This window comes from Eubalaena glacialis, chromosome 11 (assembly GCF_028564815.1).
Source record: "Eubalaena glacialis isolate mEubGla1 chromosome 11, mEubGla1.1.hap2.+ XY, whole genome shotgun sequence".
Classification (NCBI taxonomy): domain Eukaryota; kingdom Metazoa; phylum Chordata; class Mammalia; order Artiodactyla; family Balaenidae; genus Eubalaena; species Eubalaena glacialis.
In genome coordinates, this window is record NC_083726.1 from 49818631 (window position 1) to 49890719 (window position 72089).

The 72089-nt window shown below is 39.4% G+C and overlaps 2 protein-coding genes across 3 annotated transcripts; both read left to right on the forward strand.

Moving 5' to 3' along the window:
* Positions 1–21427: 21427 nt before the first annotated feature.
* Positions 21428–25670, forward strand: LOC133100616 (nuclear protein MDM1-like). The gene is made up of 3 exons (XM_061204913.1): positions 21428–21544; positions 22597–22711; positions 25594–25670. The coding sequence occupies exons 1-3, from the start codon at positions 21527–21529 to the stop codon at positions 25668–25670; spliced, it is 210 nt and encodes a 69-aa protein (XP_061060896.1). The 5' UTR covers positions 21428–21526.
* A 5875-nt stretch (positions 25671–31545) lies between these two features.
* On the forward strand, positions 31546–49449 carry LOC133100615 (nuclear protein MDM1-like). 2 transcript variants are annotated; one of them, XM_061204911.1, is made up of 11 exons: positions 31546–31639; positions 32908–33011; positions 33093–33192; positions 38077–38106; positions 38441–38616; positions 39688–39981; positions 41014–41126; positions 41222–41331; positions 46084–46336; positions 47964–48023; positions 49252–49449. In XM_061204911.1, the coding sequence occupies exons 2-11, from the start codon at positions 32947–32949 to the stop codon at positions 49362–49364; spliced, it is 1314 nt and encodes a 437-aa protein (XP_061060894.1). In that variant the 5' UTR covers positions 31546–31639; positions 32908–32946; the 3' UTR covers positions 49365–49449. The 2 variants fall into 2 exon arrangements, with proteins under 2 accessions (XP_061060894.1, XP_061060895.1); XM_061204912.1 differs by lacking the exon at positions 38077–38106.
* Positions 49450–72089: the final 22640 nt, after the last annotated feature.

Consider the following 72089-nt stretch of genomic DNA (forward strand, 5'->3'; position numbering starts at 1 on the left):
CCTAAGTTTTCTACTTTGAATTGGGTAATACCCATTTGTGTGTATATACATGCGTGTTTGTTTTTTAAAAAATCTGTCCTTATATTTATTGTCACATCTCATATATTTATTTAAATAACAGGGAATTTGGGGAGCTTCCTGTCAGAGTTTTATAATCAGGAAATACCAAACTGCTTGTATTTCTTCCACTTCATCATTGGGGCTTTATGATCCAGATAGTCCTAGGCAAATCTGCAAATTATGCAAAATGTGTCTTGCCGCAACCCCTTCTTTCAGCACTTCCCTTTAATTATTTCTCCATCTACTCTCTCCTCTCCTCACTCAAAAATGCCAAGGGTTCAGAGAGCCTCAGCAACCACGTGTAGAGCAAGTTCAAGGTCCCACCCTGTCCTATCCTTTCTGGGTGCTCCTTTCATGTGCTGCAAAATTATTCTTCTTTTTAGCTATCTGACCAAAATTCTATTCTGACAGGATAACCAATAGCATGTAATTTTTAGGAGAAAAGACAGCAGAGGAAAATGAATCCACAGCAAGGTGTGAATGACTGATAACTCTAGCTAAATATAGAGGGCCTGGCACTAGCACTGATATTCAGAAAGAGAAATTTATTAGGCCAAAAGGAGTATATTCATTTTGGGCTGAATACCATTCTTGTCCTTCCTCAATTGTAACAGATCCTACATGGGGACCTTTCTTATCCTCCCTCAACTAAAGCTTGGACATTAGTCCAAGCTTTGATCCTAATGTCAATGGTTGGACATTAGTCTAAGACGACACTAGATACCTGCTTCCATTTTTGGAGTATTGTGGGAGCACTTACTTATTTTGGTTGGCAAAGGACGGGGAGGAGGAGGTGGGGGGAGGCAAGTCTTCCAAGGAGGCCCTCAGGTGTGTCCATGAGAAATGCACTGAATTTATTATTCTGGAGAGGATTGTTTGTTGTGGTGGTAGTGATTGTTTTTGTTTGTTTTTAATAGGAAGAAACTGAAAACCTTAAGTGGTCTTTACCTTGTTGCCTCTAACTATGCTTTTGACTTATAGGGTGTCTGTGGTTCCCTGACACACCAACTTTTCTGCCAGTTTCAAAGTGAAATAGTATTGGGGGCATGCCACCTAGTGGCGATAGCTTTTGGTTTATTGCTCATTGGAAGAAAGTAAACCAAGTCCTAGTAAATCAGTCTCCTAGGCTTGAAAGCCACACAGAGGCCATCTGGCTCATCCTTTAGCTTTTACGTAAGCAGGCAAGTACATCACCTTTTCTGTGGACCCGAGACAGTAAAGACAGGCAGTTCAAAGCCGCTGGGGCTCAGAAGCCCACTGACTCCCAATTCCCCGGTGAAATTTGAACTTCAGCGGCCTGCCTGCCTGGGGACACAACCCTGTATCCCCACAGGCTTTTTGGCAGTCCCGGCAACAAATGCTTGGAAGACGACAAGGTTCTTTCTGGGTCCTGGCCTCGACTTACTGCCTGTCCTCTCTCTGACCTCTTTTCTTCCCTCTCCCTCCACCCCTACCCCCCTTTCTCGGCTGCTGCTGGCTTGCTCCACATTCCCTGCTGTGTTTACTGCTTTTCTTCCATGGTCATGCTTTATGTCCCTAAGAATCACCATATAATTCTAAAAACTTGCCACAATTTCCTTTTTAAATTTCATTTTTACTTTTTCTCCCGAAAAGGAAAAGGATTTATTCTTAATGCGGAACACTTAGAAAATGGAGAAAATCACACACAGACACCACACCACCATCATCTAGAGATAATCATTGTTAACATTTTGGCAAAAATCCTTACTGCCCCTTTTTCCTTATTTGTGTGTGCCTGTAGTTTTTAAAAAACAAAGAACAAAAATGATATAAAATACTTCTCACTTAGTGATAGATCATGAGCATTTTCTCATGTCAAAAAATGTTCTTCGGGCTTCCCTGGTGGCGCAGTGGTTGAGAATCTGCCTGCCAATGCAGGGGACACGGGTTCGAGCCCTGGTCTGGGAAGATCCCACATGCCGCGGAGCAGCTGGGCCCGTGAGCCACAATTACTGAGCCTGTGCATCTGGAGCCTATGCTCCACAACAAGAGAGGCCGCGATAGTGAGAGGCCCGCGCACCGCGATGAAGAGTGGCCCCCGCTTGCCACAACTGGAGAAAGCCCTCGCACAGAAACGAAGACCCAACACAGCCATAAATAAATAAATAAATAAATAAATAAATAAATAAAATTAAAAAAAAAAAAAGACAATGCTTTGCTTATAAAAAAAAAACGTTCTTCTATTACACGATTTTAGTAACTGCATCATAGGATACACCAGAAGGTACTTAATTACTGTTAAATTCCAGGAAAGTGAGAATGGTGGGGAATATTTTAAATTCATAGTCACATTCAGTTCATACTTTATTGCACATCTGTTGTGTTCTATGCTCCTGCACAAGGCAATTTTCATATTCATAATCACATTTAACCTTCACAGGGTCCCTATGACCAGCTACGAAGCACTGCGATGCCATTTTGCAGAAGAGGAAATTGAAGGTCTGAGAAGTTAAGTAGCTTGCCCTCGATCACACAATCTGCAAGGGGGCCACAGAGAAAGAAAACTTTGGTCCTTGGATCTACAGCCCCTCAGCCACTTCCTGAGGTCTTAGTAGATCCTAAGCATGAACATAGCTTCTCTGAGATTCTCTCTTTGTTCTCGTGATATGACTAGAGAGAACCCCCCACAAGGAGGCTAGCGTCAAAAGACCTTAGAGCCAAGGTGGGGAATGTGAAATAGGGTATGAGAAAGTGGAAGGAGAGCCACCTAGGAAAGGACTCCTGGGTTTTCATAGCCCCAAGAATAATAATTGCTAAGTGCTCTGTATACATTCTCCAGTTTTATTCTCACAAAACATACCAATATAATCTTATTTTAAGGTTACAGCAGTAGTTGGTCCAAGGTCACCCTGCTGGTAGGTGGCAGAGGCAGAATTAGAACCCAGTTTGTCTGACTCCAAAGCCTTCTCAACTGCTATACAAACTTCCTCTCCATGTCAACTAGTTTTAAGAATTTTATAGTGATATGGTCACAGGTCTTATTACCCCTGGTTTTGAAGGTCTGTTTGAAGGGAGCTATGGGACAGATGAATGAAGAGGAAGAGAGTGAGACAGAAGACTAAAGTGAAACAAAGCCCAGAAAAAATATACAAAGCCTGAAAAAATGCCAGTTGCAATGAAAGTAACCTATGGGTAAGATGGACTGGTAATTTTCGACACAAAGTTTGGAAGGCAATGCTGACCCGTTGAAAAGGCTAAAATTTTGGCTTTTCTTGTTTTGTAAGCAAAGGCGAAACATGTGAATAGTAGTTAGAAATGGTTTTTCCTCCATACAATGCTAGTACATTTTTCAAAAATGATTAGCTCAAAATACTCATATTACTTATTATGAAACCAATGAAATAGTCTTTCATACTGATTATTTCACAAATTTATACTGTAGAATGAAAGATGAGCAGAAATACTACTTTTCAGGCATGGTGCCCATTTGGACTGCTCCTGTCTTGGTTTTTTAATCTCTGAAATAAAATGGATAATATTCTCTACTTCACAGGCATTGTGAAAATTAAAGAATAAATACTAAGAGGTTGGGGAGGGATTAAAGGGGTATGTTACCATATGCTATCATTATACCCTCATTTCTATTCTGAAGTCATAATGCTCTGATGGTGACACCGTTAGTCATCACCATGGAAACCAATGATATATGCTATCTTTTGCTCTGGGGCCTCTCTCCATCCTCCAGGCAGTTGCAGAGACTGCCGCAAAAATAAGATTAACTCCCTCTTCTTACCGTTTTTAAGTTCTTTCACTGGTTTACAAATGCCTTCTCTACTAAACTTTTCCTTGAATGCATTCCTATACCTCCACCGCCATCTTTCTTCTCTTGATGATCCCCTACTCATTTCCATAGGCATGATTCTGGGCAGCATTTTTTTTTCTATTCCTTTGTTCTCTTCTACCTTGTTCTTCTTTTCCTCCTTCCAGGTGGGAACAATCTTTGTTGATTCACCAAGTTGTTCCTTATCCCTCTTAATGTTTGCATGGAGAAGCCAAGCTTAATATTATGAACTTTGTTATTGCAGCCAATTACTGCGATTTCAATGTTTGTGCGGTGTTTTGCTTTTCCCATCCTGCAAATAATCCCCTTTAAAACATTCTCTCACTTCGGTTTCTCATTCCCAGCAGGAGGCTAGCATCTAAGCGGCTGACATCTTGCTGCAGAGTGACTGCGAGTACGTGAAAAGCACTACAAAACTGCAGAAGCGGCTGGCTAAGCCTCTGACAGGGAGGAAGAACTGGGAGCTTGGCTGTAAAGTGGGTGCCCTGAGGACAAGTTTTCCTGTCTTTAAAATCTCTGTACCTGGCCTGGTTCTAACTCAAGTTCAGGCCCCAGTAAAAGCGGGCCTGTGTATCTCCTGAAGTTCTGGGCAGCGCCCAGTGCAGGGGGCCAGTGGGGGTTGTCGGGCAGGACTTGAGGTGCCATCCTTCCCTTAGCTTGCCAATCTGGGGCTGGAAGTGAAAGCCTTGAGTTGACGTCTATGTCTGGCTTAACTCCCGGTGCCCACATGCACCTTCTCCCTCTGCCTGCCAGATGATCTTCTTCTTACTGCTGGTTCTCATCCCAAATGCCAAGCTGAAGGTAGAATAAGTGATTGCATTGCTCTGTCACATCCCAGCATTTGCAGGGGGCAGGTGACCAGAGGCAAGGCTGGCTGAAACCTCATTTAGTTCCTCTGGTTTTGCAGGCACAAAGGACCTAGAATGAGTTGAATCTAAAGTTAAACTAAACCAGAGGACAGAAAGCCATTTGCTTGGTGTCCTCTATGGTAATCTGCCCTTTTAGAATAAGAGACAAGTGGGCAGCAGTGGCCCTCATGGCTCACAGCGGGCCCCAGGACCTTCAGCGTTTCCTGCATTTCCCTCCCATCTCCCTCATTGCAATGAACCCTGTAACACTCCATGCCAGGCACTGTATTAAGTGCTTTACATACATCACTTAACTGCATACCTACAATAATTACTATTATTATTACTTTTAATAAACACTATTATTGTGTTATTATTTCATTTTTATAGATGATGAAACAGAGGTTCCCTAACCATTTTGTAACTCAGGGCTTGATACATATTGAGGGCTCAAGAATGTTTGTTATTTAACTGAAATCTGACCAGTTCTAAGGAGTTAGTCCCATCACGGTGGAAACCCTGGACTGGGATGAAGGCAAGTGTTTTCCTTAAGAGTATGGAGATATTGACTCATCACTAGTCTCCAGGAGTTTTCTGAGGGCTACTTTTCCTTGACCCTCTTATAGTCCTTGGCTGGGTCTGAAAATTAAACTGACAAAGACAGATTAACATACCAAAAAAAGCATACAAATTTATTGAATATAAGTTTTATGTGATATGGGAAACTTCATAAGGAAATGAAGATCTGAAGAAACAGTTAGACCTATGTAATTTTATGCTAGGTTTGATGAAGAGTGGTCAATGTAGAAATATGATAGGTTAGGGAGTATGAAGCATGTATAGTAAACTGGGGCAAACTTAGCAAGGTCTGTTTGTTAGGATTCTTTAAGGGTCCGTTTGTCTTCGGAGGTAATGGTGTTCCTTTCCTCTGGGGTATAGGGAAGGTACCTCTCACATGAGGGTTTTATGACTTTTCTGGGGAGAAGGCTGTGGAGGGAGAAGGTCAGGGTGACCTTCCTGTTTCTGCTGTTTTCTCAAACTCCTTCAGCTGAAAATATTCAATATGCCAAGATGCCATATTTTGGGGTAGCAAGTTCCGAACCCCATCAGGGTCAGTCAGCCTTCTCTTTGCTGCTACTTGATTACAGAGTGGCTAGAAAAATCCCTTCCAATTACTTTGTAATGCTCAGATTTGTTAGGTTCTATTTCAGCACGCCACAATGTGTTGACAGGTGCAGCTTGTAAAGACATCTGTGTGGCCCAATATACCGGCTTCAATCAGGGAAGATGGTTTCTTCACTGCAGGGCATCCTCCAACCTTTAATATGCTAACGTGCATTGAGTATCTCCTAAAGGGGGACATAAATGTTTCATCAATTCTAAGCAGCACTTTCCTCCCACATTTTGTCATCTCTGAAGCTAGGATGCTTCTTATGGACAGAGGCATCTTCCAGTGGCTGTTCGTCAAGCAGCAGTTGTGCAGTGGTGGACACTGCGTGGGCACATATGAACTTGGTTAGAGCTGTTGTCGTCATACGTCAGTTGAGTTAGGAACGTTCTTAGAACAACATATGTGATGTTTAATTGCTCTTTAAAATGTCTTTATAAAGATGACACCATGATTTGGTGCTGGAATGAAAAGTTACTCTATATGCCAAGAGGTACGGAAACAGAGCAGTGGGCGTGTATGTATGATGTGACAGCAGCCAAAATTCATCATGCAGGGTTAACAGCCATGCCATATTTTCTTGCAAAACAATAACCAAGTGCTTGATAGAACTTAAGAAAGGACAATACCCAGTGGTTGAGGCTATATTGTGTTATTGACGTAGGTGCAAAACGACTGCCCACCACAGGCCAGAGAGCAATGCAACAAAAAAACTCAGGAGAACTGCCAAATCCCTAGAAGAGCATCGTGTCCTAGTTTAATTGGCATTGCTTTTTCTTTCTTAGTGGTATGTAATCGATAGTTTATAGGTTTGATGAAATATGTTAGTGTAAAGCATTTCCAATCTTATTTGACCACAGACTCTTGTTTCCTCAGGAACATCTCTTGGAACTAGTGTTCTGTGTAATATAATTATGATGATACCTACCACTTATGATCGCCCAGTCACTTTAAATACTTCACCTATATTACTGAAATGAATCCTCACTACCATCTCATGAAGTAGGCACTATGATTATCTCCACATTGCAAATGAGGAAACCAGGGCATGTGGAGATTGAGAAACTTGCCTAAAATCACACAGCTGGTGTAGTAGAGCCAGGATTCAAACGCAGGCAGGTGGCCCCAGAGTGTGCGTACTTTACCACCACAGCAACGTAGTTGGGGAAACTCTGTTCTAGCCACAGACTGGAGGAGGAGGGTGCAGCCAATCTGACCCATGGTTAAAAAATGAGTAAGTACCACAACTCCCACTGACTCTTAAAATATTCAGCAGGAACCTACAAGGGGAAAAAAAAGATTTCCCTGCTTTTTGTTGATACTGTGAATACATTATTTCCTTTCATATATACCTAGACAATCTGCATTCCCTCCAGGTTATGAAGATTAAGAAGAAAGTCACTTTCAGTGGAAGACTGAAGCATTACAAATGTAATCTGAATAAAATACCAGGAACAAACCAAATAAATATCAGCCCCAATTCAGGTCATACCTGAATGCTCTGAAAGGGTCCATTACCTTACAGGTTTGCTGCTCTAGTGCAGGGTAAGCTAGTGCTTTTTTTCACGGGGGGGTGGTGGTGGTGATTTACAGAAATAAGACCACTTTGTGCCACTGTTCCCATCTCTTTTGACTAGCTACTATTTGTGAGATAAATTTCAGTGAACCAGATGGACTTACTGATAGGCGTAACAATCTCCTATTAGCTCAGCCCCTAGGGGAGAGGCAGGTGACAGAATGATTTTGGCAGTGAAATGAAACTGAGAACAAAAGGTGGTGTCATTGTTTGGAGCAGTAATGCTCTTCAGGCCCCATCAGCTCAAGTTTCCCAGGCAGGTGACTGTGAGGACGATTCTGCATATTCCATCTCCCTAAGAGATTTTGAACTCTGCAATGGGCTTTCTCCACATGTGGGTTGCTTCCTGAGATTAGTTTGGCCTTCCTGAGATCTGTCTGGCCTTATAAAAGCTGCAAGTGAATACAACAACTAGTACCTATGGTAATTTAAGGAAATTATACTCTTCAGGAGACAAAATGCTGTCCAATTCTCTTTATCTGTGCCAGCTGGGTAAGAAAGGAAGATGATTCATAGCCCAGTCCAGTGGGACCAGTGAAAGGCTTGATTACACCTTGGTTCCAGGCTGTCTTGTGCAGCAAATGCCTTGGCATTAGTGGGGTCCAGAAGGACTGTAATGATTAAACCTAGTCCAAGATTTAGCTTGGCATTGGCTTTTATGAGAGAGAACACACAGGCGTCAGACCAGTTGTGGACAGGATCTTTTCTGTACATCACCCAAGGAGGATGAAAGATATGGATTCCACTTTAATATGTGAATTGTAGCTGCAAAAGAAATCATATGGAGATGGTTATCTTTATGGCAGCTGGCTAAATGGCAGCTGTCTAAAATAAAAACGAAGGAGACATTACAATTTCCAGGGTTAAGAGAAAGCTAACAAATGGAAAGTTCATTACAATAACTCATCCTTGTGTACAATAGCTGCTCCATACATATATTATGGTACAAACCAATTGGTAATAAAATTTTGACAGGGTTCATTACACTAAGTTTATAAGTCAAGCATTTGGGCTTAAGCATTAGGGACACTCTTTGTTCCGGAAAGCTGCAAACTAGGACTTGATAAGAAAGTACTAGAAAGAGTCCAGCTGTTAGATATTATCATGTTTCCTTTGAACATACTATACAAGGCATGTATAGTTACAGAGAGAGTATCTGAAGAGATTAAAAACCATGGTTATATTAATGCACGCCTGTCTCAGGGGAACTGCATTCACTTTTCTGTCACAATGTATGCTTCCTGCAGCTTCTCTGCTTCATCTGGCAGGTTGCCTTTGGAATCTGTAATGCCTCAAGTCACTTTCAGCAGTGTTGGAGGATAGAAGCCATTAAGGCAGAATAGATGCTAGAGGCAAGACAGCGAATAATCCACTTGAACGCCAGTCAAGAATGCCTGTGGCAGCTCAAACCTCCTCACACGCAAATATTTTTCTGGAGGTAGGATGACATATAACTAACTACTGTTTCAAAGTGCTGTTAATTGTTTTTAATAAAATGAAATCTGAAGTTTCCCACCTGTATGGAAATCATCTGAGCTTAGCAAAAACATATTCAAATACTAATGAGGTGGTATGAAATATTAATTATATTACAAGGTTTCTTAATTCTCATTTCATTTTTTAACTTACTACTGTAAGCAAAGATAACCATTTCAAGAACTTTTTAACCAGGTCTGCAAAACCTGTGTGGCAACCAGGGCAGATCCTCTGAAGGGCCAGCCTCTTACTGGGCAGAGTTTTCTGAGGTAACAGGCCACTGTTTTTCCCTCCTCTAACAAAAAGCCAAGAGGTACAGATTCCTATTCAGGCCACAGAAAATGACTGATTTGTTCAACTCTTCAACTCACCACCTTAGTTGTGTGCTGGAGACAAGCTGCAGTCTTTCCTTCATACACAGGAGGTGATGAGTTGCGGGGAGGGGAAATCCCAGCTTTTGGGGATGGTGCTTTCGGTGTTAAGAGGGCAGACTGTTTGGCCAGCCATGGAGGGACCACTTGGCCCTATTGCACTCTCTTCTGAAGAGTGAAGACCTAGAGTTCAGGTAGGTGTGGATGAGTTGTTATTTGCGGGGAATACTTAACTGGTTTTCAAACAGACACAAGTTAATACAGCCCTTCATCATTTGTATCTATCCAAACTGTTCCTTGTGGCAAGATAAAGAAAAGCGTACGTGACTTTCAGAGCATGCCACGGAACATGAGCCTCCTTCTAGGGCAAGGCAATTGCCAATTTACACAGATGCTTATTTTATAACGACTGATGGTTTTGGTTGGGTGAGCTCTCAAAGCAATCCTAGTGACCTCACTTATAAAATGGGAGTGGGGAGGTGGAAGGTGGGATGAGATGTTTTCTCAGGTCATCTCTGTGATTCATTTAGAATCAGAGAAATAAAGAGAAGACAAATGCATCTTTTTTTTTTTTTAAAGTGATCCCTATTTATTACTTTCCCTTCACAACTCAGAAATGCAGTTATTATATTTTGTATAACTGAAGTGAGGATGAATCCTAGGATTTCTTTTCCTTGGGTATTCAATGTATTTTCTACAATATAGTCTTCCTAGATTATATTTTGCATTCCTTCACATATCTCCATATGTGAAGATTACTCTGGGTCAGCAATCAATCATGGGCGAGTTACTTAATCTCTCTGTGCCTCAGTTTCCTTGGTTGTAAAATGGGGATAATAATATTTCTACTTTATAAAATTATTGTGAGGATTAAACAAATGAATAAATGTAAAACTCCTTAGATGAGTACTTGGCATATAATGTGTATTATTATTATTATTGCTATTATTTTATATTATCATCAAGGTTTTCTGAATCTTTACCATTTACTTATGTCTTCCCTATGTGTATAGTAGGGAAGAGGTGGAGCAGGAACACTGAAGTTTAGGAAACATTACACCCTTCCAGGATCTTATCTAATACACACAAAATATGACATATATTTATATACTCCATACATGGAGTAATATGCTACAATATGTACTCCGAATCAAATGCTGGTTTCAGGTGCTGCAGTAACACAAAGAATGAGATTAAATGGGTTTATGCTCTTCAGGGAGAGGGTTGAGTTTGGGCTGGGCTGAAGAACAGGTAGAATTGAGTTGGATGAAGAAAAGTGAGGAGGGCATTCCAGACGAGGACAACATGCAAGAAAGCAGAGGCCAGAAAGAGTGTGAGATGGTCTTGGGGCAGTGGGCGAAAGAGCTGGCAAAGCAGAAAAGTGGAAGGAAATAAGATTGTACAGAATGGAGCTTCATTCTGGAAGTTCTAGACAGTTCTCTCTACTTAGAGGACTCTCCACCTTATGGAAGTGGAAACAGAGAACAGCAAGCTTATGAGTGAAGGACAGAACAACAGACAGAGACTCTGAGAAGATTTCCAGGGCTCGGGGGTTGGGGGCTGAGCCCGTGGAGACTACTGAGGAGGTGGCTGCCCTGGCTGTGGCAGTGCAAGGGGATGGGGGCCAGTCCGGGGCACAGCAGAGGGAGGGAGAGGAACGAAAAGGAGTAAGTGGCATTTTGAGGAAAAGTCAGGCAAGTTAGCAAGGCCTGTCTGTCACTGACTGCATAAAGGAAATTAAGTAGAGGGTAAGTCAAAGATTATTTCAAATGTTCAAATCGGTGGGTCTGAGAATTAGAGACCCCATAGAAAACTGGAGGAGAACTGATTAAAGGGGGAGAGAAGCAAATGAGGAGTCTGGTGTTGTACAAATATAGCTGGCAGTGACAGTATGACCTCCAATAATGATAGCTAATGCTTATTATTTACTATGTGCCAGGCACTATGTGTTTTATACACATAAACTCATTTAATCCTCATGGAAACTGTTTGAGATAGGTACTATTATTATTCCCATTTTATGAAGGACAAGAGGTTAAACAGTTAATGCAGTTTATAGAATTGACTGGGATTTAAACCCAAGCCGTCTGATTCCAGTGCTTGTGCTAGACCACCACTGTGCTTAGTACTCTCAGGAAGTCCAAACTCTGACCGGAAGTGAAGACTGAAAACAACAGTTGGGAGTCATCAGCACAGAGGTGTTAACTGCAGTTATGGAAACGGATTAGCTTTCTGAAGAAGGCAGGCAGATAGGAGAGCAGATGGGCAAGAATGCATCCTGGGGGAGGCCCACCCTGAGAAGTCGAGCACCGGGAATGTGCAGAGCCCCAGTGAGGGCAAACAGACTGTACGGGGCCAAGGGTGGGAGCCAGGAGACCATACCAGTTCAGGCAAACATTATCGGTGGCTTAGAGTTAGTATAGTATCAGTGGAGATAGTGAGAAATGATCCGATTATTGATAAACCTTGAATACATATCGGACAAGACTTGCTGATGAATTGGATGCCATATGTAAGAGAAACAGAAAAGTTAAGGATGAAGCCAAGGTTTTTAGCCTAAACAACTAAAAGGATGGAGGGGGAAACTCTTAGATGCAAGGGTGAGAAATTAGGGGTCATTTGGATTGACTAATATTAAGATGCCTTAAAGACATACAATTGGAGATATCACATGTATTTCTTTGCTAAATAAATTTAGTGGGGCGAAATTGCATGTTCAAGTTCATTCTCATTAATACAATGCATCTATCTCAAGGGCCAGACTAGTGACCATATTTTAAGGACCATTTCCAACCCTGAGACTTGACAATCCAATAGTCCTCTCTTCACAACTAAAATAAAAGCTATTGATTCTCTCCTTTTAAAATTCCTACAGGATCTTTCCTTCCCCATATGTATTCCCTTCCTTTGCCATATTGCATACACCATTTACACTTCCTATACCACTTACAGTGGCTCTGTTTTCCTGACAGAACCATTCTGATATAGTATATACAGTCCTAAGAGATGTAGCAAGCACTCAATAAATATTAGACAATAATAACACTAATCAGAAAAGGTATTGTTCATAATAAACTTGAGACTAACAGATTAATGATGTTAGAAATGGGTGGGACTTCCCTGGTGGCGCAGTGGTTAAGAATCCACCTGCCAATGCAGGGGACACGGGTTTGAGCCCTGGTCCAGGAAGATTCCACATGCCGCAGAACAACTAAGCCTGTGTGCCATGACTACTGAGCCTGCACTCTAGAGCCTGCGAGCCACAACTACTGAGCCCGCGTGCCACAACTACTGAAGCCCGCGCACCTAGAGCCTGCGCTCTGCAACAAGAGAAGCCACTGCAATGAGAAGCCCACACACCACAATGAAGAGTAGCCCCCGCTTGCTGCAACTAGAGAAGCCCGCGTGCAGCAACAAAGACCCAACACAGCCAAAAATAATAAATAAATAAATTAATTAATTAAAAGAAAAAAAAAGAAATGGGTGAAGGGGGGCAAAGGTACAAACTTCCAGTTATAAAATAAGTAAGTCATGGGGATGTAATGTACAGCATAGCAACTATAATTGGTAATACTATATTACAATTTGAAAGCTGATAAGAGTAGATCTTAAAAGTTCTCATCAAAAGAAAATAATTTTTGTAAGTATGTATGAGAATAGATGTTAACTTATTGTGGTGATCGTCTTGCAGTATATACAAATATCAAATCATTACGTTGTGCACTTGAAACTAATATAATGTTATATGTCAATTATACCTCAATAAGAAAAGAAAAAAGGAAGATTGTTAAACCACGTGAGTTCCACTGTTTAGGAACAGCAAATATGAGGAGTCGTATAAAAGGAGACCATTCTTAATATCTAATAACAAGAACTGCTCAGGCTTCTATTAACACTTTTCAATTCACAAAGTGTTTGCACATACCTTACTGCATTTGGCTAAGATGAAACACGTACTGGAAACGGACACTTACTTTCTTAACAATAAAAGCCCATGATCAAGAGAACAGCACAACTATAATAACAAAGTGGCTTATATTGTAAAAAGAACATTTGTTTGAAACATGAATTTGTTCCACATAGTTTTCTCTCATCAGAAGAGAATGAAGCTGCCCTCTGGCTCATGTGTTCTCTCATGCTATGGTGTGAGCCTTGGATCACAAGGAAGTAGTAACAAACCCTAATGACCATCCATATTTCAATAATTGCAGAGTTTAGCTTTCCAGTTAATTTATTGAGCACACACTTTATGACATGTACGGTAGTAGCCAATTTATAAATGACTTTAATTAGAATTAATTTTAGGGAGCCAGTATTTTTTCTCTTTTTGGCTCACCAGTATTGATAATTTTCCTTAATACTGTGTTTTAGACACCTATAGGTAGAAAGACAAGTTCTGGGCCCAGATCCTCAGGTCCAGTTTCTGTTTTCCTTGCTCCCTTCTAGAGTAGGGGTTCCTGTGCTCCTCTCAGCTCCGATTCCCATCCTTCTTTTGCCTTTTGTCCAATTCCCATCAGCAGGATGTCCTGCTGGCCCTTGGATCCAGCTTTCCTAATTGTTTGCTTGGCAACAACTCTACCAGAATCTTTGGAAATACAAGGCTATGGATGGTCTTCTGCAGAGGCCCATTATAACACCATGCCACACGGTGATGTTGAGGAGACCAGCAGAGGGAATGAAAGGGCACAGCGAAATTCAGGCCTAGTGCCTGAAATGAAGGGTACTAGTGCTGACAGGTACCCATCTTCACTCCTGAAGGTTTGGGGGCTAAGACTCTAATGGTTGCACTGAGACTAGCTCCCAATGGGAACAGAGGTTTTTTGGTCTATGGCTTCAAATATATGCTACTAGTTGAGAACACTGACTGCGTAGTAGGAAGATGCTTACAATGATGCGCTGTCCAAATCCTGCTGCCACTGGCTGTGCTCTCTGCTATCATACCCCTTAGGGATCACCTTCACTGCAGATAGCCACCTTGCCCAAGGCCATGCCCTTCCTAGGGAAGCCTATTATGGCCCAACGCAGGACAACTCTGACAGGCCATGTTAATTCTAGACTCCCCAGTGGGTTGCCTGAGGCTGTGGTCAGGCCTGCCTTGCAACTTGACTTCTGCTCACTCCTGCTCCCTTGCTCTCCCCCCACAGGTATGGACCCCCAGGGCCCTCACTAATAAACATTCAGCACATGCAACTACATCCCGGAGTCTGCTTCCCAGAGAACCCAGTCTGCCACAGACTGCTCTCCATATGGCCAGTATGTGTTGCTATCTCTATTTTGCCATTGTTGCCTCTGCCTTTCTCTTTGACCTTACCAGTTTGTACCTGTTTTCCTCATTTATTGTCATTTTTTTAGAGTTTTAAGAGGGACTGGAGATAAATGAGAGTGTCTAACCCACCACTGTGCAAGTCAGAGTTAAACTGCACAGAACATAATTTACTCTAGCAATTCAAAACAGAAAGGGTATTTTCAGAGTATTCAGTGTTGAGGCAGATTTATTGCAATAATGGCCCCAATTTTTCATTCCTCCTTTACCATGTGACTTTGTAACTCCTCACATCAAGGGACTGAGTCTATTTCCTTACCCCTTGACTCTCGCTTTGGCCTATGGAATGTGGTAGAAATGGTGTGCTGTTTCTAAACCTAATCCCCAAGAGGCCTTGCACACCTTGCTCTTCCTCTTGGAACTCTCTCCCGGCTAGCTTGCTGGAAGATGAGGGCCCACGTGGAACACGGATGAGTTGTCCTAGCTGAGGCCATCTGAGACCGGTCAGCCTCTAGTTAACCCATCAGCTGACCACAAACACATGCACAAGCTCAGTCAGATCAGCCAAACTCAACCTGGACCAGTAGAACTGGCCAGCTGACCAAGAGATTCATGCAATAATAATGGTTACTGTTTTAAGCTGCTGCATTTAGGAATGTTTGTTATAGAGCATTATTGTGGCAATAGATGATTGATACGAGTAGCTTACAGAACCACTGGGAAGTCTGAAGAAGTAGACTCTGGGGCCATGTCACATGACAGAGTCACTAAAGTCATGAAGTTGTAGAACCAGGAAACTCCCTGCTAAGTTGACAAGCCACTGTTACAAGCTCTGGTTCCAGAACCCTGTCACTTCTCCTGTAATTAGGAAGCTGCTAACTCAGAACCAGGCTGCTGCTGTTATTGCCATGATTTACACCATCATGGTAGATGCCTGTGCTTTGCCTTTCTTCTGTCTAATTCATTTTCTTCCATCTAATTCATTTTATGTAAGTGCTTCTTGTCATCAGAATGTAGGTTACTCATGAAATTCAGCTGCAAAGGCATCTAGGGTCAAAGGGATTTTTAGCTTTCTAGCTTCTGCAGGACATGAGAAGGAGGTTGGAATGGATTTGGAATGAGTCAGCCTCAGTATCCGCCACAGCTATGATTAACTAAAACGAGCATTATTCCTAAAACTTATTTCATAGGTATATGCTCAATGATACTGAAAACAACTTCTTTAAATTCATACATTCAGTGTATTTCACAATTGGGCATATCACTCTCTACACTGTCAAACATCATTAATTCAATTAACAGAAGTTGAGAGTAAAGGATGAACAACGTAGTACTAAGATTTTACGAACTCATTGCTTCAGCAAAACTCAAATAAAAATTTCTTAAGGGAACCAACAATTATAAGTCACTAAGGAGAGGAAAACTGATTTATGTTCTGAAAAATTCTTGGTCCCTTATGATATTTGATATAGCAATGCTAATGGAAAAAAGTGATTTCAGAAGGAATAATAAGAGCTATGTGGTCTTGATCCACAGTTATTAAGGTGTATATACACAACTATGTGATAAAAGAACATTTCAAAATTTATTTTGGCAGAGTAGATATTTACAAGGTTCTTAGGAAGGCAGGTGGGTAGCGTCCTCTGATCTCACCTTAAGACATGACAGCTGGTTTTAAGTGGTCAGAGAATTAAAGCTTCCAAATCTGCCGAGTTAGCAACTCTAGAAAAATCTGTAGGGATGGTGATTTAAGACGATGAATATTCAGTGAAGAAAAGGGAAGGTAATTCTTAGATAATAGAATCTTCAACAGTGAAGGCCTTAAAATGAAAGGAATTTTGTGCCCCCAATTTTGTTCTGTGTCTTGTTCCGTGGAGGCACAACATTATTATGGTATGTAAGGCTTGCAGTGGTTTATGCCTTACTGAGAATTACTTTACTCACTATAGCCTTGTATGGCAAGGAGTCCCGCAGCCTCACACATCCACAAAAGTCTGTGTTGTCAGGAGAAGCTGGAGTCCCTCCAAAACGTGCCCCACTGATTCAAAAGCCTGACACTTCTTTGTCAACAAAGGCATGGGGGCTAAAAGTCTGGAGGGCAAACTGCACTTGGCTCATCGGTAAGTCTTAATCACAGACCCTGTTTATTTGTTTCTTACTGACATTAATGTGAAATACCAGCAATTTTGCTTCCAAGACAGAATCCATTGACTTAATTTTTTCGCTTTTTTTTTTCAGTTGTGCAATCAGAAATTCATTCATATGAGGAAAAGGCAGTTATTACCTATGGAAAAACGCCAAAGAAAGCAGTGGTCAGACTGATTGCTTTTTGGCAAAGGCTGAACTCAAGATTTACCAAGGGAAGCCCATGTAAGTGTGACCTGAGGGGAAGTTACAAGTGCCAGAGCATTGCTGAGCCTGGAAACTGGAATTTCAGTTACCCTGTAAGGTATTTCAGAGTAAATTATACACATGCAAATGCAAGGATGACGTATCACCATGTTGCTAAAACGGTGATTTCTAAACCAGCTTTACTCTTATTTCTGAAGCAGTAAGGGAAAAAAAGAGAGACAACAGACAGCAAGTAATTTACCTTTTGGGGAAAGAATCTTGAGCAAGTGTTAGTTAAAATCTTCCGGATCTCTGGCCTGGATTCAGCTACCTGGGGGCATAACAAAAGAGAAAGTGAAAGGTCACCTAGGTCAGGTGTTTCCCAGGATGGAATTTAAAAGCAGCTGCCTTATCCTGTCTGCTCTTTAGTCCCCAGGCTTAGATCAAACTTGCTGGCTCTAGATTTAAAAGCATCTTCAGAATACCACGGTGCTCACATTTAGCCCCCTCTTTGCTTCCTTCTCTCTATCATTTCCTGTGTTCTTTGTGTACGCGTCTGTTCCCTCATTTGATTGCAATCACATTTGAAGGCAGAGGCTGTGTCTTACTCACTGTATCTTCTTTCTTCAACTTTGTTATCTGTATAAGTGTTTTGCTTATAGATAACATATTTTTGTTTGTTAAACGAAAATATAGTTACAGGCAAATACAAATTCTCCAATCTTTCAATTCTTACCGAGAAAACGATGGGAGATTGTTAGATTTGTGAAGTGATCGACTTCCTGTTTTTAATAGAGTGAGTAGTATATTTACACTTCAAGTACAAATAAAAGTTGCTTTAAACGATTTTGATATGTTTTTGTCTCTAAAAGAAGCAACAGCCCTATTGGGATACATATAAATCAAAGTGACTCTAGAAAGGGTCAATGGAAAGCGTTATTTTAAATAGGAGGTCAGCCTTAATGATAACTATCAATACCACAAAATTTCCATGTATTAGAAACTATGAATAAAATGCTCATCTTCATAGCTGCTGCTAATGTAGTTAGACTCATGAGGGAAAAAGTGTCTGTGAATGATGCCATCATGACATCATTTTTCTTTTTTTTGTCTTTCTTTTATCCCAGCTGACGGTATACTACACAAGCTCTTCTACAACTTGCCTTTTTTTTTGGCAGGTGGAGAGGGGGGAATCATTCCACGTTAGCTCAAGAAAATGCTTCTTTCTTTTTAAGGCTTGCATGGGGGCATTCAAGTTAATAAGCTATTGTCTCAATTCTAGTCTCACCCTTTGGAATCTGCAGACCCCTTGGATCCTGCTAGCTCCCTGTTAGGTGTGCTAAGACAGAAACTAGAGACAGGCATGCTCTCTTTTACTTCCTCTCTGCAGCCCCTTAACGATGACATTTACCTCCATGGTGCCAGCTGGTTGCAGTCTCCTCATTCCCTTCCCTTCCGCCTCCCTTTTCTTTTTTTTTGGGCAGCCTCATTTTGTCCCCTCAGAGGCACCAGCACCACTAGGCAGTGACTCCTTCTCAGAGGTCTGACCAACTCCCACGAGGTGTCTCCAGCCAGCCTGGAGCTGTGCTCGAGTAACCTCAACATTTTCCCTCTGTTCTTCCAGACCCAGGGTATGAGCCGCTTCTTGGAATTACTATGCTCTCTTTCTCCATTTAGCTTTTTAAAGTTCTCCAACAGCTAACCAATAGCTCATATTAAGTTTTCTCTGTTGAAATGCTTCTGGTAGTTTCTGTTTTCCCTACCACACCCTGACGGATATAGTGTGTACTTGACATCTGCTGGGTCAGAAAGCCCGAAGGAACAGAGCAGCCTGCACTGCCGTCTGGACCTGCTGCACCGCCTGTTCCTGCTCTGGTCCCTGGAGGAACCATCATGTATTTAACTAGTACCCTGCAGATGGACACTTAAGTTGCTTCCAACTTTTGTTACTATAAACAATGCAGTCAACAACATTAAATGAATTGGCTTTTCACATATGGGCATGTATATCTGTAAGATAACTTACAAAAGTGGAATTGCTGGGTGAAAAGCACTGCCAAATTGCCTTTTATAGAGGTTGTATCAGTTTAGTCTCTCACAGGCAATAAACAGAAATCTATTTGCATGAGAAACAGAGAAATCAAGAAAGGGAAGAGGGAGCCAGTTGTGACACCCTCATCTCACGGAATTCGATCCATCATTTGAGGAATTACTTTCTGGCCTAGACCCAATGGACTTCACTTTGAGTCCTTTGGAGAGAAGGAAGGTTAAAATACAAGTGGAAAAGCTCTGTAAGACACTTTGGTACTCATTCGATAGAGAGTAACACAAAAAATGTACGGAGGTGCTTTGCCACAGATTCCCGCCAGGGTTGAGCAGCCCAAGGAGGTTCCATGCTGCGCCCATGGTAACTCAGGCCACAGTAAATGTTGGTGGCCAGCAAGAAGAGTGACACCTAGAGATGTGTGGCTATTGGAAGAAGTGGCAGTGCTGCTGGGCAAACTATGTGTGGTAGCAGTAAGCACATGTGAGACACTTCCTAGGGACTCTCCAGAACACTTGGGTGGAACTTTGTGGGGTACCTGGTCTGCTGCCTACAGTAGTGGAGAGAGTTAGGAGCTGGTAAAACACAGGCCACAAAACTCTCCTTTACCAACATTGTCGCCTTTTTCATTTCCACATCTTTGGCTCATAAACTGAAGTAGGCTTTTCTTAAAAATAACAAAGTAAACTATTCTTCTTCCTTGAGTCCTTATAACACATCTCAGCAAACTCAGGTTGTGACTAAGTCATTTTTTACCATCTGCTGTTTGGTTTTCTTGTCACTTGTTCCCTGCTCAGCAGAGCTCGACTATAGTTATCGTTGCCCTTGTTTGGCAGACAGGCTACATTCTACGTACTTACTTTTACTGATTTCACCTTAGCATTATGTGGTAACAAAGCTTTGTGTACAACCAGATCTGTGTCTTTCCTATCCTGTAAGATCTGGGCTGCTTTCCTGCAGAGGACTTTTGTTTTATGTTCCACTGTGTCTTGTTTGTGCCATTCTTAATTTACACGACAGAGATGCTGTCATCACCAATTAACATTTATCAAGGGCCCTCTGGATGCATGGCTGCATAGGGACTAATTTAATATTCTCTTTGTTTCATATATCAGGTGGCTCCTTCAAATGAAATTTTAAGTATCTCAGTGATGATGAAGAAGAACAGAGACATCAATTAGGATTCAGAAGACAAGCTTCTGCAGAAAGGATTAAAATTAATATCTGAAAGTTTAAAAGAGGGTATCCTTTTCTTCAGTCAACAAATGACAAAAGTAAAATGAAACTGCATTCATTGTTCTGGAAAAAGCCTGGCAGCATTCCATTCAGACATCTGCCCTTTGATTGTCCCATTTTCCTCTTTACTTATTTCAGTTCTTCTAAACTTCAAGGCTAAGTCTGAATATTTCTTCCTGAGGCTTTTTCTAACCATCTCTGCCCTTGGGGATGACTCCTTCCTCCAATTCGTATATCATTTATATACGAATATAAATATAATTTCTCATTTATATACGAATATAATTTCTCACTTGGAAATTTAGCACTTGATACATTGTACAATAGTACTGAATAAATATATGTTCATTCTCCCCAAGCATATTAGAGAACTATCTGGACAATTTATGACTTTTCCATCGCCAGGGTCACAGTGTTCTGTCAACGGTAGAATCTCAAGAAATACTGATGATGGCAAAAATCTGTAAAAATCAACTGGAATTTTATTTTTTAAAAAGGGTGAGAGGAGAGACAAGGCTGAAGCTTTGGAAGCTAAGACTCACAAGCATCATTAACGAATGTTTCCTAATCTAGGAGCTACATGTACAACTTTTTGGGCGGAGGCGGGGGGAGGGGGGTTTGTGGGAGGCAAGAACATCACTGGGAAGTCAGCAGTTTGTCTTTCAAAATTCAGTAAAAAAAAGTTTTTTGGCCTGCCTAAGCCATATTTATTTTCTGGTCTCTCCCTTTTGACGTGACAGTAAATAATGTAGCACGGTTGTCGGTGGCAGGAATTGATATTCGAAAGAACAGACCTGAATATTTTCATTTCATACAAAGAAACATTCCGTTCTGTCATACATGTTGGAACTAAAAACACACCTTCCTGTTTTATGACGTCAAGAACCTGGGTCCAGCGAGGCCGGCGACTCACGAATCCCAGCGGCACGCAAACCCATTGTTGCGCAGGATCCCACAAAACAGACGCCGTCGAGCTCTCCTCAGGACGAAGCTCCCGCGGGGCCCCGCCCACTCCGGGCCCGGGAGCCTCATTGGCCGGCCTTCCGCCCGCCATCTCTATCAATCCCCGGGATTTGGCTGGGGAGGCGGGCGTTCTCCTTTCCAGCACTGATTGGTCGAATCTTAACGACGGTGCGGGGCTCTCCGAGTCTCTATTGGTTTTTAGGCTTCAGAATGGGCGGGGAAAGGCAGAGCGACACGGCTCAAGGAGGTAAGCGCGGAGTGCGCCGGCGCGTAGTCGGGGACGCCGGGCCGAGGCTTTTGCTAGGGAACCTGCTGTTGTCGCCCCGCCCCCTCCGGGCTTTTTGTCCCGTTAACTGTCGGAGTGGCTGGGGCTCCAGCGCCGGGCGACATGCCGGTGCGCTTCAAGGTGAGGCCGGGGTCCCCGGGGGCCGAAGCCTGATGGGGGGAGCTGGGACAGGGCGGGTGCAGGGCGCCGGAGCCTCACTGGCTTTCTGGGCCGCGCCCCTTGGCCCTGCTGAGCCTGTCAGCTCCCGATCCTGCCTGTCACCATCCTAGCGGATGCTGCTCTTTTCCTCTTACCTAGCCCCCTCTCCGCTCACACTCACTTCCGAGTTGCCGAGTGGAATAGTTAGATGGTTTGAGGTGGATTTATTTGTGGGGGGGGGGGCGGGGAGAGCTCAGAGGCGTGTAGATGGAGGGCACTTTATAATGGGAACTACGGCGGCTTCAGATTGGGACGCCTGTGGACCCCATCACAGCTTAGCATTTAACACCCCTTCCCTTTAAAACTTTAAAGTGTGTTATATCTTTTAAAGGCTTGAGAAATGGGACCCTGACAAGATAAAGACAGGGTATAAGAAATACACATTCTTCATAATTGTGCATTTGTTTAAGGTTTGTTAATAGTTCCAGGTAGCTGGTAGCTGTCATGGTCAAGCACCCTTCAACATAACAGTTGACCACAGTGTTCCACAAGCCCTGACTGTCTTCTTTTATCTTGAGGGTTTGCATCCAGAATGGGAGGGAATTTGTCTTTTCTTGGTTGACTTTACAAAACTTCAAAAGGGATTAGGCATACTATATTATATTGTGTACTCGGTGAGAACTTCGTTAGTTAAGATAATTATAGTGATGAGGATTTAGATTGCCACCCATTATCAGACAAGGCCTCAGGCTTTGGAATCAGACAACCAGCAAAAGGGTAGCCGCTCTGAGCCTCAGAATCCTTGTAACATCTGTCTCAAGTGGTTGTGAGGATTAAAGGATATAACACTATGAACTGGTTAGTACAGGGCTGGGTCAATGTTGGGAGCTATTATTAAGGACCTCTTCTATGTTTAATTATCAGTCTTAAGTCTTTCAACTCTTTTTAGAGGTTCAGAAATGATTTTTACTGATGTCTACTTTAAAACAACTTTCATTAATTACATTTTACTCAAATTGTACTTTGCATTACAGGGGTTGAGTGAATACCAGAGAAACTTTATGTGGAAAAAGTCATATTTGTCAGAGTCCTGTAATTCCTCAGTGGGGAGAAGGTACCCATGGGCTGGACTTAGATCAGATCAATTAGGTAAGTTGAACAGCTAGTAGTCATTATAACGTGAATAAACCTCGGGGTTAAGTTTGCAAAATGATTTATTAAAAATTTGTGAAGCATTGTTCAGTTGGCCTGGTTGACTTACTCGTTTGTTTAACAAATATTTATTGAGGGTTTACTGTAGGCCATGACTATTCCCCTCTTCTAGGGATATAACTTTGAACCAGACAAAGACCCTTAACTGCGGGGAAAACAGTAAACAAGTAACTCAATAAATAAACCAGGGGATTTCAGGTTGTTATATAAAATTGTAGGCTGGCGTGATAGATAACTGGAAGGAGGGGTGGGTTGGAGGGAATACACTTTAGAATCAGTGGTCAGGAAAGGCTTATTTGAAGTGATATTGGAGCTGGGACATGAAAGCTGAGAGTGGACAAGCGTGGGATGGGGTACTCCCAAGGTCTTGAGGAATGGAAGCTTAGATAGATTAAGCAGTTTGCCCAAGGTTCACAGCTCATAAGTGACAGAACCATGATTTGAAATCAAGTCTGTGTTGTTCAAAACCTGTGCGTTCAGAGGCCATGTTCTTGTCATCACACATGCTTCCTCCCTGTATCTCAGGGAAGTTAGAACCCTCGGCCAAGGTTTCCCAGAGTGTGGTAGAGGGGGACAGAGACAGACTGATTCCATTCAACCTGCTTGCTTAATTCTCCCTCACTAGAACATAAGATCTCTGAGAGCAGGGCTCTGTCTGTCTGTCTTCACCACCTTGTTCCTGCCTAGTACATGGCACAGGGCCTTGGCATACTCTGGAGTTTATTAAACTTCATTTTTGAATGAATGGATAAACCTGGGTTTGGATCCACATTTGCTGTGTGACTTCGGGCAAATTGGGCCTGTTTCACCAAGTGGGACTTGGGAAGCCCATTGCACAGGATTCCTAGGAGGGATGATGTGAGATGTTCCTGTTAAGGGCTAGGTGCATATATACAGATGAGTGCTTGGTGCCCAACCTGTGACATGTGTGAGAGTGCCAGATGTGTAGTATAGAAGTTCCTCCAACCTTAGATGTTTGAAGCCAGGAAAAGAAAGACTTAAACGTGGGGTGGCAAGCCTGGGAAATTAGTAAAATGAAAGTGTTTCCAGGATTAGGATTGGAGAACAAAGGGAAGAGTGCACGAGAGTGGGTGGTTCTTTTAGGATTCCTCTGAATTGTCAGGATCCTTTGCCCAGAGCCTGGCTTCAAAGACTGGGTGTCACTGCATCTTGGGCAGGGTGGTGCTCATAATCCTCTCCGAATGACCAGAAATTCCACAGATTCGAGGCTCCATTAGATTAAGAATCCCAACATAAATCTCTCAAAATGTAGCTAGCCCACTGAGGGCCTTGAGGGATATTATGACACGGGGCATTGGTTAACCACATAGTTGCCCCCATGTAACATTTTAGCTTAGATCAGCTACATATGAGGGTAGGGGTGATGAAATGAGACCGCGGGAGCAGAGCCACTTTGGAGTATGGTACCTTGTGAGGAAGGAATGGTCTAGGGGGAGGCCTGTTAACAGGGAGGTAAGGGGGAGGGGCAGAGTGAGAACTCCATGTCGCTCAGAAAGGGAGGTGGGGGCCAGGAAAGAACAGCAGCGGTGTTACTGAAGGCTGGCTGGGCGTTCTGTGCTTATTTTTCCTCATAGTGTATTTTCCACGGTGCTAGGAGACAAGGGTGGACCACTGGAGAATCTTCCCTTTTCATTTTGCTCTTCTTCGACCAGCGCTGCTCTGTGTTAAAGAGAGAAGTCTAGGGCAGTGGTCTTCAAGCTTTTGTGCTTTCATACCCGCTAAAAGAATTTAGAAAGTCTTATCTCTCTTCACATTTTAAAGTTGATATTTAATTTCTTTTTTATCAAAAGTGTAATGAATAGTTTCAAAGGATATGATTTCCAGCATATTGAATATTGTGTATATGTTTTACGTGTCTTTTCTTAAAATTTTGGAGCTAGCAATTGAGCTCAATTTATGGTAAATGTTCATCATTTAATTGGTAAAGTCAGTCCTCACTAGAAAACTAATCATGTAAAAAGTCTGACTTTATTTTTTGGTCCACATAAATGCGTTAATATGCATATATGCATTTCACATAATGACTGTCTTACACCTGAATTTTAATTCTAAGATAGGTAGATAGAAAAGGTGTTGTGCTGGATAAAATAAGGCACTGTTCTTTTGTTATTTCTAATCTCTGCCTTTGTTACTTTGCTGTCAAATACTCTTCCTCAGGAGTTGTGCTTGCTTGAATTGTTCCTTTGTTTGTCCTCCCCACCTATGACAATTTTTTTTATTCCATAGGGTGGTTGAGAGGCGTGTTTTTCTTGTATGAAGTGGGAAGAGGGTGATTATGAAGGGAGTGGTGAGAAAGGAAACTACGGATGGCAGATGCAGCCCTTAGGCTGTCAGGAAGTAACACATATGGAAGTTAGGATCTGGAAAGTGATTCCCTTAAGCTGCCCATTTCTGCTCCCGCCCCCCACAGGATGTCTTTCTGTGCCTCCAGATATATATGCACCCAGTTTGAAGACCACGGTCTAGGGGAGACTTGTAAGGATGAGGACCCTGGGTTTGATGGCCAGAACATCCACGATAGAGGCTAAAGGGCTCTGGTTTTACCTAATGCCAGGTTGTCTGTCTACCTTCCCTTCTCTTCCAGTCTTAATCTTTCTTCTCCACCCCACCCTGTACTGTCTTCTTTCTTTTTAAAGAATGGCTCCAAACTAGGGCAGTATCTCAGTGACTGTCATTCCACAGAGCTCCTCTTACCTGGGTAGAAGGTTAAGTTTTTTGGACATTTGCTTGCCAGACAGAAATATAGAGAAATAGTATCTTCGCTCTTGTCAAAAGGGTTCATTCTCTTTACTTCTCAGGAACTCAAGGCAAATGTAGAACTAAGATCCAGCATAATGACATCTCACCCCTTCTCATCTTGGTCTGCTGTACATAAGAGAAGCTTTGTGAAAAGTTCCAAATTTTGACAGCACCAGGGCCCATTGTTCTGTAAAGTAGCACAGGAAAGTAATTAGAAACGGAGGCAGCACATTCCACCTGGCTTGCCAGCTCCATCACGTTGCGATTCTAGCAACTTGTGTTAGGATAACTCGAACATTGTGACCCCAATTTAAAAATTATGGTCAAACTTTTAATATTTCTTTAAAGCAAAATTAAAGATATTATGTTGAAAAACTGTACTTTTTTTAATCCTGTAACTGGAAGGATATTGTGTATCTCAACTGAATTTTAAATTCCATTTCTCCTCTCATACATGTGATTAAAAGTTGTCTGTGTAGCTTGATGCTTTGGTATCTGCTATTTTTGTATATTATATTTTGTAGGAATCACAAAAGAGCCAAGTTTTATTTCCAAAAGAAGAGTCCCTCACCATGACCCACAGATTTCAAAATCTCTTGAGTGGAATGGAGCTACCTCAGAGAACGCTGTGGTTGTATCACCAGAACCCGAAGCCCCCAGAACACCAGAACCACAGGAAGCAGAACAAAAAGAAGATGTTAACCAAGAAAGGGTTCTTGCACTAGACGCCTCCAGGGTTCCCAAGAGAACCAGATCTCACTCTGCAGACTCCAGAGCTGAAGGGGCTTCAGATATTGTGGAAAATAAGGAGGATGTAGTAGCAAATCATGTACCAGTTAATGAAAATGTGGAGCTGGAACATTCTACCAAGCTTCCTTCAGAAAACATAGATGGTGGGGTAGGTATATTCACTGTATTTCCTTTCAGAAGCATAGAATTCTTTGTAAATTTCATCATCATTTCAGTAATATTACATTTTGTGCTTAAATTTTTCCATTATTTGTTTTCTTGTCCAGTGTCTGTAGAAGAGTTGATAAGAGGCTGTTGACTTTAGTTATTATGACTTAGTTCTCTTCTTAATAGTTGCCATTTTGTACTGGTTTTACTAAGATATCCCTTCGTTGGGTGCACAGCCTGCCTCTGGATTTTATTTATCATATATCAGCGCCTGAGTCCTAGGGACAGATCAAGTTGAGACAGAGAAAGGGAGTAGGCCATTACCTCTGGCAGGGATGATGAGCTGACTTATACCTAGGCCCTTTTCAATTTCTTATTGTGTACTAGCAGAAAAAACAGAGTCTCAATTGACAAAATGCAAAAGAAAGGAGAGGTCTGGCTAGATCTCAAAAGATCTTGCAGTTCTGCTCTCTTATGTCCCAGCTGGCCTGCGGCAGGTCCCTGCGAGCACATAAGCAGAGGCTGCAGGGACCTGTGCAGACGCCTCACTGCCTCACCATTTTTCTCCACTCTACTGCTTCCTCCCCATCTCATGTCCACCGCTGACTGGAACCACGGAGAGGCATTTAGAAGTGTTGGAAAACCAGGGGGCATGGGAATCAAGGAAGGTGACATGTAAGTCTGGTGGGCAGGGGAAGGGGTGTCCCCAAAGCAAGCTGTGGATGAGGTAATGTGCTGTTGTTTCTTAGTAATATATTCAATTATGCATAATTGGTAGGAAGGGACTGAGAAATGTTATCTACACTTGATCTTAGCCAAAAGGCCGAGAAGCGATGAGAGAAATGTTATCTTTTGCTGGGATGCACAATAATTCCTTGACGGTATTAAGGGAATTTTAAAGAGTTTGACAATTTAAAGGAAGATTAACAATTGAAGAAAGGTGTCTGTATGACGATGTGCATATAGTTAATGATACCATACTGTACACTTAAAAATGTGTTAAGAGGGTAGATTTTTATGTTCTGCGTTTTTTTACCACAGTTAAAAAAAAAAAAGTTTGAATAGAAATTTTTAATGACTTTGAGTGGGATTTTTTTTTTCCCTAACAGTTGGATAGACTTCTACAGAAAAAAGCTGGACTGACTGTTGTTCCTTCACATAATGTCTTGAGAAATTCTGAATATCAAAGGCAGTTTGTCTGGAAGACCCCTAAAGAAACTGCTTCAGCTTTTGCAGCCAATCAGGTAGTTTAATGGATGCAATACATTTTTCTGGAATATCATCTAATCTAGTGTTGCAGATTTACATAGAACTAAGAACTGAAAGAAATTAGATACTTAAGAAGGCCTGAAGGTAGGTTCTAGAAATGTGAAAATGAGAGTTTTGCTAAAATCATCCTATTACTTCTGATTTATAGTAGTAATATTATACTGTCCTAGGCTACTGATGATCATTGTTGCCAGATCCATCACATATACTAAATATGAGACAGGGTAATGAAAACTTGAGGACTGGTAAGTTTTTGCATGCTGTGAATTTTTTTTATTTATTAAAAAATTGTTAAATTGATTTTATTCTGAAATGTTGAATTTTGTTGACTAATATATTGCATGTTTTCTGTCTTCTAAGAAAGGTGTAACTGCTTTGGATATTTATTTTAATAAGTACAAAATAGGTTGAAAGTGATGCAAGATATATAATTTTGTCCTTATATCAAATGAGCAGTGATAGGAATTGTCAGTTTAACTATATTTATAAATTTAAAAGCTATAATGGTAACTAAATGTGATATTAGGTTTCATTGTATCCTCACACAATTTTAGTATTAGACTACCATTACTAATATATACTCTGTTGTTTCACTACTATAATTCTCCAGACAGTTCTTAGCTCATTTATGTTCTTAACCATACTCCTAGGCTTAGGTAGGAAATACTTCCATTTAGAATATCCCCAGAGGCTTATGACAGCTTAGTCTTTTCTTTCTCACTCACCTGTATACTTTATACACCCATAAGGACCGAGAGGATAATTAGATTCAGCAAGACAATAACATGTCATCTTACACTAAGATAGTACCAGTGTTATCCTACAAATTGTAGCAGCTTTAGGCTTACTTACTTGTTACTCAGTTTTTAAAAAACTGAAATTTATATAACGTTTTAGGGACACATAAAATAACATAAATCAATACATACCCTTTATAAACCTAGTGAATAGAATCAGTACTTCTTTTGCTGGCTCACAAGTGTTCTTGGATAGAAAGTGTACCTACAAAATTACTTACAACCTAAAAATTGTGACTGTTCAATTTTTGTAGAATATCTTACCTTTAAGGTAGAGGTGATTCAAATCAAAGCCCTATTGACAACTTCTGCATACTTCAGTGAAAGCATTGTGTAGAAATGTTCTTTTTATAGTATCAGAAGTAATAAATCACTAGCAATACCTTCACTACTAGCTTTATTGCTTTCATTAGTGAGGGTTTCAGAGAATTTTTTTTGGAAGCAAATGCTCTTTGTTAGTTGAAAGCATATCAGTTTTCAGGTCTGTGGATTGAAGAGCTCTGTGACAGAAACTTTCAAAGCTTGTTGATAGGGAACTTCTAAAGGAGCTGTTCCGTTCTATTTTATCAGACACCTGTTTTCTGAAAGGATGTCTTATATTAATATGTAAAGGAGTCAGAACAATTTTTGGCAGAAGAGTCCTTGAGGTTATACTGTACTTAAAAAGATATACTGTTTGGTTGTGATCTGTATGAAGGTGTATTATTCAGCGTTGTGAAGCAATAATATACCTTATTTGAACTCCATATCTTATCTATTTGCTTTCTTTGTAATCAGTGGTAATATACCATGAAATGGAAACCATATTATGAAATATTAAGGATAAAAGAAAACATTTAAAAATAGAAACATGATAATTACCTGTTGTTTTCCTTGCTTTAAGCTAAAAATAAGCAAAGGAAAAAACCTGAGCAAATGCATATGTCAGATATTCAAAACGTTAAGAATTTTTTATTGTTGTAGGAGGAAAAAAAATTCATGTCAAGGAGGAAAAAAACCCTGCAGAGCTGACAACAGAGTTGCTTTGTAAAGCTAATGTGTATTTTCATATTATTAAAATCTGCCTATTTTACTATTCTCATTACCAAACTAATAGGGGGGTAGGGAACTTGGGGGAGAAAAGATATGGTTCATTATTTCTTTTGGCTTAAGCATTATTTGATTACAATAACTTATTCAAAACATAGTAATGAGTAGAGAAAGTTGACCTTTGGATTTTCTCTCCAGCTTTACTGAGGTCTAATTGACAAAAATTATATATTTATGATGTACTATGTGAAGTTTTGACGTATGTATTCATTCTGAAATGATTACCACAATCAAGCTAATTAACACATCGTTACCATTTTTTTGTGTGTGTGGTGAGAACACTTAAGATCTATCTTTTTAGCAAATTTTAAGTACATAATACAGTATTGTTAACTATATTCATGCTGTACTTCAGATCTCCATAACTTATTTATCCGGCATAATTGAAACTTTGTACCCTTTGACCAACATCTCCCCATTTCTCCCACCCCCTGGTCCCTGGCAACCACCATTCTATTCGCTGCTTCTATGAGTTCCTTTAGATTCCACATATAAGTGGGATCATATAATGCAGTATTTGTCTTTCTGTGCCTGGCTCATTTCACTTAGCATATGTTCTCCAGGTTCATCCATGTTGTTGTAGGTGAGAGGATTTTTTTTTTTTAAGGCTGAATAATAATACATTTTCTTTATCCATTCATCTGTCCATGGACACTTAGACTGATTCCATATCTTGGCTACTGTGAATAATGCTATAATGAACATGGGAGTGTAGATATCTTTTGAGATACTGATTTCATTTCCCTTGGATATATACCTAGAAGTGGGGTTGCTGGATCTATTTTAAATTTTTTGAGGACCCTCTATACTGCTTTTCATAATGGCCATATCAATTTACATTCCCACCAACAGTGGACAGGGGTTCCCTTTTCTCTGCATCCTTGCCAACACTTGTTACCATTTGTATTTTTGATAATAGCCATTCTAACATGTGAGGTGAAATCTCACTGATGTTGATTTATTCCTTGATGATTAGTGATGTTGAGCACCTGTTCGTGTACCCGTTGGCCGTTTGTATGTCTTCTTTGGAAAAAAGTTCCTTTGCCCATTTTTTATCAGATTGCTTTTTTTTTTTCTATTGAGTTTTATGAGTTCTTTATTATTTTGAATATTAACTCTTTATCAGATATATGATTTGCAAATATTGTGTTTTGGTTTGATGTAGTCCCACTTGTTTATTTTTGCTTTGGTTGCCTTTGTTTTTGGTATCAAATCCAAAAAACCATCATCAAGACCCATGTCAAGGAGCTTAGCCTATGTTTTCTTCTAGAAGTTTTATGGTTTCAGGGCTTACGTTCAAGTCTTTAATCCATTTTGAGTTAATTTTTAGGTATGGCACAAGACAGTGGTCCATTTTCATTCTTTTGTGTGTAGCTGTCCAATTTTCTCAACACCATTTATTGAAGAGACCCTTTCGCCATTGTATGTTCTTGGCTTCTTTGTCATAAGTTAATTGACCATATACACGTGAGCTTATTTCTGGACTCCTTATTCTGTTCCATTGATCTGTATGTCTGTTTTTATGCCTCTTTGCCCATTTTTTAATTGGGTTGTTTTCTTGCTATTGAGTTGAGTTCCTTAAATATTTTAAATATTGACCCCTTATGAGATGAATGCAGATATTTTCTCCCACTCAATATGTTGTCTCTTCACTCTGTTGATTGTTTTCTGTACAGAAGTTTTTTTAGTTTGATGCAATCCCATTTGTCTATTTTTGCTTTTGTTGCAATGGATGTTAATTAGACATGTGAAATGAAATTACAATCGTATATAATTTTCCCTTTTTTGTATCCTATGATTCAACTTTATATGTGAAATTTTTTAAGCAGTTGAAGAAGTTCTATATATTTAACAAAAAACTAAACTAAAGTAATTTTTTTTTAAGGTTTTCCACAATAAAAGCAAATTTGTTCCACAATTCAAAGGTAACTCAGTCATCCATGAAACTGAATACAAAAGAAATTTTAAGGGTTTATCTCCAGTGAAAGAACCAAAACGAAGAAATCATTTGAAGGAGAACGGAAATTTTGAAACAATATCTCCTGAAAAGAAGGTATTTGTCAGTTCTTTAAACAAAATAAAATCCTCATGATTTGAAACTCTCCACATTTTCTTTTACTTACCACCATTTGGAACTTTACAAATTTCTTTTTACTTATCACCATTTGAGATTTTGTTTTTAGCTAGTTCACTAATTTGTTTATTTATTCACTAAATGTCAAATGTTCATCTAGCACCTGGTAGAAACCAGGCACCAGGTAGGTACTGAGAATACAATGATAACTACACTAAGCCCTAAGCAGTTCTTGGGTCAGTGGGGAGACAGATCTAAATAATTAAGTATAATACAGTGCAGCGAATGCTTAGCAATACAGCAGGTAAGTCTGCTATGTCTAATATCAAATGATTGTCCTTATAGTAATGTGAGCTCCAGGGGTTACAGTGGTGATAGAAACACATACTTTAAATAGTGGAAATCAGATAGAAACACACATACACACATGTATTTTAAACCATAGCTTTAGTATGCCAAATTATAGCAGGTATAATTCACACGATTTACCTTGGTATATACAAACACCTACTTCTCTGTGTGAAATTACAGCTGTTTCAGTTACAGCATCAGGTTAAAGTTATTGTAAATTATAGGTAAATCAGGGGTAAGTCCTATTTTTTGATCTCTTGGAATGTCATACCTGAAATGTTATGGGTTCTAAGAATAAAAATTATATGACTAAAAGTAAAATGATTTATATATATATATAAATATACATATATAAAAATTATATATGTATATATATAAGTCATACATATATATTATATATGATGTATATGTTTAATAATATATATACTTTTTGGACCTATGATGTTCTTGAAAAAAAAGAATTGTTAAGTTATTCAGTAAAGCTGTGTGCTAACTTACAGTAATTAAATGGAAGGTCCCAATGAGTAACAATTCAATGTAAACTTAGAATATCAAGGGAAAATGTAAGACCAGTGTTCAATAGGTCGTTAACATAAAGTTTATTTATTTAGATGTTTGTTAATTAAAATTTTTTCCTAGCCAAGTATCTAAAATTTTTATTGTTAGAAAATGAAACCATATCCTGAGCTATATACTTCAAGAAACTAACCAGATACACTAGTTTCAAAACTTGCTTGTTGATTTTTTATGATTTCTATGTTATCTTTAGTAGTTAAAGCTTACTTTTAAAAACAGAATTGTAATTCAGTATCCAGTTATACTTTATAACATCTTTGTTTTCACTTTAATGTATAACATAAATTGAGCATAAAAAGTTTAAATTATTTTCATTTTAGTATAATAAAACAGATGATCCTTTAAAATTAGAAGCAGAGATGGAATCAAAAGGCTCAAACCAGCCTAAAAAGAAACTTACTCCTTGGAGACATCAAAGGCTTGGGTATGTATTTTGTAAGAAAAATATCATGGTATTTAGATGATCAACATGGTGAAATATTTACTCTCATTTCATTTCTGTTAGGAAGGTGAATTCTGAATATAGAGCAAAATTTCTGAGCCCAGCCCAGTATTTATATAAAGCTGGGACTTGGACACGTGTGAAGGAAAACATACCAAATCAGGTGAGTATATAAGCTCAGGAAGCCCACATGTTCTTTGGCACTATATCAGTTTAATTTCACAATAGTTTCACCTAGTAATAGAGACGACAATATAAAAATGTATGATGCGGTAATAGCACTAAAAGTATCAGGGACTTAAATTGTATGTATGAGGATATAGTTTATCAGTGTGTTTACTTTTTTTTTAAATACTAGCTTAGAGATTAGTATTATTATAAGGTCTTTAAAGTTAAAAATGTTTTTAAAATCAAATATTTATGTTAATGAAGTCAGTTTATAGAATTGTAGCATTATAGATTTGATTATTTTATAACCTTCAGACCTCTACTCTCTCAATTCAAGATTGATTAGTTTTTCAAGATTAGTTTATCTGACTGACGTGTCCTGTTAGCATGTACTAATAGTGCAGTCTGCAAGCACAAGGAAGGAGTGGCTTGTGCTGATAGAGGTTTGAGTTCTAGTGTTGGGATACCCTGACATATGGGAGAAATTCTGAGGATCCTAAAGAAAGGTTGGAAGAAAAGGGTAATTCTAGAATTGGTGAGTGCTAGTTTAGTACTAACTTCTTATAGCCAAAGGATAAATGGTGGAGCTTTTTTGGTTATTGTGTAGTTAGCATCTTTTAAACTACATCTTGATGGTTTGCTCCCCTTTTTGTGTGAATAAGCTAAATGAGAACATTTTGGATTAGACATTATAAAGAGAGGGATAATTTGGATGGGGAATGAATCTTATTTAGCTCTGTACTTTAAACCATGGCTAACAGTTATGTGTAAGGAGCCTCTGGCACTTTGAGCTTCTGGCACTTTGAGCTTCTGGCTCTTGGCTCTGGCAGCTCCCAGACCTATGTCCTGGTGATGATATTGGGTTGGCCAAAAAGTTCGTTCAGGTTTTTCCGTAAGATGTTACAGAAAACCCGAACGAACTTTTCGGCCAACCAAATATTACTGGGGGCAAAATTCCTATACTCACCCTGGTGAAATCAAGTTAAAAATGAGAGCATTGAAAGCAGCCATGACAGAAGAAAGGAATTGAGTCAGTTTTGAATTCTTGAGCAGTTTCTGACCATGCCAGACCTCGGTGAGGATCTCTGTGCCTGAGGAGTCTGATGGGGAATGAGGGAAAACCCCAGGCAAAGGCAGGAACAGAGTGTGGCCATAGAGGGCGTGTGCGGCCAGTTGATAGGTGTCAGCCACTGCCCTGTCGTGTTCGGGTACTTCACTAGGTTGGGTTCATGAGAAACTCCTTGTTTTGGAAAGATTATCCCTTAGTCTGAGACTTCTTTGAACTAAGATGAGTTGGTATTTAGGCCTCAGATCTAAACATTTAATGGACTCAGAGGACTGTTATGTCTGGAGTCGTGATAATGTGACAGTCCTTATCCTGCCCTTGTGGAAGGGAACATTTTTGTTTTTGTTGTTAATTTAAGATCGGTCTTTAAGATTTCCTATTATAATATCTTGGTAATGTGACTTTTCTGAAGGTTTGTTTTATTAATTGCTATTGGTGGTTGAAAATGTTTAAATTAGTAGAATAGTTTGCCTTAACTTCATGGTCAAAATCATTCAAAAAAACAAATTGGAGTTAGAAAAGAATAAGAATTTTTAGTTATGAGGTTAGCGATCACTGATAGTGATAATAGTTTTAGTCGATCAGGTCATAGACATTTAATATGGGCCATATTTTCTTATATCTTACATTTTTTTCCCTGGAAGATACTTACTGTATGTGGCTGATTTTGAGGTACCTACATATAAGGTACTCCCTCATTTTCCTACTCCTAACATTTCATGGAATATTATTCACACTCGTCAAATGTATTTGGACATCAGCGACTTTTTTATCATTAGAATATTAACGCACTTTGAATCATGTTACAGTTTTCTAGTCCATGTATCATCTTCATTTCCCTCTTTCTTCTTTGAGATATTGTACTTTTTAAATCTATTTATAGTCTAGTCACTAGATATTTTATCCTGTGTCCCAAGTTCCTATTCACATAACATTAGGGTAGTTGGTTTTATTTGTCCAGTGGTTGTATATTTGTTATCTCTATACTATAACCAGTGGCTCTATTCCTCTTTAAAATGCTCGCTTGAAGGCTGTTTTTTAATAATAATCAGCAACTGCAACTGTTAAGTCCAATCCTCAGAATAACTACTGGATCTGTGTTAAATGTCTTTTTTTCCTGATTGTTTGGTAGTCTTCTAATCCTCCCAACTGCAATGGTCGAGATAATTTTTTTCTAATGTGTCTTCCAGAAATAGGACTTTGTTTCAAGATGAAGTGCCACATTGAGACATTCTGTAATTTGACAGACATTGTAAGGACTTTTAGGTATAAGATGACTCTTCATTTTCAGGGGATGATTTTGAGAAAAAGGAATATTTTATTCCCCAGTTTTCTGAGTTTGAATTTTTCACATATAAATTTTAAACAATTCAGTTGAATTCCTAATTTGGGAAAAGAAATCCAGAAAGGAAAACGTTCTACTTATAGCATTTAATATTATGTAACCTGATGGTGTTACTTGACCTGAAAAGGGGTGTGTGTGTGGCTTTAACTGAGTTAGGCATGGTTTATTCGTATCCTTTTTAGTGGCTCCTTTTTTTGGCTGTAGGGATTGTTTTTAATACTGAGTTCACACCGTTGATTTTTTTTCTCTTTCTAGTAGAACACCTTACTTTGGAAATATCAGCGTCCTATTTTTTCATCTTAGTTTAGGATTACAGAAGTTTAAAATCATGTATTTGTAAAATATAACATTAGTACTAAGATTATTAACAAAGATTGCTGATAAAGTCAATTTAGAACATTGAGTTTTGAATGTCAGTAACAAATAGAACTGAATAAAGTTTTACAGAATTTCTGTATCTCCCCTCCCTTCTTTAAAAAAAATTGATGTCAGATAAAACTGGGTCACTGTGTACATGGAGGGGATGTTCGTCCATCCTCTCATTCGTCAATCAGTGAGGTCCTCCCGCATGGATAGAATGCAGCCTTCTCTGCAGCTCCTTCCCGCTCCACCCTACACACAGTGCAGGACTGGTAGGACCCCCTTTTGAAACCACTCCTTCAGTTTATATCTCATTTGTTTATTATGGCATAGATCTTACCAATATTATGATAATGATTTATCATATAGGAGGATGTCGGCCTGCTCTACCAGATTGTGAGCACATTGAGTGCAGGAACTTTCTTGCTTATCTTTGCTCCCAGCCGTCTAGGTTAGGCCTAGCGCTTAGTCCATACTCAGGACAGGTTGTGGAATCAATGTTGAAAGGCTACATTCTCCCTCACCTCAAGGAGTTCATAGGTTAATGGGGAAGAATGGCACAAGCAATAATTCCAGAAGAATGAAATAAGTACTAGTGGGGATATGCACCAAGGGCTTTGAGAACCCAGGGGGGAGGAAGTGATCCTAAGGCATGAAGATTTTATCATGTAGGTGATGGAGTGACCATGACACATTTGAAGCATGGGGGTACTTATTAGAAATAAAATCTGGATTATATCAAGGCACTTTATTACGAGGTTCCCATGCATTCAGAATACACTGGTTAAGAGTTCAACAGACGCAATACCTATTAAATGCAAAAACCATTATTAGTAATTTTCTTTAAAGTATAAGAGTTGAAAAAAATGATAAATGAACATGACTTAATTTTTTTAACAGTGAAGAAAACAATATTTTGAATTGTCTTTTAGGAATGTTTCAGGTTTGGTTCATTAGAGCAGTAAGACTCTGTTGGGATTATGTGTTTTCTTTTGCTCTGGCAGGCGCTGTCCTTTGCTTCGTCTGATTCCCTAGAGATGTAGCACTTGCATCCCTCTGCATCAGTAGTATTTCCTTAAGGAGCTGAGGATATGTTTCTCCAGTTGCTTTTGCAATGCCAATTTTCATTATTTGCTTTTTTGCCTTTAAGTGAGAGAAAAGCAGTTTTTTTTTTTTTTGGCTTTTATTTTATTTTTTTAACTTTTTATTTTATACTGGAGTATAGTTGATTAACAATGTTGTGATAATTTCACGTGTACAGCAAAGTGATTCAGTTATACATACACATGTATCTATTCTTTTCCCATTTAGGTTGTTACATAATATGAGAAAAGCGATTTTAGCAGACAGTATCCAGGTATCCTTTTAAGGCTAATATTTGTATTTATGATAGGAAAAAATTATACAGTTTTTTGAGAATAAATTATTTTAAGCAGATTATTCAAAACTATTTTAAGCTGCAACTTAATTTTTTTACATTGTGGAATTGTATTCAGGGAAGCCAGAAGGTGGCAGCATGATGTATAAAATGAAAGGGTTTCAATGAGTATAAAAGACTCCTTTTCATGTGAAAATATGTTATTTGCATATTAGGGAATTCAAGTCACCTTATATTAATAGTTCATCAGAACTTTTTTTTGGTATCCTGTTGCTTTGTCGAATATATTACACTTATTATTTTGTGGGATATTCTTTTAAATTATGTATTTAATACTGGTTTTGCTGATTACAAGGGAATGTTGAGGAATTTGGAGGGGAAAGCCTCATGACTCTCTCAGTGGAGCTTCTGTAGTAGTAGCAGCAGGTGTATATAAGCCTAGAAGTAAAGACTGGGGCTAGGGGTTTCTGGCATGTCAGTACTCTTCCAGAGGTGGGGAAATAGTAATTAGGTTACCTTGTTGCGGACAGCATTCCACCCATGCAAGAATGTGGTTGATTTTCAAGGCAATGTTAAAGTGTCTTGGTTACTGAAAATACTAAACAAAAATTGACTGACAAGTTTGGTATATATCTAGAAGGAAAAATAATAAGGTATTTCAGTGATTCCCATTAATATTCAATTATGGCATTAACCTGTCATTAAGTATGTTTCTGTATTCCTCCCCTAGGGTTCTCTAAATGCCATGTGGTATGCGGAGGTTGGTTGCTTTTGAGTTTTTAAATCTGTAATAATGCATAGAGTACTTGTGTAATTTCAGTTGAAGTAAGAAGTAGGTGTCAATATTTTTCTTAGCTGCTGCAAATTTCTCCCTGCCTGCTGGCCTGAAGTAAAATAACTGCATTGTGCATCAGCTTGACTGTTTTAATTTCTGCTTAAAAATGCACATAGTCTGATGAATGTATGTGGCTACTTTTGCCTTTCTTTCTCCTTGGTCTCTGGCTGTATTTGTACAATGTCTTGGATATGCTACTTGGTGATATTTGCAAAGGAACATTTACAGTGATACGTGATGTCTCAACTCTCCTTCATAGGTTAAAGAACTCCGAGAGAAGGCTGAGTTTTATAGGAAACGAGTTCAGGGAACTCATTTTTCTCGGGACCATCTGAATCAGATTCTGTCTGAAAACAACCACTGTTGGGATGTCTCCTCGACCACGAGCTCAGAAGGAACCATTAGTAGCAACATTAGAGCACTAGATCTTGCTGGGTGAGATGTTATTTGTGGATGGTGGAAAAGTATGTTATAGATTATGTAGATCATGGAATTACATAGGAAAATGATATGAAGACTCAAAAGTTGTCTAGTCAAATGGAAATATACTAGCCACTTATTACATTTCATTATTTTTAGTTTATTCTCTGTGAAAAGTAAAGCTATACATACTTGCTTTACACACTTGGGTAGAAATAATACATAATTTAAATCTGGAAGATTGGAGTTTATAATATTCCTTCTTAGCAATTAAGAGTAGACTAGGGATGACTATACAGTAGACGTAAAAAACTTTAAAAAGTAAAACAAAAAGAAAAAGGTAACAATAATAAAAACTTAGAGAATGTTATCTATTAGTACATTTCCATTATCATTCATTAATGGATTTTTGTGGTTAATATGGAACTTCCACCCTGATTCTACGGAAGAATTCTCTGCTATTTTGGGTTTTAAAGTGAACACAAACTGTTTCTAAGAGGAATAGCACATCGATTTGTAGCAAATAAAATAGTTTTTGGTTTTTATAGTGTATTAGTATAGCCATACATACCAAATTAACTATAAATTCTAATTATGTGACATCTGATTTTAAAAGTTCATCACAGAGTCTGTTCTTTAACAATGACTTGAAAAGATTAATATATCTAAAATATAAAATTTGAATCAGCTTATTTGATCCATAAGTACACATGAGTTTGTGCACAAACCCTAACTGAGTAACTGAACAAGTTAGACCATGTGAGGGGGTCCTAGTTTATGTATACAGAGGCCACTCGAGAGATACATGTGAGTTTTATCAGCAGTGGTGCAGGCATGTATGTGTGATGGGAGGAGTAAAAGGAGATAAATATAATTTATTTTGGAATATTTTAATAGATTGTAACTTTAACTTCTATTGTAAAATGAACTCTTAATTCGATTTTTTTCTTCAGTATCTGGGCAAGGCAATATCAGTGGGAAACAGAGTTGTGAACCATGGAAGGCAATGATGGACTTATTAAAATAAGTATCAATTAGAAACCTCAAACTACTCAATTTAAAATAAAACTTATTTTTGTTATGCAGAGATCCTACAAGCCATAAGACTTTGCAGAAATGTCCTTCTACAAAACTAGAAGAAAAAAGACCTATCTTGGAAGAACAGCCCCAGAAAACTACCACAGAGAAATTGGGTGTGTCAGATGCTCCCATACCTGTTAGAAGGCGTCTGGCTTGGGATGCAGAGAACACCACTGAAGACACACAGAAACAGCCAAGAGAGGAGGAGGAAGAGGAGGAAAGGGACAAGCAGGTTAATGTGGGAGAACTAGAGAAGTTGGAAGTACAGGAAAAATCTAAAGCAGACAAGATAAAAGAAGGGTGAGCGTTTTAAATTAATCAGTATATAGACGCATTATTGTTCATAGTTAATATGTATTTTGTTTTGTCACTAATTAATTATAGTGGTTTACACTTTTGATTTTATGACTAATAAAGAGCAGATTTTACTTTAATGTCACGAAATAGGCATTTCTTTATGGTTTATATAATTTGATTCACTCAGGTATTTGAGTCACCACTACTTGGTAATTGAACACTTCAACATTGAGCTACTTGGGGAGGAAGTAGTTAGGGTTATTTTCATTTATATCCTGCTAATTATGATTTGCTAGATATCTCTGGAAGTATGACTTTATGACTTAAAGAAAATAACTGATATTCTTTACTATTAGATGGTTATACTACCAAAAAGAAAGAAAAGATGTTTTGTAATATTAAAATAAGTGATTTCCTACCAAATGTAAAATAGATAGCTAGTGGGAAGCAGCTGCATAGCACAGGGAGATCAGCTTGGTGCTTTGTGTCCACCTAGAGGGGTGGGATAGGGAGGGTGGGAGGAAAACGCAAGAGGGAGGAGATATGGGGATATATGTATATGTATAGCTGACTCACTCTGTTATAAAGCAGAAACTAACACACCATTGTAAAGCAATTATACTCCAATAAAGATGTTAAAAAAAATTTTTTTTTAAATAAAAAAGTGATTTCTGCAAATAGCTAATTTCCATTGATTTATATGCAGATTGCTTTGGGGAGTGGTTCTCTACCATTGGTTATGGTATTTTTTTGTCCATAGTACAACGCCCTTATCATTCATTCATGAGTTTTGCAGCTAATATGGAACTTAGGTTCTGATTTAATGGAAGAATTCTCTGGTGTGTTGCTGACTTGCAGTGATCTCACCTCTCTTCCAATATTCAGTTACTCTTAACTGTTTGTAGATTTGTTTATTTTTTTCAGAAACAAAATGACCTTCTCTTATAGGTTTATAGTTTAATTGCATAATGATGGCAAAGTATTTTTTTATTATATTTTCTGGAGGACATGCTTCATAATTGTTTTAATTTGTAGGTCGGAGTCGTCTTCTGTGTCCTCAGGAAAAGGAGGCAGGCTTCCTACTCCGAAGCTAAGAGAACTTGGTGGAATCCGGAGGACTCATCACGATCTTACCACTCCAGCTGTTGGTAACAGGCAAACACTATGCAGTTCTTATTTCACCTGCTTTCTCTACATGATAATTTAGTTTAATCAAAATATAGCATCTTTTGCATTTTTCCAGGTGGTGCTGTTTTAGTGTCTCCATCTAAAGTGAAGCCTTCAGTTGCAGAACAGAGAAAAAGAATGTCCTCTCAGGATGGCTTAGAAACTTTGAAGAATGATTTTAGGAAGGTAAATATTTATATTTTGGAGAAAAACATCTCTTCAGGAAGTGATTATTTTAGTCATATGCAATAAGTGAATGAGAGGTTCAGATTTTAGAAAATTCTGCCTATCATATATGGAGATGATGCTCTTAACTTACTTTCAGAAGGCAAAGGCATTGAATTGTTTCTTTGGGTAGTGGCACTGTATTTCTGCTATACTTTCAATTTTTGTCAGTAGTGACAACAGGAAGAGAGAGAAGAAAAACAATACTATTGATTGAGCATCTTCTGTGGCAGTTTTGTTCCAGCTATGTTCCAGGTGCTGATTTAACACTAGAGATGTAGCAGTGAAAGGAGCAGGTAAAAATCCTGGCCCTCACTGAACTTACATTCTAGTGGAGGAGAGAGACAATAAACAGGATAACTAGGTAAAATACATAGTATTTTAGATAGTGATAAGAACTAAGGAGAAAAATAAAGCAGGGGAAGTGAGTAGGAAGTGGCCAGGGAAGTTCTCACTGAGAGGGTAACATTTGAGCAGAATCTGAAGCAGGTGAAGGACTGACCCATATGCATATCTAGGAAGGCATTCCAGGCAAAAAGAATAGCAAGTGCAAAGTCCTCTAGGTGGGAAGGTACCTGATTCTCTGAGGAACAGGCAGGAGTGGAGCTGAGAGCAAGAAAGGGAGAATAGGATGGGCAATGAGGTCAGAGGCATAATGAGGGACTAAATTGTGTAGGGCCTTATAGGTCATAGCAAAGACTTTGAATTTTATTCTGAATGAAATGGAAAGCCTTTAGAGGGGCAGAGGAGTGATATGATTTGACTTGGGTTTTTCCAAGGTCACTCTGGCAACTGTATTGGGAATAGACAGTAGGGGTGCAAGAGCAAGGGCTTGAAACTGGTTAGTCAATTACAGTATCCAGGCAAGAGGTGATGGTCATTTGGATCATAGCAGTAGCTGTACCAGGAGCTAGATTTGGTTATTTTCCATTGTCTACCCCTTGGTTGCTGGTAGGCAGAAGAGTCATGAAACTCACTGTACACAGTCATTTTTTTCCTTTGTTTTCTTACAGAAGCTTCTATTATAATAACATTAAATCTGTAAGTCATTCAGTTTGCAATGAATTATCCCTGTCATTCCGTTGCCCTTGGTTAATATCATTCGTATCTCTTTTTTTTACCATAGGAATTAGGAAGACTATATTATATTATCCAGAAATATTTTCATTGTTAACTTTTAATGACATACCTTGAATTGTGGGAGTGTTGTGGGGCAGCAGCAATTTGGGGAACTTCTGTGGGGATGATCATAATAGCTAGCATTTACTGAGCACTTACTATGTTCTAGGCTCTGTGCTAAGTACTTTACATGTGTTAATTTGTTCAGTCTTCATAATGGTGGAGTAGGATTTGTCCCCAGGCAGTCTGTTCTCAGAGCCCACATTTTTAACCCCTAAACAACACTGGCTCACAAGACTTGAGAGTAGAATTCTCATGATATTGGTTTGATAGTCAAGTACCATCTATACATTTTAAAAATGATATTAAAAACCCAAGTGTATGTTAGCTCACTTCATTCATTCAGCAGATGTCCATTTACTTACATGCTAGATGCTGTGGTTGTGATAATGAGCAAAAATAGACATGGTACGTGATTTTGTTGAACCTACAGTCTTGTGAGAATCACACCCCCAAAAAAGTAAAATTAAAACTAATAATAGTTTCAAAGAAGTATATAGTGCTGTTCTGGAAGGAATTGACCTAGTCATGGAGATCAGTAAGCTTCTTGGAAGTCAAGGATGCTTCTTTGAAGAAGTCATAATTGAGTTGAGATATAGAGGAAGAAGAAGAGTTAACCAGGTAAAAAGGGAGGGGAGGAGAAGCATAGCATATGCCACAGTCCTGTGGAGAGAAAGGGCATAGAGTTTTTTTGTTTTTAATTTTTTTTTTGATGTGGACCATTTTTTTTCTTTTAAGTCCTTATTGAGTTTGTTACAATATTGCTTCTGTTTTATATTTTGGTTTTTTGGCCACGAGGCATGTGGGATCTTAGCTCCCTGACCAGGGATCGAACCGGCACCCCCCACATTGGAAGGTAAAGTCTTAACCACTGGACCGCCAGGGAATTCGCATGGACATAGAGTTTTAAGAAACAAAGACCAGTACAGTGTGTGGCAGGGAGCAGGTGCAAGATGAGGCTGGAAGAGACAGCAATATTGAGAATTTCTTTCATCTCAAGTAAAATGGAAAACGACTGAAATATTTTAAATATGGGAGTGTTGTGATTGATTTATGTTTTGCAAGATCTCTCTGGCTGCCGTGGAAGGCGAGAGTGGACTGTGGATACCTTTGAGAGCCCATTGCAGTAGTCCAGATAGCTGTGATAGCTTGGACTAAAGAGGGTGGGCATAGACATGAGTGAAACTGAAGAATCGTGTAAGGGGAACAATGTCAAGGCCTGGAGCTGGGTTGGGTAATGACTTCTAGGTTTCTGACTTGCCCAGCAGGATTGCTGGAGAGTGCCATGCACTGAGTAAGAGAACTCTGCACGAAAGCCATCTTTGGAGGGGAATATCAGGAGTTTCATTTTCACTCACTCAGTTCAGAATTTACTGTGCTCTTACTATGTACCAAACACTATTCTGGGATCTGGGGATTCATTGGTAATCAAGATAAAATTCCTGCAATCGTGGAACTTACATTTTCATTGGGAGAAGTAGACAAATGATTTTTTTAAAAAGAATTTCAGATAGTAGTAAGTGCTATCAATTAAATAAAACTGCAAATGACCTCCAAGGGGTGGGTGAGACTGCTTTAGTTTGGGTCATCAGGACAGGCACCTCTGAGGAGGTGACATTTTAGCAAGACCTGGCGGATGAGGGAGGTGCCCATGCAGAGATCTGGGCCGTAGATTGTTTTCCAGGTAGAAGGAACAGCAAGTGCAGGTGAACAACAGTGAGCGTTTCATCGAGAGTGAAAAGGCCTGTGTGACTGGAGCCTGGAGAAAGCAGAGGAGAGGGTGGGGAATGAGGGTGGAAAGGGAGTGGGCAAGGGAGCTGGGTAAGGAGTGGGATGGTATTCTAATGGCACTGGGAAGCTCTTGGAGGATTTTAAACAGTAAAGCAAATATAGATCTCTGATACACTTGATAACTAAAATCACTCTGGCTACTCAGTGGAGAATGGGCTATACTGGGGGAGAGTAGAAGCAGTGAGGCCAATAAGGAGGCTTTTAGGTTCAAGAACAGATCATGAAGTCAGTTAAATTAAACCTGGGAACCCCATGTATTACAAATATTCTACAGATTTAATTCAGGTTTTAACAATAATGAAACCAATTTGACAGAAATTCCAAATTCTGCATATATGTGTACAAAAAGAAAAAACCAAAAGAACAATTTTCATAAGAGATCTTTGTAATTAAAAAGGGAAGCAAGTGGAAAATTTGTGGTTTTATCTTAGATCTTGATTTAAAAATATTTGTTTTTTTGGATGAGACCCCAGGCTATCTCCCCTCTGAAGCAATAAGCCCTCTAATTGCAGAAAATGATGCCTAAGGTCAGAAAGCAATGTTTTGAACATTACATTGATAAACTCAAAGTTAATAACTAAAGGCAACAATTACAAGGAATGATCAGGAAAGTTTGGAGCTATATTTGATTTTACTTGTTTACATTCTCCTAAAAAGTAAAATTATACAGGGACTTTTCCATTCATGATATATTATCATTGTGGAAAAATAGAAAATACTGACCAAACCAAAAAAGAAGGTAATTCATACCTACTGTTCAGAAACATCCGTTGTTGAATTTGAGTTTAGATATATAGTGTATTTGTTTATTATACTGTAGATAAGTTTTCATAATATATTTTTCTCACCTAGCAATGTATTGTGAACATACTTCCATACCATTAATTTATAATGTGATTTTTAATTGTGACATGATGTACGATCTGTAGTTATACGATAGTTTTTTTTTAACTAGATGCTTATTGTTGAAATGTATTTTTTAAAACTAGATGCCTATTGTTGTTATTTCTTAGTTTTACTTTATTTTGAAAAAATACTCTAAAGAAATCCATTCTTTACCTGCATTTTTGTTCATATTGTTGTTACCTGTTTTTATGTAAATACTCCCTAATTATTAATTGTGTGGTCAAAGAGCCACAGTATTAAGGTTTTTGCTATATTTTGCCAGCTCCCCTGGAAGGTTGTCCTACCAGTAACACTGGATAAGAGTGCCAGTTTTTCTACATCCTTGTCAGCTCAGGGTATTATAGTTTGTTTGTTTGTTTTAATTTATCTTTGTAATTTGGTAAGTGAAAAATTACTACGTCAGTGCTTTTATTTTGAAATTATCTGATTATCAGTGAGGTGTGGAATATGTTTGCTATTTGTAATTTGTATGTATATGAATTGCTGATATGTATCCTTTTTCTACCTTTAAATTAGGTTTATCTTACTACTTTAAAAGAAATATTTATGTAACAGTGATAATAATTCATTGTCCAGTAAGTTGTATATTTTCCCCAAGTTTGTCATTTTTCTTTTATTTTTTTAATATTTACATATTTTTTGTTTTTATTTAGCTAAATATCTTTATCTATATCGGTTGTTAGGCTTATAAAACCTTCGCCACATGGAGGTTACATAAATTTTCCCCATATTTTTTCCTACTGCTTTTATGGTTATATACTATTGTGTGTTTAAATGTTTGTTTTGTTTATATATGTACACATGCATATGTGTGTTTTGTTTTGTTTTTGTCATTAGAAAGAAAGTCGTGCTATATCCCTCCTGACTTCTCCAGCTGCTGGTCTAAAAACAATTGATCCCTTGCCTTTGAGGGAAGATTCTGAACCGAATATCCCCAAATTTGCTGAGACAACTCTTCCAGTTTCAAAAATTCCAGAAAATCCAACTAACACACCCGGGCAGTCTCCATCTCCACCCTGTGCCCCATCCTACTGGCATCCTTCTCGTCGAATTCAGGGCTCCCTGAGAGATCCAGAATTTCAGCATAATGGTAATTACTTGGATTTTAGTTTTTTGTCTATTAAAATGAAAGTGTTATACTGATAGATACAAAGGCTCGGAGTATATACTATATATTAATAAATTGTGTTATTTAGTTTTTTAGTTAATGTAATAGATTTCTTTAAATAGAAAAAATCTCATCTCTGGAACACTCAGTTGTGCTGTACCCAAGTTCACTTTGGTCTAAGTGTGAGGTGTCTCTCATGTTCTTTCTCATAAACGTACGGGCAACCCACTAGATGCCATAGCACCTCTTCCCCAGGCATGACAACCAAAGATGTCTTCAGACATTACCAAATGTTGCCTGGATGTAGAATTCAAGGTCATAAAATATTTTCCTTTGGTTTTATTAGGTGTTGCTCCGCTGTTTTCTAGTGTCCACTATTATTACTGAGAAGTCTGAAGCTCTTTTTATTTTTGATCTTTTGTATGTGGCTTTCTTTTTTTTCCTGGCAGCTCTTGGCATCTTCTCTTTATACCCAGTGCTCTGAAATTTTATAGTGGGTCCCTTTTCATTCATTTTGCTAGTACTCACTAGACCTTTTCAATCTGAAAAGTCATGTTCCTCAGTTCTGGGAAATTTTCTTAAGTTATTTAGTCAGTAATTTCTTCCCCTCCACTTTCTATTTCTTCCTTCCAGCACTACTATTTTTCAGATGTTGGACATGTTGAACATGATATTTTCTTATCTTACCTCTCCTATTTTCCATCTCTGTCTTTTTGTTTTAATTTGAAAGGGTCACTGATTTTTATTTTCTACTTGAGTTTTTAAATGATATTTTGCTATATTTTTAATTTCTAAGATTTTTTAAACACTACATACTCCTTTTATACAGCATCCAGTTTTTATTTCATAGATGGCATGTTTTATCTGTTTGAGGAGTTAAATGATATATATAATACCCCTATTTTGAATATAGTTTCCTTGCCCCCAGTTGAATCCGGTATCCTTCAGTCAAAGTAGCTCTGATAAACCTTCTCTAGCAATGAGACCTCCATTCCTCTTTTGGGAGAGTTACCCTGCTGTACAAATTTGAAGAAGGATCTGGCAGACTTTTGTAGAAAGACTTTCAACTAGATTCCTGATTCAGTTTTACCTTCGCTCCAACTCTCAGTGGTACTCAGAACTCCCAAAACCCCAGCCATCAGGGGAGCAGATTGGTTGCTTCTTGGTTTCCCTCCTCTGCTGCCTTAGGATTCAGCTCACTTGGCTATGATGACCACATACTCACTGCCCTTCCATTTGCTTTCCACTTTCCAAAATTTTGTTGCTGTTTTCTTGTTTCCCATTTTCGTTGTCCTGTGGGTTTATATCACTTTTGTAGATGTGTGTAGTCCAACTGCCATCTTTAAAGAGCAGCTTACTGTATTTCTTTAAAGTTAGAATAGATCAGTATTATCATTGAAAAGAATCCCGGAGATTATCCATTGTTTGTTTACATATTTGCTAAGTACATTATGAATTAATGAATGGCCCTTAGGCAGTAATTTCTATTAAAGTTATAAAATTAATAAATTTTCTGACAGCCTATCTTCACTTAGAGTTGACTATAAATAGGATACACTGTTGGGTGGCTTTGAAGGATAATTTCTTCTGGCTTTTTTTTTTTTTTAAGTGGGAAAATCAAGGATGAACAATTTCCAGTTACCTCAGCAAGAAGCCTTTAATGATGAAGGTATTTTAATAGTCAAAGAACACAAGATAAAAGTATAATGTTTTATTATATAGTAGTTCATAATAGTATGATTTTACATTTGGTTAGCACTTTATAGTTTGCAGAGTACTTCCACAGATCATTTCATTAGAACCTTGAAACCCTGTGAAGAGGGTGAAATTATCCCCATTTTATAAACGAGTAAACTGGGAAATAAACCTTGAAGAATCTTTTTTAAAGCAAACAGTTGGCAAGAGATTGTGCCTAGCATCACACCTAAGGTCAGTACTCTGTTTTACACCCTGGGTAGCTGGTGGCTCAGGAATTCGGCCTAGCATTATATCCATCATTTTTTTCACATGCCTGTACATTCTTAAAATATATATAATTAAGGAAAATGAATTTTTTTCTTTCGTTTTGACAAATTCATTTGCTTCTAATAGTGGCAGGAGGAATTTTGAATTCTCAGTGTTGAACAATTGAAATTACTATTTCAAATTCACCCTAAGAAGTATGAAATTACTAAATCTATAAATTTCGAATTTGAAAGTAAATTTGAATTAATACTTTATGTATTATAGCTTCACACACATTAAAGGTTTTCTCTTAGCAAGTTTGAGACTTTTTTCAGAATTCAGTGAGCTAGAAATCAAGTTGCTATGTTTTGAAATGCCAGTATCTGGACACTTTGAATCCAGTTCTGTTTTCTTTTTAATGGAAGAACAGTGTTTACAAATAACTTGATAAGAGATTTGCTTGCTCAGATTGTGGAATTTCACTAATAATGAAGGGTAGCGTATTAAAGTCAGACATTATTTCTACATTAAGTGAAATTAGTTTAGAAATGTGACGTGAGTACCATGTGAAGGTACGGCATTTCATTTTTAAAACATTAAAGTTCTGCTGAAACAGCTGTGCTTTTTAAAGTAGGACAAGACAATATGATGATGAGCTGTTTCCGAGTAATACTGAAATCACAGGCCAAGTGTTTAGGTAATGACATAGTGGGATTTCAGGAAGGAAACAGATGCTCATTTAACATTAAAATGTTTGATTTCTAAATATGATAAACTTGGAAAAGTACTGTGAACTATCCTAAAAATGTTGATATATTTTAAAAGATTACTGGTTTCTGACAGAGTCAGTATTGACATTACAAAGCTTGATGCTTTGAATTTGCTGTTAATGTTTTAAAACATAGTATTTTTATAAGACATTTTTTGCACTGAATATAATTCTTTCGTTGCAGATGAGGACAGATTATCTGAGATTTCTGCTCGCTCTGCAGCTTCTAGTCTCCGGGCTTTTCAAACTCTGGCACGAGCTCAGAGAAGGAAGGAGAATTTCTGGGGCAAAACATAATTAGACATACATCTAGTTAAGTTGCTTTTATCTAGGGGAACCACTGGCATAATTTTTCTTTATTGCTTTACTGTGTTAAGACTGCAAGTGTTTGGATTTTTTTCTAACATTTCCTACCTAAGAAGAATTGTTTGATTTTTCAATAGCCAATTCAATTTACTTCGAAAATTTTTAACACAGGTTCATAAAAATTTAACTTTTGAGGAATTCGTTTTGCATCTGTCCCAAAGTACAAAGACACAGAGTATATAGTTCTTCACATGTTCTAATTTGTATTAGGTGTCAGGGGTAGCTGGTAGAATTGTGAATTTCACCTATCCAGAGAATATTCTTAAAAATGAATAAAGTGAAGTAAAAATTAAGATATAAGTGTGAAGTATACATTCCCCCCAAGATTGGCTTTATGTATGTTTACAGTTGTAGATGTCATAAAATGAATTTGTTGTTCCTTTAACTTTTGCTGTGGTGTTTATTTTTATTTTAGTACCTTCTGTATATGGTTACAGTGTTAAAATAATTGTTCTTTAGATTGAAAATACCAGCTTTTGTATATACTTTTCTTATTTATGTAACAAAGTTTGCTGAGAGAATATGTATATTTTTGATCTTTGTGTGTATTCTGTTTGTATAAGGACTTTGGCTTACATTTGAATAATGTCTGAATTTTGAAAAATTATTTGTATAATGGAGAGTTATAACTTTGTAGACATTTTGAAATAAAAATTGATCAAGTGTTTCAGTTCTGTTTGTTTCAAGGGTTTGGCTTCTCTAGAAAGTTATTATCTGGAAAAATAATTATTTTTTAAAAACATTCTACCCACAACAACTTAAACACATCATACTTCTTTTGCAGCTGTCCAAATGCAGCAAAACTGAGTCCACAATATTTTTGCACAAATGTAGGGAAAATGTAGAATTTCCAAGGCAAACTCATTTTTTAAAAATTTAACACAAACTTATTTTTCTTTTTTTTTTTAAGAACTTTTTTTTTGTTTTTAATTTATTTATTTTCGGCTGCGATGGGTCTTCATTGCTGCACATGGGCTTTCTCTAGTTGCGGTGAGCAGGGGCTACTCTTCGACGCGGTGCACGGGCTTCTCATTGCTGTGACTTCTCTTGTTGCAGGGCACAGGCTCTAGGCGCGCAGGCTTCAGTAGTTGTGGCTTGCGGGCTCAGTAGTTGTGGCTCATGGGCTCTAGAGCGCAGGCTCAGTAGTTGTGGCGCACGGGCTTAGTTGCTCTGCGGCATGTGGGATCTTCCCAGACCAGGGCTGGAACCCATGTCCCCTGCACTGGCAGGCAGATTCTTAACCACTGCACCACCAGGGAAGTCCCTAACACAAACTTTTGGACTATACTTCTTTACTCTTAGGACATGTTCTGTGGTCTTACTCTTTATCTTGCAAGTCATGATAAACTTAATTTTCTAAAAAATATGGATTTCATAAAATATTTACAATAGATAGAAGGTACTGAAGATGATACACAGAATATTCATGCCTGTTGGTTAGAAAGCAAGTGAACAGTCTGTTCTAAAGTGCTTAATTTGGTCGAGTGCTTTTGCAAATCACAGTAAGAGTCTTAAAGATCTTATGTTACCATGAGGTTATAAAGAACTGTGGTCATGCAAAGTATTTGCTTACATTTCACAGACCTTTTAAAAACGTTTGTTGATTTAAAAACTTACTAAGGCACTAAAGATGGAAATAAAAACTAGAAATTAGTGTATAATTGGATTTTAGAACACAGAACACAGATCATCTTGGCTTCTATACAAATGTGTACTGAGGCATATTAGTTGTAAAATAAATTTGAAACATTATTTCTCTGGAAGCTTAGACGCATTGTCTTCTTTCTAAAAAGTTCGTTAGTTTAGTTGGTTAGCATAGAGTTTTCAATGGCTGACCAGTGATCTACAGTAAAGAGAGGAATTATAGCTTGCTTGCAGGGAATTGTGCATAACACACAGTCTGTTTTACCTAAGCCACAGAGTGTAGAACCTGGATACACCCGTTGGATAAGTCAGACCACAAGAACTTGGTCTATCAGGTGTTAAGATGGATTAGGGTATAGTTCTCATGAGGCTGAGGTCATTACCCCAGTCTCCGCATGACACTTTAGCTTTGCAGTATACTTCTGACTGCCTCTTAAAAGCCCTATTCAGAGGCCCAAGGGAGAGAATAGTGTTGAGGGATCAGTACTATTTCATCATTCTCACTAAAAGAGCAACCCAAAGGACATGCATTTGAGTTGGTGAGTGGTTTTAATTACATGAGAAATGCTCCATGAGATTTGCTGGCATCTAGGAGTTGGAGTTGTTAATTCAATTTTTTATCAATTTTATTAAGGCATACTTATGTATAATCTGCAGTTATTAAAAATTTTGCAGCTCAGTGAGTTTGGAAAAAATGTGTACATCGTGAAACCAGCACCACAACCAAGATACATTGCATTTCCATCATGGAAAAAGTTTCCTCATTTCCCTTTGCAGTTCAGTCCATCCCTCCACCCCTGGTCCCCAAGGCAATCACTAATCTGCTTTCTGTCAGTATAAATTAGTTTACAAGAATTTTATTATTTATTTATTTTTGATTGTGTTGGCTCTTCGTTGCTGCGTGGGCTTTCTCTAGTTGCGGAGAGCAGGGGCTACTCTTCATTGCGGTGCGCGGGCTTCTCATTGCGGTGGCTTCTCTTGTTGTGGAGCACGGGCTCTAGGCTCGCGAGCTTTGGTAGTTGTGGCACGTGGGCTCAGTAGTTGTGGCTCCCGGGCTCTAGAGCGCAGGCTCAGTAGTTGCGGTGCACGGGCTTAGTTGCTCCGCAGCATGTGGGATCTTCCCAGACCAGGGATTGAACCCATGTCCCCTGCATTGGCAGGAGGATTCTTAACCACTGTGCCACCAGGGAAGTCCCACAGAATTTTATATAAATGGAACTATCTTTTATATATGGCTTTCACTCAGAATGTTTTTGAGAGTCATCTATGTGTTGGGCACATATGTTTCCTTTTAATCCACTCATTCACAGTGGACTTTTGGGTTATTTGCAGTTTCGGATTATAATGAATATTTGATATCTGTGTGCAAATCTTTGTAGACATATGCTTTAATTTCTCTGGAAAATCCTAGGTAATTCCATTTTTATTCATCTTTAATATAACTTCTACTTTACATATATGGTACACACCCAAATCACTATTATAAACTGGTGGTTTGGTCTTTTTGTCAAAATTGGTATCTCACAAACTAGACAGGGGAGCAAATGTCAGGATCACAATGGAAGTAGCACACCTACTGCCTCTGTTCTTCCTTACCCCCATCTTCACCCCAGATTCTGAGATTCTCATGTGTCCCTGGCTGAGAACCCAGATAAAAATGCACAAACACACATATATGGGAGACTTTGTTCAATTTCATACACGTGTATGGGAAGGCATGTTCATGTCGGATCTCATCTCGATCTCTGTGTGGGAGTCTGAACTCCAAGTTAAGCACTCTTAAAGGATGATTTTGAGGATTAAGGGCAAAGAACATGATAAACATGCTTAGTACCTGGCAGGAAATGTTACCATGAGATTTAAGTATAAATATCCTGGTTTTACAGATGGGAAAACCCTCTTAGGTTAAATGACTGGACCAAGACTTGATAGCTGGTGGAGTAAATCTAGGTCTTCTTCCTTGAAATCTACCCACGCTGCCTGCTCTGGAGTGTTTATACTAAAATTGTGAGTCCTACTGTGATTCAGTTCTCTCTGGTTGATTCATTTGGGAGTTAATTTAACTTTGTCATCTTAGAAGATAAATTAAACATCTTTATGTCTAGTCGGGAAAAAGAGTATATGGGCAATGAGTTATTGTGCAAATGGACTGAACCAGAATAAAAGTGAGTTAACGTTCAAAACAAGTTTGTTCTCATATAAGTAGTGTTGCAGTTGGCTACTCAGGGAGCTCAAGGATGGATTATGTACCTTTGTTGCAGTTGTAGACACCCCCAAAATATCACAACTTCTGGAAGTTTACCAAAGGAACAAATAATCTAAAATGGTAAGTGATCTTAGAATCATTTACATTTGGTTTGGGAATATGTTTTTGGTCCTTTTCCATGTGGTGGCATTAGTCATGATAGCGTGCTCAGGGCCCAGTCTTTGTCAAACTGCCAGCGTCGCTGTTTCCTAAGATGAGTCAGTGGCACAAAGCCTACTCCAGGCAAAAGAACAGTCTCTGTCATTGGATGAGCTAGGGTTGTGCCCTGCCTGAGAAACCAGCCTGCCCCTCTAGCCTAACTCATGGATTAAAATCAAGCCAGTGGTATCTTCACTATTTTCTTCCTAAAGACGGCATCCACTTCTCTTCCACCAAATGCTCCCTACCCACTAGTCCCTTCCATGGCTTCATTACTCCCCAGGCCCATATAAGAGCATGTCCTTGGAAATTGAGTGAGAGATGAGGAGCGGGGCCACTGAGGTCCCTTTGGAAGTCAGAGCAGGAGACCAACAGATAGACTGATGTTTGGGGAGGTCACAACCAACTTGGACCACGCAACTAATTCGAGCCATGTAGTGGACAATATCGATAATGTTGGGAAATTGTTCAGTTCCCCCCTATGTATTTTACACCCAGTAGTATCCTATCCTGAAGCTGGCTTTTGGGCCAATTGTTAAATATTCAGAACTTTTGTGAGCAGGTTGTTAAACCATCAGTAGTTTGAAATTAACAATTTTGAAAATGGTGGGAGTATTTACACCACAGAAATTGGCAAATGCTATAGACTAGGGTTTCCTCCCCATTACCCCCAGAGGCAGTATACAAGCTCACCACGGCAGCCACTACATCAGTCTCTGCTTTTCTTTCCATATCATTTGCCTGATAGAGAAAATGATCCATTTCAGGAAGAAGAAAAGAGCAGCTCAAGATAAGCTATGAGATTTATTAAACCATTCACATCTTCCTTGGCTTATAAAAATAAAGTACTTTGGTTTAATTTCCTTTCTTGGCTGGAGTCTACCTAGAAAATAAAAATAAGCCACAAATAGCAAATACTAGACTGTACAGGGACACTACCCATGATCCACCCACAGAATTACCCAGAGGTGGAGCCTGGGAATCTGTATGTGTCATCCTCAGGTGATTCTGATATTCAGGTAGTTTGGGAACCACTGGCTTTGGGGTTATAATAAGCTATGGTTGAATCCCAACTCAACCTGGAGCAAGCTGGTTAAATTCCTTTGAGTTTGTTTCTCATCTACAAAACTTATGATTAAGGTCTGTAAAGACGTTTCATGTATGTTACCCAAATGTCATTCTGGAACCAAGCAGAACCTCACTCCCCCCCAAGTACAAAACCGAGCAGTGAATGATTAGGACAATAGAGTCACAGACTCAGTGTCTGATGCACATTCCTGAGTTGTTTTACAGATGCTATAACTGCCACCAAGGGAAAGAAAAAAAAAAAAAAAAAAACTAACTGCCTGATGACCAGACTGTAGTCATGATATAAGCTTCTTCATCTTGAGCAGTTCTGAATCTATGGCTAGCACAGTTCCAAGAAACTGGCCTCAAGAGAATGGGATTAACATTATTGCTCATAATAATCTATATCTTTGTGGGCATCAAAATAATTGTAGCTTGCTCTGCCCATATATGTAAGCGGGCAACTAAAATTGTCAGCAAAGAGATGCTACAGACCCAGGTTGGCATCTTCCACTCTTGAGAATATGGTGCCCTATGTCAGTATGAAGATGTTACAAAAGATGGACCTTCGCCCTTAATCCCTTGGAAATGGAATGATGTTTGACAGTGGGGAATTGAAAGCAGCTCTTTGCCCCTTTCCTGTTTGCCCATTTCTACTCCCCTCTAACCTTAAAAAAACCTGATTATAGGAATGAGATCACTAAGCAGTTGAAACTAACTCCTGACTTATGCTCTCCTGAACGTACACCATGCCTTGACTAAACTATTGATTCTTTTCCTAGATAAAAAGAAGTAAGAATGAAGAAATAAGCAGTTAAAAAATGATTAGCTCTCTACCCCCAGCCGCCCCCTAAGCAATCCTGCAGGCTGATCACACAGGTAAGACAACTTCTGAAGAGAGAGTCAGCCAGTCTACCCTCAATGGAGAAGGATATAGAACCTAACCCCCTGCCTCGATGAATCACTGAGATTTTTCCTCACTCCTCCATTTTTTCCTTTAAAAACTGTCATGGCTGAGCAGAATCTTTGGAATTTGTCTCTGGACATGAGTCCACCATCTCCCCAGATTGCTGGGTTTTCTGATTAAAGTATATTTCCTTTCTACTGACACTTGCCTCTCGAATTATTGGCTTATGAGCTGTGAGCAGCCAAACCTGGATTCGGTTACAATTCAATTGGAAATGTTAGTTCTGTTATTTTGAAGGCAAATTTTCATTAAAACAACGGTAGGGGAAAGGTGTGTTTTAGAGAGGCTGAATTTAAATTAAAAAGCCAGAGGCAGTGTATCCTTAAATCGTGGCATCTCGCATCACAGCCCTGTCTGCGATGACCTACATTCAGCTCACACAGACGCAGTTTGGGGCAGGGGTGCTGAAATGATTTGTCTATTTCCGTTATGTGGTAAAGCAAAGAAGTCTGTGACTACAGTGTTGTGACTCAGCGATTCTAGAAGGTGGAATCAATTACTCGATATACGCAAACTGTATTAGAGGAACCATGAATTGGAGATGTTATCAGGTATGAGCCAGACATGCAGAGATAAAGGACCCACGATAATTACTGATGAAAGGAAAGATAGGCAAGGTTGGTCCCTGAATGAATGCACAGTCAATATCAAAGATTTCCTACTTTTGCTACAAGTTATTATTTTTTGGGAGATGAATTAAACAAAAACTCCGAGTTTTGTAACTTCAAGAAGGAAATATAAACTAACCTAAATGCCACACACTATGGGAAAATGTAGAAACATTACACACATAAATTCAATTACAGTCAGAGTTTGAACATGTCACCCAGGAAAATTTTGCCCACAATGAGTACCTTAGCAGTTAATGTTCCCGTTAAAAATTATTCAGGTCAAAACAGTTAAGGTTCTAGAAAAAACCAAAGAAAATTGAAAATAGGTTTGTATGACAATACTCACACTTTTGTTCCATAAAGAACCAGTAATAAGGTTTAACTTGTAATTCTGCAAAGATGAAACGTCCAAAGTACTATACTAATTTGAGAGTATAACCTGGCATTAACAAACAAACACTCCAGCCTGATCACTTTAATTACTATGAATTGTAGCTGCCAAGACTTTAAAAACATCACAGGTCAAGGCTCTAAGAACATAATCAGTTTTTTTCATCATTCAGAATCAACATATGGGGACCAAGAAGAAAAATTTTTTTTTAATTTTTTAATTTAGGTTTGTGTTTATAATTTGAATATAAAAAGATAGTAAAGACTAACATCAACACATACAGTTCTTTAATTATTTAAATAATATATTAGAAAACCTTAGAAGCAGAACACTTTTGATTAGAGAAGCTCCTAAAAATCTGGCAATCCTTATTTTATAAATTTAGCGACTATATTCATTTATTCATTCATTAAAACTGCATGCAAAAATTCCACAGATATTTTCTGCTACGCACAATGTTAATCCTAGTGTCTCTTTAAGATTAAACACAAGTCACAGCTGCAAGTTACAAAATAATCTACCAGACATTTAGATAATGTTTTTTTGTTAATTCCATATAAGGAGAAAAATCATTTTCCACTCATGATTCATGGATTTCAAATTTTCTGTAACAATTAATTTCCGTTTCCTTCTCTGGAGGGCATCATAACCAGCCAGCGAGTCTTCTTTTTTCCTGTGTCAGGTTCCCTTTGTTAAACTCTTTCCTAGTTGCTAATAACAAATTCATCAGTTACAGTAAAATATGGTATGTGTGGTTTGTGTGTGTACCTATGTGTTTGCATGTATGTTACTGATGATACCAACACACTACCTCAGTTACTTTATGCACACTAAATAAGATAAAAATAACAAGTCTTGCATGCTTTTTCCTCTGTCAAATCAAGCTGCTTTAAAGAACATTTGCCCTGTCTCTGCCTTCTGGTTTTCCTGGGCTCCAAGGTGCCGGTTACTCTAGAACTCACCTTTTCCTTGGCCTTTGCAGGCCATCTCAAATCCAGATGCAGCAAGGACACAAGGTCAAATGTGTTAGAGTATATTACCATATTTTTCTCTGGGTGAATGGTGCAATCCCCATGAGTCTTCCTACAGTAGATTTTCTTTAACAATTGTAACAAGACTACAATGAAGCTGGAAAAAAGAAACACTCCCAAATATTTGTTTTAAACAGAGCTTATGCTCTTGGGTCAGGCGAGAGGATGTTTGAATCTTGGTTCTGCCACTTGTTAGCTGTGTGATCCTGGGCAAGTCACCTAACTTCTGAGCTCCAGTTGATGCGTATGTTAAATAGGGTAATAAGCATAAGTTATTTCAAATTGTTACTGTGAAAATTAAGTAATTCTGCGCACCTGAAGCACTTAATGCTGCCACATAGAACTCAAAAATTGTAACGATTATTGTCTACTTCACTTCCTAAAATTGCACTGTTTTATTGGAAATGAGGGAGGCTGGGAGGAATGAAAGTTGTTCTCATTTAGCATTTAAAACATTTTTAATTAGCAAGTGAGACAGGAAGTCAGGGCAGTGGCCCAAGGGCCAAGGAGGGTCAACCTTAAGAGGTGCACAGCAGCTCATTGGCATCTTTTTGTCTGGACCTCGAACATGGTCTCCTCCGACTCCTTTCTACCACCCACCCAAATGGGACTAGAAAGAGAAGTTAAAAAAAGAGAAGAGAGAGGATGCTGTTCACACGGAAGCCTGCAACTACAGCAATGCACCTACCCTGGAGATTCAGAGAAACATCCAGTAAAGGGGTGTATTGTTAAACCAGCTACCATGCTGGGTGACTGGAGCTCAGCACAGCTGGGAAAACTCTGGGAGCTCGTATCTGAGCGCTGAGGGTCGAAGGAGTTCCCATCAGTCACTGACTGAAGGATGCAGGATGGAGAGGAAAGTGAATAAGCATCAGTAGCATCGATGCTCTGGCAACTCCTGCATGGAAGGGATGAGATAGCCCTCAGGCCAAGGTGTGCACTACAGAGGTGGAGGGGTAGGTAGAGGGAAGCGCCTAGTGTCTGCTGCAGTGCTGTGTTCTTCTGTCCTCTGTCCTGATTCCTTGAAGTCAAGCTCTACAAGTCTGAGTCCTGTCCCACAAATACCTGCCTTGTCAAAAGTGCAAGTCTTTTTCAGTTGGCTTGGGCTGCCATAACAAATTACCACAGACTAGGGGGCTTAAACAACAGGAATTAATTTTCTCACATTCCTGGAGGCCAGAGGTCTGACATCATGTTGGCAGCAAGGTTGGTTTCTTCTGAGGTGTCTCTCCTTGGCTTGTAGATGGCCACCTTCTCCCCGTGTCTTCACAAGGTATCTCCCTGTGTATCAATCTCCTCTTCTTATGAGGACACCAGTCGTGTTGGATTAGGACCCACCCAGATTATCTCATTTTAACTTGATTACCTCTCAAAAGACCCTCTTTCCAAATACAGTCACATTCTCAGGTACTGGGGGTTAGGACTTCAACCCCATAAAATTTTGGGGGGTGGGGGAGAGGAACACAGCTCAGCCCATAACAGGTATATATCAAAAAAACATGAAGTTTGGGGGTCAAAGAACGTATACATTTTATATTTATTGAATTGGTCGTATTGCCATCCTGAAAAAAAAAAGGTTAATCTTCATAATCGAGAAAAAAATGAAATCGTGTTTCTTGCACACCTGAGCTTGTAGCCTGAGCATCTACTGAAACCCACATCATGCCTGCATCACCTGGGGAATGGGTAAGGGGTATAATCCTTGGCAGGCAGTGCTGGTGGGAGTGTAGGAGGTGAGGAAATTCTCTGTAATGTAGCGAGCTATTATTTTGATATAGTAAATATAGATCCTTCCCACTCCCCTGCCCCAACCTGGTATTTTCTGTTAAACCGTTTTTCTCCCAATTCAGCACTAGACCATAAGCTAGTATTACCTATAAAGATTGTCACTGAATAACGGGAGTAGTAGAGTTATTTTATTTTGGATTTTTTCAGAAGATAAAACTGAATGTTTTTAGCCCCTGAGAGAGACTCAAAGTGGCCAAACTGGGGATGGAAAAGGGAAGGAGAGGGGATGGAGGTTGGGGGTTTCCTGAGGAGGAGCCCCTCCTTGAGACTCTCCTAGATGGAGCCCTGGGTTGAGTGAGTGAGTGAGGACTGTGGACATTTGTTAGCTTGGGGCAATGGTGTGCTGGAGCAGCTGTACCTGCTCATGAGAGCCAATGGTGGCATCTCTTCCCAACTCCATGTTCAGTGCTCTCGTGTTGACAGCTTGGAATCGGCCACAGTAGGAGTATTTACACTGCAGAATTGGCAACTGTGACAAATCAAGGTTTTCCCCATGGAGAACTGATTGTTAAACATTTACCAGCACACCACTAGTTTGGAATCTACTGAGAAGAAAGGGGACTTCTGCCTCACTCCCTGGGTAGCACCTAGAGAGGTAGAAACCTTTGGAAATCTGTCTCATGTCCACCCCATGTCTAGAAAAAATAGAAATGACTCTGTGGCCTGTGTATTGTCTTAGCAGAAAGGTTATGAGACAGCATCCCAGAATCTCCCATGGCCACAGAGGGGCAGGGGAGATGCTCAAATTTGTCCTGTATTTTCAAGAGGGACTCAAGCAATTGAAATGGAGCTGAGCCTGTGCTCTTTGATGATCAACAATCATTCAGGAAGATCTATCTCTCAGTAGATACAAGATGGACAGCTGACCACAGAGGACCAGGTTCCTCCCTGCCCCCACTGGTGGGCAGGGACGTGGCGATAACTCCAGATGTAATAGATAAGTGGGAGGGATTAATTGTTTCTGATGAACTGGAGTTGACTCCACTCTATCACCCACCTGAAAGTGAAGTTCCATTGCAGAGAAAAACCGTGTTTTTTGCACGTCTAAGCACCATTCACGTCTAGCCTGAGCTTTATACGCAACACTTGAACTCTTAAGAAAGTCGTAATACTATCTGGGTTGTTTCTGCGTACACTAGTTGAGAACCACTTCCCCAAGTCTTCTAGTTGTAAAAGTTCTAAACATTTGATAAGTAAAAGCAACACAGTATTAATTAACTTGTGATTTCTTTTTGAAAAAGCTTGGGTGGTGCAGTGGTTAAGCAACTGAGCTGTGGAGTTTGACTGGGTTCAGATTTTCTGCGTTGACATGTTGATGTCATCTCCTAGGCAAGATACTGAACTTCTCTAAGCCTTGTTCCTCCCCCAAGGATTAATTGAGTAGGTCCATAGAGGATTCCTACACAGTGCCCTGTACACAGCAAACATGCAGTAAACGCTAGCCATTATTAGAAGGGAAATGACAGTAATCAATGGGTTTTACGTGACTTGTCCTTTGCTTGCGTTATTCAATTAAATGTTCAGAATGATCTTATGAGTTTATCTCCCATCTGCCAGTAAGAAAATTGAGGCTGAGATAAGTTGGAATCCAAACCCAGCTCTTTTAACTCTAAAGCCTGTGTGTTCCTCTCCAAGCCGTGGAGAAATGGACAAGGGGCACCTACAGCCTTCTCTTAAATCAGTGGCATTTCAACTGATAGTTAAATGCCAGAGTTAATCTGACTGCAACAGATTTCTGAGGCCCTCACAACTAGCAGGGGGCAGAGGAGGAGTTTAAAGTGAGGTTGATCCAGTTCTGGGCCTCAGCACAAAACCAATGAAGCCACTGTCTTTCATTCCATTGCCTTTTCCATTCTGCCTCTCCAGATCAAAGGAGGCTCCCCCCATTTTCTGATACTTCAATCAATCTCACTAAGGACTTGATAAACATCCTTGCATGCACGTTGATTGCAAACGCTGATTTTTGAAAATGCACCATTGCCAAACTGCTTGCAAAAGTAGGCCAGTCAAGGGCATTGATTCCAACAAAGGTCTTACTAAATTTGATTCCCCTTTGAAAAATTGCAAAACAGTCATAAAAACACCCTTGGAATTAAGCAGGCTGGATTTCCCTAAATGAGATTCCCAGAAAAGCACCAGCCTCTGAGAACTTGAGATGTCTCAGAAGGTAACAGATAAATGCCCCTGCATTGAGGTGCCAGTGCAGTGATTTCTCTGGGTAGTGGCTCAGTTCTTAGTCACCACGTATAGTATTTACTGTGTCTCCTCTAGGGTATAGATATTACTGTTACCATGAGCAATGGAATGAGAGAATGGAAGAACCAAGGTGATTGTACAGCAGCTGGAGCCAAACTGCTTACACCTGTCAGAATAGCACTTATCAAAGACAACAGACTGCAAGTGTTGGCGAGCGTGTGGAGAAAGGGACTCCTCCCGCACTGCTGGTGGCAATGCAAATTGGTGCAGGTGTTATGGAAAAGTATGGAGTTTCCTCAGAAAATTAAAAATAGAATTACCGTATGATCCAGCAACCCTACTGAGACAAGAAGACGAGAGTACAGCCATCTGGGAAAAGGACTGGGGAACGGCCTTGGGCAAAACAGGCCTTGCAAGCTAAAAAAGGCCCTGGGGGCCTGAGTCCCGGCATTGGGGGCTTGGGGGGAAACCAGGCTCACAGGAATAAACGATTAACTTGATCTGTTACACTAACAAGTGTCCCTGGTTGCCACAAGACAGGACGCTCAACTATTTTAACCTTATCTATTCCGGTGCTTTCCTGCAGAAAATTTTCATGCGTCCCTTTCTCCTCACAGAAGCACTCTCCTTGTTCCTGATAGCCACCAGGGAGCTATCTGCTGCTGATCAAAGAAGTTTGATGATTTCTGGAAATCAGTGATCCTGAGACAAACCCTCCCTTTTGTTAGAAAAGCAACTCACCTCTTCTACTCAGGGAGCTGGCATTTTTCCCACTTTCCCCCTTGTGCACAAGCTCTCCCTTTTAATGAAAAGCTTTGCTTGCCTAAGAGTCTTGTGGAAGCGATATTCATGCCTGTGGTATTGCTGTCCAAGAATCTGGAAAGGGTCCAGTAACACTACTTCTGGGTATTTATCTGAAGGAGACAAAAGCACAATCTTCAAGAGGTATCTGCACTCCCATGTTCATAGCAGCATTACTCACAATAGCCAAGACATGGAAACAACCTAAGTGTCCATGGAGGGATGAATGCGTAAAGAAAATGTGGTATATACATACAGTGGAATATTATTTAGCCATAAAAAGAAAATCTTGCCTTTTGTGACAACGTGGATGGACCTTGAGGGCATTATGCTAAGTGAAATAAATCAGATAGAGAAAGACAAGCCACATGATCTCAATTGTATGTGGAATTTTAAAAAGCTGAACTTATAGAAAGTAGAGTGGTGTTTACCAATGGCAGGGGGGAGTGGGAGAAATGGGGAGATGTTGATCGAAAGTCCAAACTTCGAGCTAGAAGGTGAATAAGTTCTAGGGAATCTAATGTACAGCATGAGTCACTGAATCGGGTTCATCTTGCCCTAAAGCACAGCAAGTCAAAACACTGAGATGCTGAGGTTTGCAGCAAAGAGAGAGTTTATGGGAGAACAAGCCCTCTGCCCAACACCCCTAAGGTGAGGAGCGAGGGGTATTTATAAGATGAGGAATAAAGCAGCAGGGCGGTCCGAGGGGTGGGGAACGTGGAGAGCATGGGGAAAGATGATCGGAAAAAGGTGTGATAATCGTTCTTCCGTGTTCTTCTGTGTAACTAAGCTACAGGCCTCCACACATTCAAAAGATCAAGGAGAGTGGACCCTTGCGCATGCCCAGTTGGATGGTCAGTGGTCCTATCCAGTCTTTTTTTTTTTTTAACATCTTTATAGGAGTATAATTGCTTTACAATGGTGTGTTAGTTTCTGCTGTATAACAAAGTGAATCAGCTATATGTATACATATACCCCCATATCCCCTCCCTCTTGCATCTCCCTCCCACCCTCCCTATCCCACTCTCCCTATCCCACCCCTCTACCTATCCAGTCTTAACCAGCTCAGCTCCAACTAGACACAGCTGACTCCAAGTTCCTGGAAAACAACTCTGGCAAACATCTTACTGTTTAGGCTATGTGCAGCTTGGTGGATCTGCAAGTCTTAAAATGACCTTGATTAGTGAAGGCAGGTTAAATGAATATTACCCAGGGTTTCACATGGTGACTATATTTTTATCAATACTATATTATATGAAAGTTGTTAAGAGAATAGATCTTAAATCTTCTCATCACAAAGAAATGGTAATTACATGAGGGAAAGGAGGTTGTTAACCTCCTAATCTTATTGTGGTTATCATTTCACAGTATGTACATATTATCAGAGCATTACCTTGCACATCTTAAACTTACATACATTTTACGTCAATAATATCTCAATAAAGTGGTGGTGGGGGGAGGGAAGCCAAACTAGTATTTGCACCTGGTTTTCTGAAGCCAAATGATTTAACTGCTTTTAAAGGCTTTGTGTCCATCAAATGTGTCCAACCTTAGTTGCGATTTTCTCCCACACATGGTCATTAAATTTCTATAAGCGACCTGCCTCCTGCCGTGAGGGGTAGCTCTCTCTGGCTGCAGCAGGCAGAGTAGGTTTCTTTGGAAGACTCGCCACACTCACATCCACATCTTCACACACGTGGCTCCGATAGGAGCTGTGCAAATCAGCGCTTTACTCTCTTTAATTTAAATGAGTTGAAATGAAAAATAAAATGAGAGGGAGATAGTGAAGACATTTGCTATCCCTCCTTCAAAACTCCAAAGCCCCTGCATGATCTTTTGCTTGATGAGATACAGAACAACAGGTCTCCTTTAGCACAGGTTGAATAATATTAAGGGTCACTATTGACTAAGCCCTTTTTATGTGCCAGGCATTGTGCTAAGTGCCCCTAAGTGCATAATCTTCTCTATTATCACCTGTATTTTGCAGTTGGGGAAACTGAGGTTTATAGAAACTGAGTAACTTAGCCAAGTTCACATCCCATGAAAATGGTGACTTTGGAGACCTCAGCCTTGAGCAATAGTATATTGCCTCTGTAAGAAAAGGTAACCAATAAGTAACCAGACTGAATCCACAAGTGGCATCCTTTGCATGTAGAGGCCTGCTTTGTGCAGCTCTTCTGTACAAGACAGCTTAGCTTCCTTCTCTTGGGTGAGGAATTACAGTGGTTGTTTATCCTCAACCACACACCCAATACCCCCATGTCCTGCCTTCTCTTCAAATATGGAGTTTTCATCTGGTCGCATTCCGGTGAATCAGCCCATCTTGCAAGTAAGAGACTCCTGTTCATCTGTCATGTGATAATCCTTTCTTCAGTGGCAAAAAGGGGTTCTGCAGGGCTTGTGCAGAGTTTTACCCAAGCATGTGAATTACATGTTACCTTAAGGCGAGGAGACATAAGTAAGGTGTGTTTTTCAGCCTTTATATCTTATTCTGTGCCAATGTTATATTTCTTTAAGATTTTATTTTTTAATGTCATATTCATATGGCTCAAAATCAAAACATTATAAAATATATATATATACATATATATACTTTTTATTTCCACACTTGTCCCCATCCACTCGAATTCTCTTCCAAATTAGTTTAGCCCTTTTATTAGTTTCTTGTGCTTTTTAAATGCAAATATAGACAAATGCAAATGTGTTTGTATTCTCCTTTATTATACAAGAGCTTCACTCTCCTCCCTTTTTACTTAACAATATACCCTAGCAATACTGATTGTCCTCTGTTTATACCCACAGAACTCTTCTGACACCAAATGTATGGGTTTTTCCCCTCATATTAAATAATTTTGATACCAACTACCTAGAGTTAGCATAGACCCCCATGGGTTAAGGGCTCAGTCCTGCAAGGCTGTCCCCCGACTTCAGACGCCACTTGCAAGGAGTGGGTCCCCAGGTTCCCCACACCACTATCCGATTTGGCTACAAATTGAGGGTTCCCGTGATGTTCTCCTCAGGTTCAATAATTTGCTTTTATGGGTCACAGAACCCAGAAAAACACTTTACTTAGTATTGTTTGTTTATTATAAAGGATATTATAAAAGATGCAAATGAACATCTAGATGAAGAGTTACATAGGGTGAGGTCTGGAAGGGTCCTGAACACAGGAGCTTCTGTCTGCATGAAGTTTGGGATATGCCACTCTCCTGGTTTGTAGGTGCATTCACCAACCTGGAAGTTCTCTGAACCCCTTTGTTTAGGGTTTTTATGGAGGCGTCATTACATAGGCATGATTGATTAAATCATTGACCACTGGTGACTAAATCTCCAGCCCCTCTCCCCTCCTGGAATTCCAGAGGATGGGGCTGAAAGTCCCAACCCTCAGATCCTGCCTTGATTTGGTTTCTCTGGCAACCAGCCCCTTTCCTGATACTATCTAGGGGCCCCCCAAGTGTCACTTCATTAGCCTACAAAGACACTCATCACTCTGGAGATCCCAAGGATTTTAAGAGCTCTTGTGTTAGAAACGTCGGACAAAAACCAAATATTATAACAAAAGATGCTCCTATCACCCTGAATGTCAAAGGACATTCAGATTGTTTGAAATCTTGTAATTACAAACAACATTGCAATGAATAAACCTGTACGAATGACCTTTTTTTCTTATGCAGCTATGTCTGTAGGATAAATTCCCAGAAGTGGAATTACTAGGTTGAAGGGTAAATGCACTTTTGATGGTTACTGTCAAATTGTCCTTCAAAGGATTCTCCCACCATCATTATATAAGAGCCTCTTTCTCCATTGCCCTGCCAATAGAGTGTATTGTCACACTCTTGGATTTTTGCCAATCTGAAAAGTGAGAAATGGTTTCCTAATGCAGTTTTGACTTACAGTTGTCTTTTTATGGCTGAGGTTGAGAATCTTTTCATATGTTTAAGGGCATTTATGTTCCTTTTCTGTGAAAAATATATAGTGGGGAGATTACATTGCCTGAAATGAGTTACCAGTATCTTTCCCAGTTTGTCACTTATCTTTTGACTTTGCTCTTTGTATATTATTACCATTATTATTATTTTTTAAATTGAAGTATAGTGAATTTACAATGTGTTAGTTTCAGGTGTACAACAAAGTGATTCATATATATATATATATATTCCTTTTCATATTCTTTTCCGTTATAGGTTATTACAAGATATTGAGTATAGTTCCCTGTGTTGTACAGTAGATCCTTGTTGTTTACCTATTTTATATATAGTAGTGTGTATATGTTAATCCCAAACTCCTAATTTATCTCCCGCCACATCCCCTTTGCTAACCATAAGTTTGTTTTCTATGTCTGTGAGTCTTTCTGTTTCATAAGTAGGTGCATTTGCATCATATTTTAGATTCCACATATGAGTGATATCATATGGTATCTGTCTTTCTCTTTCTGACTTCCTTCACTTAGTATGACAATCTCTAGTGCCATCCATGTTGCTTCAAATGACATTATTTCATTCTTTTTTATGGCTGAGTAGTATTCCATTGTGCATATATACCATATTTTATTAATTTATGATATTTCTTTTAGGGGAGAAAGTCCTTCTCTTAGTGCCTCAAATGAGAAATTCACTCCTGTCAATTATATTGAGTGTGAAAGTCTCACCTTTTTACAGGTCAATATACGTTAGCACCAGGGTGCTTCCATCACTAATCTCCTGGCAAGGGAAGCAGCAGTGGGCCGTTATATATGTAGAGCTGGATGATGGATGATGCTCCTAATGACACCTCCTAATTTGCAGAGAGGCATGAGGAGTGTGAGGGGTTTGGTGTTAAGAGGCGAGGTGGTCTCCTGTTCCAGAAATGGAAACTCATTGAAGGAGTTCTGAGAAACCAATACAGGGAATATCTAATTACTACCGAATGGAATCTAGGTTGCAAGTGTTATGCTTGAGGCCTGTCTCTTGGAGTTCTAAATCTTTTGCTCACCAACTTTCAAAAACATCCTATTACTTTAGAGCCTGGAAAAGAAAAGGGAGTGCCCCCCTGAACTTTGGTTAACAAGCCCCCGAAACCATCTCTTGTCCATCATGTTCTCAAAAAACAGAACCACCGTATGGGAGACTCTCTGGCATCATCTTCATGCAAGACATCAGTACACCCAACGTTTCCCACTTCCAGACAATTCTATAGAACAGCATTTAGTTAAGAGCAAATGTACTTGTAGCATAAAGTAAATCCTGTGAGTTTCCCCAAGGTGTATGCAATATGAGGATTGCTTTTCATTCAGCCACTGTGATAATAGCTTATTATGGGTCTGCTGTTGTGCTTCACTCTTTGCATGCATCACTTCATTGGATCCTCCAGTAGCCCGGATGTAGTTAGCTCTGAGGGGATTAGTAACTCACAAAATTTGCTGGAGCTGGAGCGAGGCAGAGCTGCTGTGAGTGCATGTATGAATATGAGCTGGCCGAGGAGGTGGGAGTGGGCAGGAAACCCTCTGTTCTCAATACTATAAACCTCTGAGTCATTTTCTCAGTAGGTGCCCATGTTATTAATCCCTAGATTATCTGTGGTTTGTTTTTAGCATACCTTCACCCCCCATAGTGGGAATGCCTCTCTAGTTCTCCCCACCACCTTCTCGTTCTCCCACTTTGCAGTAGTAGTTCTATCTTCTCCCTTTCTTCTTCCAGATCCCCCTGGTGTTTGAGGAAAACTTCAATGGCTGTTCCAGGCTGTGGCTGGCATCCTCACAAAACTTGCTCTATGCATTGGCCAAAGATCTGCTCATCTACTTAGACAACATTTAACAGTTGTTAGCAGTGGTGGACTTTTCTCTACAGGCATTAAAAGTCTTTCTTTTAGTTTTCTCTTAGCAAAAGTAATATGTACCCTTAGAAAAATCCAAACACTGCAGAAATATGTACTGTGAAAAGTGAAGTTCTCTTGTAACCCCACCTTGCAGAGAAAACCACTTTAAGAGTCAAGTGATCCCCCATTTTTTTCAAAGGTATGCCAGCTAGATTGTTCTTATTTTACAACAATGGGGTCATGCTATGCACACTCTTTTGCAGTTTGCTTTCTTCACTTAGGAAACCCTCCCAGCCTCTCCATATGCTGAAACCCCTGTTGTGATGGTGATGCAGAATATTTTGCTCCCTGTTGTATCCATTCTTTTATTTTTGGCTCCATGCTATGGGGAAAAAGTGCGCTGAAGTAAGAGTGAAGAGTCTTGGGTTTCTAGTCATAATTCTTCCACTAGCTCGCTGGGGTACTGTTGACACATTGTTAGGTCTCTTTGGCCTCAGTTTTCTTCTTTGTAAAGTTAGGGGGCCCGGCACATGATCTCAGCTCTATCAGACCAGGTCTTTTGGGAACAGAGCTGCATTGAACACCTGTGTCCCAGGTTCTGTCCTAGGTGCTGAGGAAGCAGCAATGAACACAAGAAAATCCCCACCTTCATAGAGCTTACATTTCAATGTTGAATGTCTCCCCCTGTGAAGAGCACAAGAACCAAGCTTCCTCCAACAATTCTCCCTCTGCTCCCTCCATTTCTCCACCCTCCAATTATTATCCAACCCATAGCAACCACGCTCTTGTTTTGACCACCCCACGAAAGAGCTCTAACGAATGCCAGCAATTACCTCATGTTCACAACATCCAACGGATTCTTACTCAGTCTTCATTTTACCTGAGTGCTATGTGGAAGGTAACACCATTATTTGTTTTCTCCTTTTACTGACAGTCTTCCATGGCACGATTTCTTTTGAGAATGACTACTTCTTCTTCTGAATATATATATAGATACAGTCAACCCTCATTGTTCGAAGATTCCATATCTGTGAATTCGCCTATTCTAAAATTTATTTGTAACCCCCAAGCCAATACACTTGGCGCTTTTGTGGCCATTCATTTGCAGACATGTGCGGAAGAGTGAAAAATTCGAATTGTCCTACGTGCTTGTTCTCAGCTGAGGTTGAACTAAGTGACGCTCTGCCTTCTTGTTTAAGTTCTCATGCTGTAAACTAGTTTCATTTTCCTATTTTGTGCCACTTTTTTTGGGCGTATTTGTGCTTTTCATTGATGACTTTGCTGTTTAAAATGACCCCCAAGCATAGTGCTGAAGTTCTGTCTAGGGATCCTAAGGGCAAGAAACCTGTGATGTGATGTGCCTTACAGATAAAATACGTGTGTTAGACAAGCTTCGTTCAAGCATGAGTTGTAGTGTCGGTTAGAAGTTCAGTGCTAATGAATCAACAGTATATATATGAAATAAGGTGTTTTTAAACAGAAACACATGTAAGAAAGGTTATAATTGATAAGTTGATAAAAATGGTGTGACTAGAGGCTTGCAGGAACCTAACCCTGTATTTTCCCTAGGGGCCATGGTTCAATATTTGCTAATTCAGTGTTCATGGAGACTGTATTTATGGAATGTAACCACCAGTCACTATGGAAAACAGCATGGAGGTTCCTCAAAAGATTAAAAATGGACCTACCATATCATCCAGCAGTCTCACTTCTGGTATATATCTGAAGGAACTGGAATCACTATCTTGAAGAGATATCTGCACCCCCATGTTCACCGCAGCATTATTCACAATAACCAAGACATGGAGACAGCCTAAGTATTCTTCAACAGATAAACACAAAAGACAATGTGTTAAATAGATGATAGATAGATAGATACACAATGGAATATTGCTCAGCTATAAAAAGAAGGAAATCCTGCCTTTTGTGACAACATGAATGGACCTAAAGGCATTATGCTAAGTGAAAAAGTCAGAGAAAAACAAATACCATATGATCTCACTTGTATGTGGAATCTAAAAAAGCTGAACTCCTAGAAAAAGAGAGGAGAATGGTGGTTGCTAGGGGCTGGGGTGTGGGTGGGGGAAGTGAGGAAATTTGGTCAAAGGGTACAAACTTCCAGCTATAAGATGAATAAATTCTGAAGATCTAATGTACAGCATGGTGACTATAGTTAATAATACTGTATTATATATTGGAAGTTGTTAAGAGAGTAGATCTTAAATGTTATCACCACACACACAAAAATAGGTACTATGTGAGGTGATAGAGGTGTTAACCTTATCGTAGTAATCATTTCACAGTATATTTACGTGTATCAAATTATCATGTGTACACCTGAAACTTACATATGTTATATGTCAATTACATCTCAATAAACTTGCGGGGGAAAGAGCATAACTACCGTGAATAATGAGAATCAATTGTATTTTTAAATCCAGCTCCTCTTTCTCTATCGCTCCTTAAATTTTGTCATTCTTTGGGACTTCTTTTGGCCCCACTGCTCTTCCCATTCTATAAATTCTCCAAAACAACCCCTTCTCTGCTAGAAGAGACTCTAGACCTTTCTCCTAAACTCCATATCTGTATATCCAACTGCTTAAGTGTATTCCACAGGGCTCCCCAGTTCAGAATCCTGAACTGCATTTACTACCTCATTGATGTTTCTCCCCAGAATGGCCCCCAGTTTAACAAATTGGTGCCACCCAGGCAAGTAAGCCAGTGCTTCTCGACTTCTCTGATTCCCTACCCACTATCTCCAGCCCCCAGGTGGTTGAGTCTACTCCTGATATCTCTCAGCTTGTTCTCCTCCACTCTGATCCCCCTTAGATCTAGACCCTTGTGGCTTACCTACAATGTTTCACCAGTTTCTCAATTCTCCTGCCTTCTGTCAGTACTATACACTTCCTCCCATGACTTCAATCCATCTTCCATACTACGGCTAGAGTGAGAGATCCATCAGAGTAAAGCTAGCATTTATTTCGTGCCTCTCTGTCCCAGGCACTGTGCTAGAGACTTGACACATGTTATCTGTAATCCTCACAGTATACACAGTTACGCCCATTTTCCATCAAAGGAAACTGAGTTCCATAGGTGAGGAAATCTAACTCCTAAGCACTAGAACAAGGCCCTTTATGATTTAGTCTGTTTTACCCCAATTAGCTTCATGTCTTGACAAACTTTTTCTTACCTCTCTGTGCATCATACTCTCCAGTGATTCCAAACTATTCATGGTTTCCCAAACATTTTATGCTGCTCTGCTCCACATTTCCATGCCATTCTTTAGCTATGCCCTCTGCTTGCTGTGATCTTTCTTTCCTTGTCCATGTGATGAGGGATTACTCGACTTACCACACTCAGCTTAAGCATCACCTCCTCTAATAAAACTGCCAGAATTTTCCAAGTAAAGCTGACCACACCGTTTCTGTTCTCACTATACTCTGAAGAAATCTCTATTTCAGCATCACTTTACCACATTTACTGTTTAAATGTCTTTATTTCTCTATGGAAACTCTTCACATGCTACAACCTTTCTCTGAGTGAGTTCATCCCATGAAGTCCATGACCTCAATGTCTATCAATAAGATGATGAGTTTCTAATTAATAATATAATAATCTGATCATTAATCTCTGCTCAGCTCCTTATCCTTCTATCCAATAGCTTACTTGGACCTCTGTATTAGTGTGGTCCAAACCAAATTGATTAATCATTTTCTTTCTCCAATCTGCCTTCGTCAATGTTTTTCTCCTCCCTCTATCTTCATATGCCATCCATCTATAAATTCTATTTATCCTAGGTCTATCCTATTAATGTGTTTTGCACCCATCACCTTTCTCTCCACCCAAATCAGCCACTTCATCCCACTATTTTCCCATTTCTGCATCAGCCTCCTAGCTTGCTTCTCTACCTCCAATCTTGCCAAAACTATCCTTTTCACCCTCATCAGAATGCTATTTCTAAA

Excerpts from the sequence above, each read along its gene's own strand:
- LOC133100616 (XM_061204913.1), top strand. Across the intron at positions 22,712-25,593 it reads ACTTAGATCAGATCAATTAG|GAACTCAAGGCAAATGTAGA; the intron begins GTAAGTTGAACA and ends TTTACTTCTCAG.
- LOC133100615 (XM_061204911.1), top strand. The coding sequence starts at position 32,947 with ATGGAATCAAAAGGCTCAAACCAGCCTAAAAAGAAACTTACTCCTTGG. Across the intron at positions 38,617-39,687 it reads AGAGCACTAGATCTTGCTGG|AGATCCTACAAGCCATAAGA; the intron begins GTGAGATGTTAT and ends TTTGTTATGCAG. Across the intron at positions 41,332-46,083 it reads TGAAGAATGATTTTAGGAAG|AAAGAAAGTCGTGCTATATC; the intron begins GTAAATATTTAT and ends TTTTGTCATTAG.